The 72,089-nt window shown below is 39.7% G+C and overlaps 1 protein-coding gene and 1 pseudogene across 1 annotated transcript; one reads left to right on the forward strand and one right to left on the reverse strand.

The window, feature by feature from the left end:
- Positions 1–20,347: 20,347 nt before the first annotated feature.
- On the forward strand, positions 20,348–31,261 carry LOC143603377 (mediator of RNA polymerase II transcription subunit 12-like). Its single transcript, XM_077080185.1, is given in 14 exon segments — positions 20,348–20,543; positions 22,039–22,206; positions 22,283–22,342; positions 22,503–22,608; positions 22,691–22,759; positions 22,833–22,886; positions 23,056–23,163; positions 23,243–23,392; positions 23,458–23,802; positions 23,891–24,698; positions 24,701–26,081; positions 26,892–29,414; positions 29,478–29,754; positions 30,602–31,261. Coding segments are annotated over 13 exon segments (6,444 nt in total). The 5' UTR covers positions 20,348–20,543; positions 22,039–22,081; the 3' UTR covers positions 31,040–31,261.
- Positions 31,262–32,663: 1,402 nt separating this feature from the next.
- Positions 32,664–51,714, reverse strand: LOC143603378 (rop guanine nucleotide exchange factor 3-like; annotated as a pseudogene).
- Positions 51,715–72,089: the final 20,375 nt, after the last annotated feature.

Consider the following 72,089-nt stretch of genomic DNA (forward strand, 5'->3'; position numbering starts at 1 on the left):
CGGAACTACAGGAGTTGTCCACTCAACTACAAGACTTGTTGGATAAAGGTTTCATCCGACCTAGCTCATCACCATGGGGAGCCCCTGTCTTATTTGTTCGAAAGAAAGACAGGACTTTCCGCATGTGCATCGATTACCGGGAGCTGAACAAGGTGACGATCAAGAACCGTTATCCCCTACCCCGAATAGATGATCTGTTCGACCAGCTTCAAGGATCGAGTTACTAACCCAAACCTGTCGCATATCGCGATGATAGACAAAAATACTAAGGCGGCCCTTAAGCGGCTCGCGGCGATGCGAACGTGCGAAATGCAAAGTGCGCCATCAAAGCGTCACATTGCGCCCATCGCACTTCACCCGAGCCCGAACCCGTGCCGGTGCACTTGCGCGTGTGCGTGCACGTTCGAGTGCTTCGCACCCTCCGCTAAGACCACTGGGTGTGATATGTCTTAAAAGAACATTAACATAGGAATTTTCTTTCTTATAAAGTGCTTACTAGTTTTATAATCAAGCGATGTGGGACAAGAAACTTACACTCCTATTTATACTTAGGTGGAAGCCTCTCCTTTCCTTTCCTCCACCAATGTGGGATGGAGTTTTCCTTCTTCTATTTCCTTTACTTTTTATTTTATGGTTTGTTATAGTCTCCCTCCTTATTTTGAATCTTGTCCTCGAGATTTGGTTGGAATAAGTGTGGGTACTTCCGTTTCATTTCAGACTCCAATTCCCAAGTATATTCTGGTCCACGTTTTGAATCCCACTTCACTTTGACCAGAACTATTCTTTTGTTCTTGAGATTCTTGATCTTTCTATCTTCAATTTGCAAAGGTTTCCCAACGAATTTCAACTTTTCATTTAACTTTATATCTTGAAGGGGTACTTCTAGTGTTTTATCAGCTAAACATTTCCTAAAGTTACTCACATGGAATACATCATGTATACCTGACATTTCCTCTGGTAATTCTAGCTGATAGGCCACTAGTCCAATTCGTTTGAGAATTTGAAATGGTCCAACAAATCTTGGACTTAAATTTCCTCTTTTATCGAATCGGATTACTCCCTTCCATGGAGATACTTTTAGTAGCACATTGCCTCCAACTTGGAATTCCAATGGTTTGCGTAGATGATCCGCATAACTTTTCTAACGATCTCGTGCGGTCTTTAATCTTTCCTTAACTTGATTTATCTTATCAGTACTTTCTTGTATGATTTCAGGACCGGATAATTGTTTTCCTCCTATTTCTGCCCAACATACTGGTGTTCTACACCTGCGTCCATAGAGGGCTTCAAATGGGGCAGCGTTAATGCTTATATGATAACTGTTATTATAGGAGAATTCTATTAGTGGTAAATTGTCATCCCAATTTCCACCAAAATCTATTACACATGCTCTTAGCATGTCTTCCAATGTTTATATGGTCCTTTCACTTTGACCATCAGTCTGTGGATGGTATGTCGTGCTCAAGTTTAATTTTGTTCCCATAGCTACTTGGAAACTTTTCCAAAAATGAGAAGTAAAACGGCTATCCCGATCCGATACAATGGATAATGGAACTCCATGTAATGTGACAACTTTGTCTACATACAGCTTAGCTAATTGTTCCATTTTGAAAGTTTCCTTCATTGGTATAAAATGAGCTGATTTTGTTAATCTGTCCACAATCACCCAGATTTTGTCATTACCTCTTCTTGTGGTAGGTAACTTGGTAACAAAATCCATTGTTATTAATTCCCATTTCCATTCTGGCATTTCTAATTGTTGAAGTAATCCGGATGGCTTCTGATGTTCTGCTTTAACTTGTGAACAAGTTAAGCATTTTGAAACATAACTGGTTATGTCCTTTTTCATTCCTATCCACCAATAGATTTTCTTCAAATCTTGATACATTTTATCTCTTCCAGGATGCATTGTGTATTTGGAGTTATGGGATTCTTCGAGAATCTTTTCTCGTAATCCTCCTATGATTGGTATCCAGATCCTGTTCCCCATTCGGAGAATTTCATCATTTCCTTTGACAAGTAGATCAATGGTACCATTTCTTTTCTCATCAGCAATATTATTTTCTTCTATTGCATGTTTCTGAGCATTCTTTACTTCATCAATTAAATTGATTTGAAGTTCTAACCTTAAAGCTCGCACTCTTTTAGGTTTCTCATGCTCTTTTCTGCTTAATGCATCGGCTACTATATTTGTCTTACCTTCACGGTATAGGATTTCACAATCATAGTCGCTAAGAATTTTCATCCAACGTCTTTGCCTCATGTTAAGCTCTTTTTGCCCAGAGATATATTTTAAACTTTTATGATCTGTAAATACAGTAAACTTACTACCATATAGATAGTGTCTCCAGATCTTTAGGGCAAAAATTATTGCTCCCAATTCTTAATCTTGTGTTGTGTAATTCTTTTCATGCTTATTTAACTGTCTAGATGCGTAAGCAATAACTTTTTCACGTTGCATTAGTACACATCCCAATCCTGATTTAGAAGCATCACAACAGACTGTAAAATCTTCAGTTCCTTCTGGTAGTGCAAGTATTGGGGCATTTATTAACTTTTGCTTCAAAGTTATAAAAGCTTCTTCTTGCTTAGGTCCCCATTCAAACTTGACATTCTTACACGTTAACTTGGTTAACGGAACTGCTATTCGGGAAAAATTTTGAATGAAGCGTCTATAATATCCTCCTAATCCTAAGAAACTTCGAATTTCTGTAGGAGTTTTAGGAATTTCCCAATTAGTAATAGCTTCTATTTTGGAAGGGTCCACGTGAATACCTTCATGGTTAATCAAGTGTCCTAGAAACTGTACTTCTTGTAACCAAAATTCACATTTTGAGAATTTAGCATAAGGCTTTTCTTTTCTCAATAGTGTCAGAAGTGTATGAAGATGTTTGACATGATCTTCACTGGTTTTGAAATAAATAAGTATATCATCTATGAAAACGATTATAAATTTATCCAAATATGGTTTACATATTCGGTTCATCATATCCATAAATGCAGCTGGTGCATTGGTTAAACCAAATGGCATGACTGTAAACTCATAATGACCATATCTTGTCCTAAAAGCTGTTTTAGGAACATCTTCTTCTTGCACTTTTAATTGATAGTATCCTGAGCGTAAATCGATTTTAGAAATATATCGAGTTCCTTGGAGTTGATCGAATTAATCATCAATTCTCGGTAAAGGATACTGATTCTTAATTGTGACTTTATTCAATTCTCTATAATCGATACACATACGCATCGACCCATCTTTCTTTTTGACAAACAGTACTGGGGCTCCCCAGGTTGATAAGCTAGGTCGTATAAAACCTTTTTCTAGAAATTCATCTAGTTGCTTCTTTAATTCTAGCATTTCTGTTGGCGCTAATCGATATGGTGCTTTAGCAACTGGCGCTATTCCTGATATTATATGGATTCTAAATTCAACTTCTCGATCAGTCGGTTGTCCAGGTAAATCTTCTGGAAAGACGTCAGAATATTCCGATACTACCGAAATTTCTTTTAACTATTTTCCTTTGGCGCTAATGATTACAGAAATCATATATGCTACGCCTTGTTTCCTTAGATAGCTTGCCACTTTCATTACTGATATGAATTTCCTAGGCTTGAGCATTTTATCTCCTTGAATTGTAATAATTTCTCCTGTTGACGAGCGAATTCAACAGAATTTGTATTACATAGGATTCGAGCATGATTGGCTGCTAACCAGTCCATTCCTAGTATAACATCGAATCCAGCCAGATTCATTGGGAGTAAATTTGCTTTAAACTGGTGGCCTAGTAAGTTTATATTTTCTTCTTGAAGTACTTCATGAATATGAATGGAATTTCCATCAGCATCTCTACCGTGCAGACTTGATTAAGTTTGGTTAATGGTTGATTTAAGGCTTGGCAAAACTTCGTGTTTATAAAACTTTGATTTGCTCCAGAATCAAACAATACTTTAGCGTAAACGTTATTGATAAGAAACGTACCCGCAATGACGTCTGGAATCATTGTTGCTTCTTGTGCAGTAAGCTGAAAAGCTCGTGCATTCTTCTTAGGTCCATCTATGTTCTTTGCTTTGTTGTCAGGCACCTTTATCATCTTTGCACATTCTGGACGGATGTGGCCAGGTTCTCCGCAGTTTTAGCAAACACGGCTTTCATTTCTCTTACATTCTTCATCTGTATGTCCAGCCATTTTGCAAAACTTTCAATACTTAGTTTTCTTAAAAGCGCATCTCCCTGAATGCCTTTTTCTGCAAATTCTACAGAAAGGATGAGCATAAGATTGCCCTGTTCCTTTCTTCTGAAACTGTTGGGTAATCTTCTGGGCTAGATCTTTCTTTTTGTTTTCTTCCTGAGTTCGGACTAATCCGTCTGTCAGGGTATTTGCTAGTTCAACTGTTTCTTCAATAGTCTGAGGTCTAGCTGACTTTACCAGATCGCAGATTTCACTTACTAATCCCCAAATATAACGAGAAATTAGTACTGATTCTGGCGAAGCCAAAGCCAGTACCATTCTTGCATATTCGAAGAATTTTGTCGTATACTCACGACACTTCACACCTTCCATCTTGTGGTTTAAGAAGATAGTAGCAATCTTTTCTCTTTCATGAGGAGGACAAAATTTCCTTTCTACTATTTCCTTAAACTCTTCCCTGATCATAGTATAGACTATGTGGCTACCTTTTGATTGGAGAATCGTGTTCCACCATTCCATTGCTTCATTAATGAAAAGGTTAGAAGCATATAATATTTTATCCTCTTCAGCACATTTACTGATTCTTATAATAGCTTCTGTCTTTTCTAACCAACGTAGTGCTGAAATAGGTCCTTCTTATCCAGAGAATTCGGTTGGTTTACAAGCTAATAAATCTTTGTAAGTACAACCATGAACTTTTGACTTTTTGGGTAATGGGTTGCTATTTCCTCCATTCACGCTATGACTAGCCTCATTGTTAGACTTACGTTTATTACTTTCGGTCTTATGCCTAATTACATAAACGGGTTGCCTAATAGCATCAGAAATTAAAGGAATTGCTTCAGTGATTTTCAGAGCTATCATATTTTCGATAGAATTCATATTCAGATGAGTTTCTTGATTATGAATTTCATGATTATGCTCGTTTCTGTGATTGTGATTATTTACGTGACTATGCTCATTTTCGTGATTGTGCTCATTCGACATCTGAATTTCATATAAGAAAGAATTATTAATATCGTAATCAAATAATAAGATAGCAATATATTAATAACACATAAGCATAAAATAACACATAGGCACAGAATATGTCAAAATCGTGATTGTGCTCATTCGACATCTGAATTTCATATAAGAAAGAATTATTAATATCGTAATCAAATAATAAGGTAGCAATATATTAATAACACATAACAATAAAATAACACATAGGCACAGAATATGTCAAAATCGTCGATCTTTGCAACATTTACTCTTTTTATATATATGCATCACTATATTTTACATCTACACACTTTACATATATATATATATATATATATATATATATATATATATATGCGTCACTACACTTTTTTACACAAAAGAAATTACGATAATGAACATATAAATATTATATATATAGCTTTATATATAAGGCTCTCGGTCATAGTACTTCCAGAGTAGGGTTTCCCCAATATTCCTCAGTCTATTGGCGGTATCCACCAATTCATCCCCATAGTGACGGAGCTCTGTCGTCATTTCTGGCGTCATGGTGGGGTAGTTTGCGGTTTCAGCCTGGAATGGTGCATAAGGATTTGACATCATTGTTTGATATTGTCAATCGTTCGTCCACCATTCTTCCATTTGAGCTTGACTGATGATGTCATCAGAGAGCATGGTATTATTTGGATCCTGGGATAACATATTAGGGTTCCTGGAGCTTCCTGCACCTATATTGTTGAGTATTGGTTGGAAGATTTCACATTCATCTAGGCATCTGCCTAGTCTCTCTTGCAGTGGTATTGTTGACATGGGTGGTGGTAAAGTTGGTGGTGGTTCTATTGGTTGTGGTTAAGTTGGTTGTTCAGGTTGTGGTTGACTTGGTTGTTCGAGTTGTGGTTGAGTTGGTTGTTTGACTGTGGTTTTTCCTTTCTTATTTCTTCTCAATCCTTGTTTCCAGTCTTTGAGCCTTCTTCTTCTTTTAGGCTTTGGTTTTTCCACAGGTTGGGCTTGAAAGATCATGGGATCAGGTTGTTGTTGACTACATTCTCCTTCTTCTATATCCGTGGAGATAACGGATATGTCTTCAAAAGCATCAACTAGCTCACTTATGTTGTTAATCAAAAATTATAAAACAACGAACTCCAAACGAGAATAGTACTTATTTTCAAGTGTGGATAAAATCTTATTTTTATGGTTAGCACATAAGTTAATGCATGTATTTCCTAAGATTAATTTCTAAGATTAGGTATTATTAAAATACCCATATTGCTTAAACCAGTGGCTCTGATACCACTTCAGCTGTCACAACCCCCGACCCCTATACCCCGGGAGGGGAGCCGTGAACTTTAATTGGTGGTATCGGTGGTTATTAAATTATTTTGCAGCAGAAAATTTCATCAGAACCGTAGTTAGGAAAAATGATCAGAGTTATAAAACACCATGATTATTATTATGATAAACCGGGAATTTAATCCCTTTTGAGACAAACATAAGTTTTATAGAGATAAACTCTAATTTACAATACACGTTTCTTTATTCTGGTGACAAGACACTTATTTAAGCTGGAAACCCGCAGGCATTATTCCTTTGTCTCTAACAAGTCACCTGAAACATGTTTAAAATATTTGATCAGTGTACATTCATTTGTAAATGACACATTTTACAGTTACAGCATTAAGATGTTTTTACATCTGTCTGCTTACAAATTACTAAAAGGTACTTGTCACTCGACCGTATCTATGACTGTGGTCATATTACTTATTGGCTAACACTTGTCCAATAAGTAACGTGAAATAGACCAGTAGGCAAGCCTTGTATACAAAACCCCACAATACCAGTAGTAACCATCCCGTAAGTCTACAGAGACTTAATCACTGTAATGTATTTTAAAATACTTTATAAATACATTTGAAAATATTTAGACATCTATCATGGGTTTTGTAGGTTTTGAAATCACCATGACAGTGTCGGAAAAATAGTTGTCTCACGCAAATGTGAGTGGTATAAAAACTTGAATGTCTCACCTTGCAGGTTTACAATTAAAAAACAGCTCCTGGTATTAAGCACCTGGGATAAACACAATGTAGTATTATAACTAGATTAGTATAAAACCAATAATCATAACGATAATCACGAGAGTAGAAACTTTACACGATGGCACAATGTCATACCTTAACAGGCAGAGCTTTCGGATTCGTGTATATTTCTTTCGATCGGGTATCGTTACGATAACTTGGGTATTATATTATACTCTTAATATTATGTGTATGTAAGTGAAATTCAGAGAGAAAGCATGAATTTTTTTGGACGAGAAATGAAGTCCTGTTTCCTTCCTATTTATAGCAAGTTCTGGACCCCACGCGGTACGCGATGGCCATAAATAGAAAGTCGTCGCGTATCGCGAAGAATCTTGTAGCTATGTCGAGTCAGCGCTAGGCCTGCTACGTGGCACGCCACGTGGCAGGCTACGTGTCCTCGGCGTAACCTCCACGTCGCGTTACGTGATGGGTAACTATATCAGCCTATCGCGTATCGCTACGCCGCCATATATTTGGATAAGGTTACACGTCATCACGGTACGCGATGAGGCTATCCCAAACCTGTCGCGTATCGCGATGGGAGACAAAAATACTAAGGCGGCCCTTAAGCGGCTCGCGGCATTGCGAGCGTGCGAGCGTGCGAAGTGCGAAGTGCCCATCAAAGCGCCACATTGCGCCCATCACACTTCGCCCGAGCCCCTGCCCGTGCCCGTGCGCGTGCGCGTTCGGGTGCTTCGCACCCTCCGCTAGGACCACTGGGTGTGATATGTCTTATAAGAACATCAACATAGGAATTTTCTTTCTTATAAAGTGCTTACTAGTTTTATAATCTAGCGATGTGGGACAAGAAACTTACACTCCTATTTATACTAAGGTGGAAGCCTCTCCTTTCCTTTCCTCCACCAATGTGGGATGGAGTTTTCCTTCTTCTATTTCCATTACTTTTTATTTTATGGTTTGTTATAGTAGACACCTGTACCGTAGTGGGTGCAAGAGACGGTGCTGACAAAGCCACTGACGGAGCACTTGATGACACTAGTAACGGATCAGATGACGGTTGAAGCAGTGTAGACATACCAGACAATCGTGGAGGGGCAAAATAAAAAACACCCGAGCTTTGATCGATGGACTAAGGCATACAATTCCTTCTCATAATCTGACTTACTATCGTCTGAATCTTTCTTTCATTTTCCTTGAATCCTTTCTTGTGCAGCAAGAACTTTCTGAGCTTCAACCGCATCATCAGTGGAAGAATCAGATAACGTTTCCTCAGAATCCTCCACTAAGACAATAGACGGACCCACAGTTGAATCAACCCGAGAAGTATTCACACCAGAAACATCCACTACTGAGGCTTGAAGTTCAGCAGGATCAACCATAGCCATATCAAATAAACCTTGGCCTCCAAAGGCAACCTCAAGATCCACTTGTTCGGCGGGAGCTACGACTGGGTCAACAATATGAGCTTCTTGAACCACCTGTGGTGGTTGAACCACAGGAGGTGGTTGAGGAATATCAGCTTGTTGTGGAGCCAGATCATTAAACCCATCCTCTGGTGGAGCAATATAAGCAGGGTTCACAAGATACCCAAATAAAGCAGTGTGCCTTGGACGAAGTTCAGGCCTCGAGCACTAGATGACTTACATTGTGCAAAAATTCTCTTGCTTATACTTTACACAAAAGAGATAGGGCGACGCTACGGCAGATTGGGGGCAACATGGTTCAAAATCATCTGTAAGAATCTGGGATACATTAAGAACCGTTCCCGTGCCACGGCTCGCCGCTGACGATCAATCTCATAGGTATAGGACAGTGCGATTAAGATTCCGAGCTACCAGAGATTTACCAAAACAATCTCAAACCGATGATGATTAATGTTTTAAGGGTTTGCCAATAAAACCGATTAGGAAAAAACATTGTGGAACTGACAAACAACAATGAGAAATGAGATGATCTCCGTAAATCCTTCAGCTCCACGACTATCCGGATCCAAAGTGACATACATGTTGTGACCCGGAAAGAACTTCTCTTATCACCGTCACCTTCGTCACCACCTGTACCACCAGCACCAGCCACAGCAGCCATATCTGCAAAAACAAACGAGCATACAGCTTATAACTTCGCTAAGACGATGAAGGCAAAGTTGTAGCTTTAGCGAAGTTGGTAACTTCGCTTGAGATATAACTTCGCTAGGTATGTGAAACATCTACACAGTTCTGTACCCCAGTTTACAGTATACACGCGAAGATGAAGTTATTGGACACATGTGGTTACGCAGCGAAGTTCTTATATGAGCGAAGTTAAGGTTAACTTCGCCTTAAACCTAACTTCGCCGCATAAACGGTGCAGCCGTAACACCCAGTTAATTTGAAGAATGGACAATCGGAGGTTTTCCATAGGTATAGGACAGTGCGATTAAGATTCCGAGCTACCAGAGATTTACCAAAACAATCTCAAACCAATGATGATTAGTGTTTTAAGGGTTTGCCAATAAAACCGATTAAGAAAAAACATTGTGGAACTGACAAACAACAATGAGAAATGAGATTATCTCTGTAAATCCTTCAGCTCCACGACTATCCAGATCCAAAGTGACATACATGTTGTGACCCGGAAAGAACTGTCTCTTATCACCATCACCTTCGTCACCACCTGTACCACCAGCACCAGCCACAGCAGCCATATTTGCAAAAACAAACGAGCTAAGTTAGACAGATGGGGCATACAGCTTATAACTTCGCTAAGACGATAGAGGCGAAGTTGTGGCTTTAGCGAAGTTGGTAACTTCGCTTGAGATATAACTTCGCTAGGTATGTAAAACATCTACACAGTTCTGTACCCAAGTTTACAGTATACAGACGAAGATGAAGTTATTGGACACATGTGATTATGCAGCGAAGTTCTTATATGAGCGAAGTTAAGGTTAACTTCGCCTTAAACCTAACTCCGCCGCATAAACAGTGCAGCCGTAACACCCAGTTAATTTGAAGAATGGACAATCGGAGGTTGTCCATAGGTATAGGACAATGCGATTAAGATCCCGAACTATCAGAGATTTACCAAAACAATCTCAAACCGATGATGATTAGTGTTTTAAGGGTTTGCCAATAAAACCGATTAAGAACAAACATTGTGCAACTGACAAACAACAATGAGAAATGAGATGGTCTCCGTAAATCCTTCAGCTCCACGACTATCTGGATCCAAAGTGACATACATGTTGTGACCCGGAAAGAACTGTCTCTTATCACCGTCACCTTCGTCACCACCTGTACCACCAGCCACAGCAGCCATATCTGCAAAAACAAACGAGCTAAGTTAGACAGATGGGGCATACAGCTTATAACTTCGCCAAGACGATAGAGGCGAAGTTGTGGCTTTAGCGAAGTTGGTAACTTCGCTTGAGATATAACTTCGCTAGGTATGTAAAACATCTACACAGTTCTGTACCAAAATTTACAGTATACACGCGAAGATGAAGTTATTGGACACATGTGGTTATGCAGCGAAGTTCTTATATGAGCGAAGTTAAGGTTAACAAGTTTTAAGAAGACACCTAAGGTTAACATGTGGTTATGCAGCGAAGTTCTTTAAATAGACCCTTGACAGAAAACCCGAACAGGACCCTTGACCTTCAAGAAGACACCTATGGATTTCTAACAAGTTTTAAGACTCACCAGTTTTATGAATTAAACTTCCTTACGGTTATTTAATAATTTATGTCTAAGTATCTTTATGACGAAATTCTACCTTACAGTGCGGAAAGCAAAGATAGTTAAGAAGACTAAATTGACTTAAACGACTAAGCTGATAATCAAACCTAGACGGACTCCTTACGAAGAACTAAATCTAGCAATCCTGACCAACAAATATCTATCAATAACCTATCACCTTACAGCTTTCTAGGCTAACAACTCACTTTTATCTATTTAATTAGTTTTATTGTTTCTATGATCTTAATGCATATCAATCATAACCTAGTTAAGAACACACAGTAAATGACCTAACAAAACCCTATCCTATGAAACAATCACCAAGGGTAATGTGAAACAATAAATCCAAGTAAATAAAACCAAGCAATCATATGCATCAATTAATTCAAACTTAACAGTTTACTTAAAACATAAAATCCATAACGAACAAAATCCCAATCAAAATAAAACCGAACAAAGGTTTTTTCACGACCTAGGTAGTTTATGAGGTTTAGCCTGGCATCAAGTAATCTAAATCAATCAAAACAAATAAAACTAAAAACATGGTGAAATAATGAGAAACGAAAGATTATAAGCGATAAAACCCATAGTCTTCGACCTTGAACGTAAAGCTCTTCACCGGATGTTCTTGTGCCTTCAAAATCACCACAAGACTCGAAAGTATGCTCCAAGAAACTCCAAATTCGTCTGGTGGCAGCAGGGTATGTTCAGGTTTAAGTTATGGATGTTTTTATACTGAAAACAGGGCCCAAAACCTAATAAAAACGAAATAAAAACTCCATCAGCCTTGACTAGGCGCCGTGCAACAGGAATAGTCTTTGAGGCCGTGCGCGTTAGGAAGGAACCGGACAGAGAACCGGTCAGACCAGGCCGGTCTGACCGAAACCCCTATTGTGACACGCCGTGCGACACGGCGTGTCACAATAGGGGTTTCGGTCAGACCGGCCTGGTCTGACCGGTTCTCTGTCCGGTTCCTTCCTAACGCGTTCCGGATCTCCGTTTTTGCTCTTTTTAGCTCGTTTTTCGCCATTTTCGATCACGATTAACTTCCATTGCCTACAAAACATAAAAGTGTTAATAGTATACAAATCTCGACTAAAAATGAACAAAAATATTAAATAAAATACACACGAGAAACATCAACATTTAGCATTATATCAGTCAGTATCGGTTACGTTCGTTGCATGGGAAAAACTCGGGTGTTACAACAACGTGTCGTGAATTCAAGGAGAGAGGCGCGAAGATAAGGAATATGCACAGATACACAAAATAGTTAGCGATTGAAGGGCGTACATTTAATCTTAAGTATAACGAAATTAATAAAAAAATGAGAAAAAGAAATCATAATGTAGATTAAGTAGCGAGTGGGATTTGAACATGAGCATCAAGGAACACCAAGACTTAACAACTCAACATCAACCAGCTTACCATGGAGTCATGAGCAGCTTTTAGTGTTAAATTTATTTCTTAAATGGTAACCTCGGGGTATTTAAAAAAGATGTTGCATTGACTGTTGCTGTTTATCTATATCTATAGTTGTAATGATAAAACTAATATGGAAACTATGAATTAAGGATGCATGAACTAATCAAACAAATTATTTTGAAACCTAATAAGAATTGATATTTGATGATTTATTAATTTTAAAAAACAAAATAAGAAAAAAAAATAATAGTATAACTTATTTCAAAAGGTGTGTACGAGAGGTGTTAGCCACTAACTCTCTTTTTCAATACTTATTTTGTATAAGAATTATTTTTATTTACTTATATTAACTACGATTTTTACTCATGTTTCGTGACGCATGCTAGTTATATACATTTAGTAGATGTAAAACAATTTAGCTAAGCTTGTTTGCATCCAAATTAGGTCCAAAAGTGATACCAAAGCTTCTTAACATTCGAGTTATGTCAAACATTGCCCAAAAGTGTTCTTGTACACCTATAGTTTTAAATCCAAAATAACACATTTTAATAGGCTTCTTTATAGATAATTATATTCCTGGAGAACTACATAGCTAAATGTTTAAAGTAACAAGTAAGCTTTCATATTAGCACTAATGTCTATGGAAAGTTATGTCTCTGTACAATGTTATCATAGACATGAATAGCAAAAGTTAATAACTTTGTTTTTAATTAATTCTTCAGCATCTCCGTTGGTGTTCATTTTAGAAATTGAAGGTTTTTTATATAATTTATCTATGATTTACGACTCGTATGGTTATTACCATTTTGCCCCGTGATTAACATAAAAGTAGAATCTAAAAATTGACTTTTCTCGTATTCTCATATTGATCGTGTATTATGATATGAATAATTAAAGGTTTTTCAAAGGGATTTTATGAGAATGTAAGAAGCTGTGTTAAATCATAAAACGAAGAGTTGACTAAATATTTTATACAATTAGATCAGAAGCTACTGAACTTAGTGCATAAATAATTAAGTATTGAATTGTTGTAGTTACCTGAAGCAGCAAAACCTTACCTTCAATAGTGAATTCATAGTAGAGCACAAAGATCAACTTGTACCATGGACCGGTGTAAACTATTCAGCCAAGTAGCCAACACCTGGAGTGTGAAGCCTTACCTTCAATAGTGAGTTCATATTACAACATATACCAATTATATTTGTTTACATGATCGTCCTCATTTAATCCAAAATTTATATCTATTGTAGAGTATGAATTTCTAAACTATTAACTCATAATATTGGTTTTGATTAATAGTTTACAAAATATTAATAAGAACCCCCTGAATAGCTAGTTATAAATTATAATCTAACTAATTCAGTTATATTTTCCCCTGATTTCGGTTTTGTCTCTCCTTTTGAACAAAAATAATTAAGGCTTACAGTTTGAAGAGGGGTGCATACCTCCCGCAACAACAAGATGGAACCATAGGCTTCTTTGTTGGGAGCATTTCGGGAGTCGTTAGCTCAGCAGCTCTCGGAGAGAATTCCATGATTCTATAATGAATCACCAACAACAAACAAACAAAGGCGCAAAATTCATGATTCTCCGATCAGGGGTTACTCCACTAAATGTTTCTCTTGAACGGAAGAGTACCAACGTTTCAGTAGGCCCATGTAGCGATCACATTCTTCAATACTATGCCCAGATAGTATGTCATTACACTTCTACCAAAATTCATTATGTCAATATTGTAAAACGTTACAACACTATATTAAGATAGTCTCAACAATAAAACAACACTATATCAATGTAGTACCCCCTTCTCAAATCATCAACTAATGATAAACAAGTCACATACACTAGCACCACACTAGAGATGCCCTACTCTTATACGAGAGAAAATGAATGATGCTATGCAAATTCTTGATCTCTTCTCTATAGATAAATGCGTTAAAGAGATATTTATATTAAGTATGTATATATTAAATTTGAGTGGCTTCTATTTATAGGCACAAGAACACAACACCTAGCTAGTGACAAGATCCATCGACTGTGGGCGTCCATTAGACACAACCTTAGTCGTGTTTTTGAACATAGTGTAAGGTATTGTCCACTTCTGCAAGCCATTTTCTATGGAGTTGGACCTGTTCTTGAGTTTTCAATGTAACTAGACCACCAAGTCCTTTTGTATGATGGTTCTCTAAATCTCAAAGACATTTATTTAGAGAGCTGGCTAAAATTTATGGAATTTCTTTTGTACAGTATTTTGTAAAATCTCATTTTATAGAAACTTGTATCTTAATGTAGCTTTAGCTGTAACTTCTTTTAAGATTACAACACATCCAATGTTGCATATCCATCATGTGAGCTTCTTGCATTTCTTGAACTTCATACGAACACTTGATAAGCAATGAGCATTTGTTATTGATGTAGTGATTGTTAAATTTTTGTTATGACTTAAGATGGTTTATAATCATCAATAGTAAACAAATATCATTATAAGTCATTTTAATGTAGATCATTATCAAAACCAATGATTAATTAAAGTTGAACTATTGTTTTTCCAACAACTATGTAACCCGTTGCTTCTTAATTTGATTTTTGTGGGGTTATTTTTGTCACTACTTAAGATTTTGATCATTTGATTATTTGTTAATTTGTAAAACTAACTCGAAATAGGAATTTTGTTCGACTCAATTTTTGGAACTCGTTTACTTATTTCTAAACTAGGTTAGAAACCCGTGTATTACACGGGTTTGAAAGTTTAAATCTCATTCATTATCTTATTGTATAATTCTGCTCTTTATATTTCACTAAGGGGTGCTGCTAAGAGTATCTCACCCCTCTTATTTTTACTAAATATACCATCTCCCTTAAATTTTTCATTAACACAAGTCAAACTTTTTTTTGTTTCTTTGTGTCTTTTTGTTATTTTTTATTATTAATATTGTTTTTAATATTTTAGAAATGATTTTTTTTAAATAAAAAATATCACTTTTTTATTAATAATAAACATTTTTTATTATTTAAAACTTTTTTATCTATGATTGTTTTATTTTTTTTATAAAAAGAAAACTGACTTTTGAACTATCTTCATGCTCATGTCACGTCAAGGTAGTTGCTTTTTTAATAGTTTTTACAGATAGTTTGCATTTTTTTAAAAACACAATTCACGTTATGAAAGTTTTCTAATGTAGCTTTTTAATATACATGAATATAGCCAAACATATATCATATATGTATACACACACACACATACATGGACATTGATAATAACAAAATATTATTATTATAATCAAGAAAAATAAGCACAAAAAGAGTGACATATAAAAAAAATTAATATAAAAATAAAAACTTTATAGTTTTTGGTTTGATATTCTAAAATAAAATTACAAAATGTAAAAAAAAAATGTTACAGTGGAGTAATATGTCAAATAAAATTGTTAAAATAATGAAAAGTCTAGGGGAGAGGGTATGACAAGTAGAGAAGGGGGTGGTACGTTTAGTCTCAACATATCTTTCTACTTAACTAACAACTACAATAGTTTCTATTGTTAAATTTTTTTTTACCAAAGTATACAAACCGGGGGTTTAATGATATTGAGGGCGGTTACCGTACATTAATCCCTTATTATCGTACAAACGGTACGCGACACAATCAAGCGTCCGATCAAGTTATTCAAAACACGCGCCTCTTTCTTCAAAAAGGGTTACATCGTCAATTATTCTCTCTAAAATCACTCTCAATAATTAAGAGATCGGTTACCGTAAACTAATCTCGGCAACGAAAGCATACTAATTCAATCAACTAAAACTATCAACTGTTCCGGCGACGAAGCAACTGAAGCACACTACATTCAATCGTAATGAAGATGGATAAAACAAAGAACCCTAACTCATCTGCTTCAACGAAAGAACGAAGATCAAAGCATAAACAAAATAAACCTCAGATTATTAATAAATCAGGTGTTTGTTTATTATTCCTGTAATCGATTTAGGTTTTGGAGAGGTTTTAACAGTTGTTTTCATGAGCGTTTGACAACAATCAGTGGATGTAATCGTTTAGGGTTTAATTTTATGTTAAATTGTATTATTTGTTTTTAATTATTGGTTATTACGTTATCAATTAACCTCTGTTTGTAAGCGTTTGAGATGCGTTTGGGTTTATTTCACCATATTTGTATATCAAGTGTTAAATAACTACTCTTGTGCGTTTGATGAGCGTTTGGTAAGCTTGTTAGTGATAACTGAATAACTGGTTCTGCATATAGTATTAGGCGTTCGATGTGCGTTTGTGATACCTGAATAACATGTTCTTTAACTGGCCTTGTGCGTTTGATGAGCGTTTGTGATAACTGAATAACATGTTCTTTAACTGGCCTTGTGCGTTTGATGAGCGTTTGGTAAGCTTGTTTGTGATAACTGAACAACTGGTTCTGCATATAGTATTAGGCGTTTGATGAGCGTTTGTGATGACTGAATAATATGTTCTTTAACTGGTCTTGTGCGTTTGATGAGCGTTTGGTAAACTTGTTTGTGATAACAGAAAAACTGATTCGTGTACTCAAGAGATCTCAATTTCTTATTTCGTAAAATAAGAAATTGATTTTGATTAAACTAAATATCAGGATCGTAACCGGTTATACGCAAATTACCAAATTTAAATGAGGAATCAAAAAGACAATCGTACCCTTCTCGCTTAAAAATACATGGGATCTCCTCAACCGCTTTCAACTGAATGATAAATGTAGATCGACGCTTGTTGTTGTCGCGTACGGTTTTGTACGATAGGGATTAGCGTATTCCATCTTTTCTCTAATGATATTAATTATTAACCATCCATAACTAATAAAAAATAAACTCGTGTGGCTTACTTCATTCATTTTTTCTAATTCATGTCTTATGTTATAAAATTATAAGCAAGAACAATTGCATATTTGGTTATATCGACAAAGAAAGTTTAATACAAATAAAGTTATAAGCATTTTATAACAATTTTTTTCAGTTTCAAACATGCATTCTTACTAAAGTTATAACTTTAGATTATCTTGTCACATTTTACTCAGCTCCAACAATATACAAGAAACTTTACAATTATAGTGAATTTTATATTTGTGAGTAAAAGTAAAAAAAATGTGTACTGACAAAATCGGTTATTATGTGTTGCGCCGACTGACATGACCCGTCCATTTTGCCATCTATAAGAGAACACAAGTAGCAAATTTGACCCGTTTACTTAAAGGGTCGAATACATGTTGAATTTGCCCAACATGTTCCAAGTCAAACTAAAAGTGGGTATGTTTCAAGTGGAACTTGTTGTGACCCAATACGTAAATCAGAGTAAAAAAAACCAAACCATCATTCCTCCCATATATCAAACAATATCGAGATTCTTGTATAAAAGATAAAACACAAATAAATCATATTATTAAACAACCAACTTTAAAGAAACAAATTATTATTTCAAACTCTCTACTCATGATCTTACAATGATTTTGAATAGAATCAGTTTGCAACACCCATAATTACAACCATTTTCATATCATTTCTAATAGTTAATACTTTATGGTCCCAACTTGCAATATTTGAAATTAAAAAAAAAATAGTGTTGTTCATGTCATAGACAACATAATGATAGTCATCTAGGAATATATGAATTTTGCTTCATGAATATAAATGGATATACACAAACTCACTGTGGTACCACTATATTACGGGGATCAAAACAACTCTATTTTTATATCAGTTTGGCCCGAAACTCTAGTTGATGCAAGTTTGTATAATACATTGACCTGCAAATGAAGTATAATAAACACAATGGATTTTACTATCATTTAACATGTGACATAAAAATTCACATAGTTATTCTCCTTGAGTATTGAAATATGTCACTTTAGCAAAAGTTATCAATACATATAAAAAGGTTTATTATATAGAATTAAAAGTAAAATGTAATCATTTAATATGAACCATTTTTGTATTGATCAAAGTAAAGAAAAATAGTGACACCTTCTGAACAGGTCACTAATAAATTAAAAATGTACAACACGAACTTACACACACTAAAATGAGTTTAAAAATATCTACCTACATTCTTTTATTCTAACTTTTTTTAACTTTATTTATAACTATAAAATCATAGATAAATGATTCTAACTTTTTTTAACTTTATTTATAATTATAAAATCATAGATAAATGATTAATATGATATGTTTAATCATTATTAATTGTTTAAATTATATAGTTTTGTCTTTCAATGTTTAACAATAATGATGCCACTTGGCACAAAAATAGGACAATTAGATGTCATGTGGCACGACAATTATTTTTGTTTATTATAATAGTAGATTCATTTGGTTTGATTTTCGAAGTAAGGGGGTGTTTGAGATTCCTTATTTTACCTCTTTATAACTTTTCATTAAGTTAATAAGTTATAAAAGTGTAACTTATGAAACTTTTCCTCTCATAACATAAGCAATCCCAAACACCTTATTACTTCTCAAAAAGTTTATAAGTTATAAGTTGGTGAAAATTAATAAGCAATCCCAAACAACCCCTAAATCTATTTATTTGGTTTAATTCTAAAGAAAAATGAAAAAAAATATATAATTATGGTCAATTCTTGTGAGTGAATGAGTTTGATAGAATGGATTTCATTCCAATTTTTATCATCTTATTGAACCAAACGTGATTTATTTCCAATTCTAGCTTCACTATAATCAGATTTAATTAATGGACTCCCATGTGCTACTTACTATATGTGACATAGGTTTTCATATCCTAAATTTGGTTGCTTTAAAGTATTAAAGAATATGATGTAGTCTAGTACTTGAAGAAATGGACAATAATATAATAGTTATCAAGGACTACTTTCGTTGTTATAAGTTGATATTATGTGCTAGAAAGTTTTCAAAATTATTATATTTCAACTATTCAAATATTAAGTATTTACTTTAAATTTATCTTTTACACATTTTAAAACATGTAATAATAGTTCTACTTACTTTAATGATATTAATAATAATAATAATAATAGCTTTTTACTCATATCTTCTAACAACAAAGAAGTAGAAGTATAGTTGTGCCCATATGACATTTCTTCGATGTGTTTCATATTGATCTTTTATACATAACATGCCATTTGATCATGGCTCCTCTTTTAACTTTAGAACATTGCTTCTAATAAACAATGATTCTAGCATATATATTTTTTCTATATTTAAAAAATAAATTCAACAATATGAGTTAAGCAAGAGCCATGAGATTGATGAAAGGAACTGGTCAAATTTAGTGAATGGTTGTGCTTTTCAAACACTAATCACTAAGGAAGCAAGCCTATCTCTGGTGCATCATTACTTGACATAATCAAGGCCTATTCAAAAAACCAGAAAAATAGTGGGGTTGAACTTTGAATCCCACATGAAATAGATTGGTTTCTCACATAAACTTTAGCGAGTAGCGGGCTGTTTGAGATAAGGTGATGCCAGAACGAATCGTCTCTGCAACATAAACCCATGCTAAATAAATGCCTTTGCTTTGGATTTGAAAGTCTTTATATTCTCCTCTAAGATGGACACCTTCAAACCTGAAAGCTTCTTGCTGAATTTCCTGTAATTGAATTCCCACGACTTTAATTAGTTTGTATCATTAATGTGTATCCAAGCATATAATTACCTTTTAACCCCTTAAGACTATTTCTTTTTACAAGTAACTATTCAAAATTACATGAAACACATAACACATTTATGCACTCACACACGATACATAAACATCTTTAACGTGATTACCCCTCTCCTATGCACATTCAATTTCGACCATCATCATCAAAAAAAAAAAAAAAAAAAGCTAAAAAAATATACACAGTAAAAATATAATAAAAAATAAAAATAAAAAAGAGGTCAATGTATCTGATATATCTGAATACACACATACAGACACGATTCATCTTCCCCAATTTTTCAAATCCCTAATTTCATCTTCATCTTACACCAATATTATTATTATTATTATTATTATTATTATTATTATCAAATTACAACTTCTAATTATCACATCTGTAATTCACATCGACCACTTGTTCAAAACCCTAATTTCACTAATCAATCACAAACCCTAATTTTCCGTCATCCAACTTACGACAGCTCTGTTCCGCATGTTTCGAACTTGATTTAGGCTTTATTCGTCAATCTTCTGCTCGATTCCAAAGGTATGATTAACTTCCACTCATCTAATCGGTTCAATTTGACTTCAAATTAAGCTAATTTTGGTGTTCGTGTTGTGTATGAGCTGATGTTGTTGTTTCAACAGTTGGGAGTGTGTGTATTGTGATCTGATTGCTTGATTCGGTGATAATCAGTGACTGATGGATTGTAAAACTTACGGTTCGGTTAATAACCAAAATCAATTTTAGGCTAAAATTTTACTTAGAAATACCAACAGATTAAGTTAATTTTGTTGTTGTGTTGTGTATGAGCTGATTGTTTTAGTGAAGTTGCAGTGTTGATTGATTAATGGTTTCTGTGATAATCAGTGACGGATGGGATTGCACATGTTTAATTGATCAAAAATGTTAAACCTTGGTTATAATCATATGTTAGATTTTAGGGCATACACGTATGTTTTTGGTTATTATAATAATTTTCTTTTTAAAACTTGTGTTATGCGTGGACTTAAGAGTGAAGAGGTGAAAACCTAATTATGCTTGGAAATATTGACGTTATTTGATCAGCATTTATTGAGTTGAAAATAACTTTGTTCTAGGTTTATGCTTCATATGTGTTAATCCTATGTTTTTATTTTTAACACGTGGAAAGGCGGTCGATTGTTTTTTTTTTTTTAAATCTTTTTTTATTTACATGGGGTGTTATATTTGATTTTTGAAACTTTAAGACATTTAAAAGAAAAAAAATGTTACTTTTTTATAATGAATAATGCAACATCAACATGGTAACCTATCAATAAGGTAAATAGCTATAATGAGACAAAAAAAAAAGCTCGCGTGACCTAAATGGAACAGTGCTGAAAGTTTGTTACATTTTTATAAAGTTATCTCTTTTTGTTAAGAGGTGAAAACCTAATTATGCTTGTATATCTTTACATTCTTTGATCAGCATTCATCGAGTTGAAACTAAATTTATTCTAGGTTTATGCTTTGTATGTGTAGCTGAGTGCTGTTAACAAGTTTTGATACAAAAAATCGGACTTTGGGCACACGTATGGTGTCCAATTTCTGTTTTTTACTTAATGTCTCGGTGTGGAGAGGATGCGTTTGGTAGGTGATGATGTTTAACTCTAGTTTCATTGGGAAACTTAATTTGGAATTTAAGTTAATACTTTTAAGAGTATTGTATGGATCACTTTATTTATTATATGGATTTATGTTTAGGTATAGTGCATAACATGGTAGTTCTTCAAATGTATCAAATTTTGCCTTTAGCATCATTGTTTGAAATTCAGTTTCTTAGTAGTTCCAACCAGATTTCATCATTTATATCAATAGTTAACCTTGTGTTGACTATGAAAAGGTTAGTTACGTGATATAGATATACTTGTCTTGGAGCTTTAAGGAACTCATACTGTCCCTATGTGTTTTTTAATGAGTAAACACTTGTCAGTGAACTGTGCTTTAGAAAATAGTTTTCATATTTGGAGATGACAGTTGGCAGTATTTAATTCATCGTTATTAACATGGCAATTTGCAGTGATTCAATGTGTGAGACAGTATGCGGGCCATAGTCTGGAGCAATGCAAAGGTATCATGCTACCAACTGCACTAGTGCAGTCACTAACAGTGCGGTTGGTGGCTCATTAGGCAGAGATACTTCTCGAGCTGAGTCATCTGCACTTTCTGCTAACTTTCCATCAAATCGGTATTTATTTGTCATCTGTTAACATATATGCAAATGTATCTTCTGTATTATATTTCTTTCCTGTTTTATCTTACAGACGATCTTCACAACTTGCACCATACAAATTGAAGTGTGAGAAAGATCCCCTGAATTCAAGGTATTTTATATTCTTCTATTTTTGCAATCTGCATGTCAGTAAGTACTTCCACAAGATTTATATTTTATTTTGATATTAGCAGCTTGCTTTTTTTGTACTGGTTTTGCATAAATAACTGTACCTTTCAATTGTTACTGAATTATTATCCTTGTGTTGTTAGGCTTCCACCTCCTGACTTTCACCCGCCAACTACAAACTGTCCTGAGGAGACACTTACAAAGGACTATGTGCTTGCTGGATACAGAGAGACAGTTGAGGGGCTTGAGGTATGCTGTAGGAACTGTTTACAGGTTAATCTGTCAGTGATGCCATATTTTATTTGTAACTGTTTTGAGCGTGCTTTTACAGGAGTCCAGAGAGATATCTTTATCACAGATTTCAACTTTCACCAAGCCCGTTATTCTAAAGTGCAAGGAGGTAAATATTTTACAATTTTGAGTCTTTTCAGTTTTCACATTATTCTGACTTGAGACATTATACTATTCTGTAGGCAATCAGAAAATATTACAGAGCAATCAATGAATCTCGTGCTCAAAAACGCAAGGTATTAATTATGCCTTATGCTTCCATTTGTGATATGTACTGCAATCTATATAATGTCCATCTGTGATATGTACTGCAATCTATATTATCTATATAATGTTACTACTTCAGCCAGTTATATATTCATATAACGTTTAAATTGAATGCTTGAAGTATATTTATGTATGCAGGCTGGTCAAGTTTATGGTGTACCCCTTACTGGTAATTTATTGAGTAAGCCTGGTGTTTTTCCAGAACAGAAAGCCAGTGGCGATGATTTTCGGAAGAAATGGATCGAGGTTTGTTTTTTGGTTATTAGTGAGATAACTGATTTTTATCTTACTACTCGTCTTTAAAAAACTTTTTGATACATTACAGGGTTTGTCTCAACAACATAAACGTTTGCGGTCACTGGCGGATCATGTTCCTCATGGTTATAGAAGGAAAACACTTTTTGAAGTTCTTATTAGAAACAACGTGCCATTACTAAGGGCAACTTGGTTTATCAAAGTAACATATCTTAATCAGGTACAAGTTATTATTACACATGTACCATACTCTTCGTATATTTATATATTCATTTATATATGCAGATTCGACCCGGATCTTCTAGTACGTCTTCAGGGTCACCAGATAAAACTCGGCTTTCCCGCTCAGAACAGTGGACAAAAGATGTTATTGAGTATTTACAGCAACTTGTGGATGAATTTGTTCAAAAGACAAATTCCCATTCTACCCTCCATGTTAAAGACCGATCACCTCAGTTTGCTTATGGTGGGTCCATCCAACACAAGAATGACTTGGTGTCAGCGGTTGATGGTGAGGAACCATCTTTGCATTTCAAGTGGTGGTATGTGGTTCGACTCATACAGTGGCACTATGCAGAAGGGTTGCTTCTCCCTTCTTTAATCATTGACTGGGTTCTGAATCAACTGCAGGTAATGACTCTAAACAAGTTTGGGTCAAGCCAGTTTTTATGACCCGTTTCTTTTCAATCTAAAGAAATGAACTTTTTATTACTTGCAGGAGAAGGAATTACTTGTGATATTGCAATTGCTACTTCCTATCATATATGTTGTTATAGAAACTATGGTTTTATCACAAAATTACGTTCATACCCTTGTGGGAATAGCAGTTCGGTTTATTCAAGAACCGTCTCCAGGTGGTTCAGATCTCGTGGATAACTCAAGGAGGGCGTACACTATCTCGGCTTTGGTTGAAATTCTTCGGTATTTAATACTCGCGGTCCCCGATACTTTTGTTGCCCAAAATTGCTTTCCGCTTCCTTCGTGTGTGGTTACAAATGCAGCAAATGATGGTAGTTTAATCACACGGGTAACTGGTGAAGGTGGGAATAAAGGGCAGCAGCAGTTATCCTTTAACTCGGTTGTTTATTCAGTTCAGAAACGTGCAATCAATCTTTCAAAAACTGCAAAACCGGGCTATTCGGGTCATAATGTGGCGAAAGCACTACATGAGCTAGATAAAGCTCTTATACATGGAGATATTACGGTTGCTTATAAGTGTATGTTTGAGGATTTTGGTGATGAAACTATTTATAAAAGGTGGATTGCTGATGTCAGCACGTGTTTACAGGCGTCTCTGAAGTGGATTGGTACAGCACGGTCTTCATTCATGTGTTCTGTGTTTTTTATTTGCGAGTGGGCCACTTGTGATTTTCGGGATTTTCGAGTTGGCCCGCCTCATGGTATTAAATTCAGTGGGAAACGAGACTTTTCTCAGGTATATGTTGCCACTCGGCTTCTAGAGATGAAATTAAGAAACATGCGAAGTTCAAAGTCAAAACATGGCGTTAGAAAAGTCAAAGACCTGTCACATTTTTTCAAAGTCCAGGACCGTTACATGATATTGTTGTGTGCTGGATTGATCAACACCAAGCCCAGAATGTGGAAGGTTTTAAACGTGTTCAATTACTCATAAATGAACTCATTCGATCAGGACTTTTCTATCCTCAGGCATATGTGAGGGAACTTATTGTTAGTGGAATCATGGCTTGGAGTGACTCGGTGGTTGACTTTGACCGAAAGAGGAGACACTATAAACTCTTGAAACATCTTCCCGGTTCATACATTCAAGGTGCACTCCAAGAAGCACAAATCGCGGAAGCATCTCTTATATCTGAAGCCATGCATATTTACTCAAACGAACGCCGTCTCTTGCTTCATGAACTTGTTGGCCACCCAAAAAATAATACTGTTTCAAATAAGCAAAAACACCATCAAAAGTTTGTAAAGGATCCGTGGCAAACGCTTCCATCACCATCACCAGGATTCGATTCGTTATCGAATAAAAATGCCAATAAAAAGATTGAAGAACTAATGGATTCTATTGTCGTTCTGCTTCATTTTTCAAGTTCCCATTTTACCCCTGACGAGTCCCAGGGTGTCAAACGACCCACTGGGTCAATGGTGACCAGTGAAGGAACACCTGGATGTGAAGAATGCAGACGAGCTAAAAGACAAAAGGTAGAAGAAAAGAGTCCATCTCTCTCTGATGATGAAGACATTTGGTGGGTCAAGAAGGGTGTTACTCTTAAGTCAATGGAGCCTTTTAGAGCAATTGAGCCACCTGTCAAACCAGTCAAACAAGCCACACGAGGCAGACAAAAGACAGTCCGCAAGACTTCAAGTCTGGCTCAGTTAGCTGCTGCCCGAATTGAGGGTAGCCAGGGTGCATCCACTAGTCATGTATGTGATAGCAGAGTAAACTGTCCTAACCACCGAAATATTAACGGTAACGAACCCGATGTTTCAAAAACATCCGATTCAGTTAAAGCCGCTCATTTGGGAGATGTTTCTTCCATTGGGAATGCTCTGAAACGGGCACCATTAGATGAGAAACGGGTCGTTGTCGTGTGGTTGATGGATACAGTGAGGCAGCTTGTTGACGAGGCTGGTAAGGCTACTGAGACAGCACCGAAAGTTGGGCATTTTGGTAGGAATTTGTCTCCGGTTGATGATAAAGGGTTGACAAAATGGAAGCTTGGTGAAGATGAGTTGTCAACCATCTTGTACCTAATGGATGTGTGTGATGATTTGGTTTCTGCAGCCCGGTTTCTTGTTTGGTTATTGCCTAAAATTTCTATCAACCCGATTCCTACAGTTCATAGTGGAAGGAATGTTATGATTGTACAAAGGAGTGTTGAAAATCAATCATGTGCGGTTGGGGAGACGTTTATTTTGTCATCTCTCAGAAGGTTCTCTCTTTTTACAATACGGGTTGGGTAATGGTTCAAAATGGGTCCAGATTGAAAAAAGGTTCTTTTTATAACGAACAGGTTTGCAAACGGACTTGGTGGCTAGGCCTGCAAACAAACAGAACGAACACGAACGTAGCATGTTTCTGTTTGCTCATTTAAAGCTAAACAAACGATTGAGCACGAACAATCAAACAAACGGTTTATTCTTCGTATGTTAAGAAAGTTAGTGTGTTCGTGTTTGTTTATTTTAATTTGTTACTAAACGAACAGTTCACGAACGTTAGTGAATGAACATAGCTTAATACTAACATAAGTATATTAGGCCTAAAAATTTGTTAAAACTAGACTAAAATATAATAGGCCAAACAAATTTAGATGATTATGTGAATAAATGAACTTAAATGTAAATTAATACACATAAGTGTACGTAATGAACAAGGATTAATGGACATAAAGGAACGAATGTTCACGAACCTAAATGAACGAACAAGACATGTGTTCATGTTCTTTTGTTAAGCTAAATGGACAAAAACATTTGTTTGTGTTTGGTTTGTTCACAGGCCTAGTGGTGGCTCGTATGGCTGAGCTGACCCACTGACTTCTTTATCGACTTTTATATCTTATTTTAAAACAAATTTTTATAGGTAATTAGGTACTTATGATTATAGAAACATTTTTATATTACAATAGTTATCTAAATAAGTACCTGATTACCTTGAATATAACAGTTTTGGAGGTTGTAATGCTGTATGCGTTAATTTTATATTGTAAAGATTCTTGATATGAATTATTAAACGTTTTGTGCAGGTATGAGAACATACTTGCTGCAGCCAATCTTATACCAGAAACATTATCCTCCATGATGCATCGTGCTTCGGCAGTTATGTCATCTAATGGACGGGTTTCTGGTTCAGCGGCTCTAGTCTTTGCCCGCCAGATGTTAAAGAAATATGGCCACGTGGCAACTGTTGCTGACTGGATAAAAACCTTCAAGACCACAGCTGATAAAAGACTTGTTATGGAACTTGAATCTGGAAGATCATCAGATGGAGAATTTGGTTTCCCACTTGGCGTTCCCGCGGGGGTTCAAGATTTTGATGATTTTTTACTTAAAAAAGTAACCGGTGTTCGTATTTCACGGGTTGGGGTAAGCATGCGCGATACAGTTCAAAGGGTTATAGATGAAGCATTTCCTGTTTTTCATGGTCAAGAAAAGAAGGCTTTTACAATGAAAAAACCGACAGTTGAAAAACTTGATGACGTGTACCCGATAGCCCAACAGGTTGTAAAAGGGCTGTTGGATTGCATGAGACAAACGGGCGGGGCGGCCCAAGAAGGCGACCCGACTTTAGTAGCGTTTGCGGTTTCTGCCATTGTTAGTAATATTGGGCAGGTGATTGGTAAGATTACCGACATAACCCCGGCTTCATTAAACTTTGCACGGCACGTTTTACGGGTCCATCTCACATGTCTGTCACTGCTAAAAGATGCACTTGGTGAACGTCAAAGTCGGGTTTTTGAAATTGCTCTTGCAACTGAAGCTTCTTCTGCATTAACCCAAGTTTTCTCGCCTCCAAAAACCTCCCGTGGTCAACTACAACTTTCACCCAAAACACGTGACTCGATGTCGGAAAACCCGATGCTTTCAAAAACTGCTAAAATGACAGGTGCGGTTTCTGCACTTGTTATTGAAGCTGTTCTTCAAGGTATAACTACCCTTGAACGAATGGTAACTGTTTTGAGATTAAAAGACGGGATAAATGTGATACAGTTTATAAAGAGCACACGGTCTAATTCAAACGGGAATGTACGGTCTATAAGCGATTTCAAAACTGATAATTTGGTTGAAGTTTCAGTTCATTGGTTTAGGGTTCTTATTGGGAACTGCAGGACCGTTTCCGATGGCTTTATAGTCGAGCTTTTGGGTGAATCTTCCATTTTAGCGTTAACAAGACTCCAAAGAATGCTTCCTATTGACCTCGTTTTTCCACCTGCTTTTGCAATTTTAGGATTTTTGGTATGGAGACGGTTCATTCTTAATGCAAACGTTATGGTCCGTGACAACATTTCACAGTTATTTCATTCTTTAAAATCGGCTTTTAGTGATGCTGTAAAGCATTTGCCTTTTCGTGATGTATGCATGAGAGAATGTGCTACTTTATATGATCTTGTAGCAGCGGACACTAGTGACTCTGAGTTTGCTGTCATGTTGGACACAAGTGGGCCGGATACTCATTCAAAAATTTCTGCTTTTGTCCCTCTACGAGCCCGAGTCTTTCTAAACTCCATCATCGATTGTCAATTACCAAACGAAATCATTTCTCACGATGACATGAATCGAGCTTCCGGGCACACTGATTTAAATGAGACGAAGCTTCTTGATAAGATTGTTCATGTTCTTGACACTTTGCAGCCAGCAAAGTTTCATTGGCAATGGGTTGAGCTTAGACTGTTATTAAACGAACAAGCCCTAATTGGAAAACTTGAAGCCCGTGACACTTCGTTAGTAGATGCTTTAAGATCATTATCACCAAACAATGAAAGTGCTGGGACTTCCGAGAATGAAAATAACTTTATTCAGATGGTGTTGACCCGACTGCTGGTGAGACCGGATGCTGCTCCTCTTTTTTCAGAGGTAGTGCACCGTCTTGGGAGGTTGTTAGAGGATGGTGTACTTCAGCAAGCAAAATGGTTTTTAAGAGGTCACGATGTTCTATTTGGTCGGAAATCTATCCGTCAACGGTTAATTAATATAGCCGAGAGCAAAGGCTTGTCAACCAAGATTCAGTTTTCAAAACCTTGGGGTTGGTGTGGTTCATCTTCAATTCCAGGGCCCGTTAAAAAGGGAAACAAGAGGAAGTTTGAGACGGTTTCTTTTGAGGAAGGTGAGGTAGTTGATGATGGAAACGGGCCTGACACAAAACAACATGCTTCTAGAACATTCGGTCCAGGTTCAGATGTTGAAGCCTTTATAGTTAGTCAACAGCACGTGACTGAAAAAGCGTTAATTGAATTACTTCTTCCGTGCATTGACCAAAGCTCTGATGACTCACGGGTTACTTTTGCTAATGATATAATTAAGCAGATGAATGATATTGAACAGCAGATAAGTAATGTTACTCATGGAATTAATAAACAAGCGGGCTCCATTGAAGGACCTGTGCCTAAGGTGAATACCCGTAAGGGTCTAAGAGGAGGTAGTCCTGCATTGGCTCGACGTCCCGCAGGACCCGTTGAAATGATGCTGCTGTCCCCGTCTGCGTTACGGGCTTCAATATCATTGCGTTTACAGCTACTTCTAAGATTACTTCCTTCAATCTGCGCCGATGGGTAAGTCTTGATAGAGGTTTGTTAACTTTTCGTTTTTATAAACTCATGTCTTTGATTTGTCAGGGAACCATCATTCCGTAACGTGAGGCACATGCTAGCTTCGGTGGTCCTTCGTCTTCTTGGAAGTAGGGTTATTCATGAGGATGCAGATCTTTGTAATCCAACTTCTGCAACCGCTGATCTGGGTGAAAGTCTCTATGATCGTTTATTATTGGTTCTACATGCACTCTTGAGCACCTCAAATCCCTACTGGCTCAGGTCAAAGTTTAATTCTAAGTCTACCCCTGAAGGTTCTAAGGACTCGAGTTCGTATGATCGTGATGTTGCAGAAAGTTTACAGGTTTGTATATTGTAAAATGACAACAATACCCTGTTTTTTTCTTACATCTGATTATCACCTTTTGAAATAGTTATACAAGGGTGTTTTTGTCTTCTAAAAACATTTTATCAATAAGCATGTTTAATTACTTCGTTTAGGCTTGTAAACAAACTGAACGTTTGGTGGGGGAAATCCGTTTATGTTTGGTTAGTTACGTTTGAACAAAATTTTTTGTTCTTTTAGTTAAACGAATGAAGATGAACACATGTCTTGTTCGTTGGTTTACGTTTGTTCAGTTATGTTTGTTTGTTTGTTTACGTTCATTTATGTTTGTTAGTTACGTTTGTTTAAGCTTGTTTGTTTGCATTTGCCGATATATTCATTTATTTATTGGGCCCATTACAATGTAGTATAGTTTTTGTAACCTTCTATGCCCACCTCATTGTTGTTCACATTTACTATTGAATGGTTTTAGCCTAGTTTTGTTAGTTCATCGATTTTCAGTTACGTTCATTTATACTGTTTGTGAAACAACACATCATCATCATCATCATCATCATCATCGTACTCAGTATATCCCACCAATAGCAAAGCTATGTTAGGGTCTGAGGAGGGTAAGATGTAGACAGCCTTACCTCTACCCCATAGGGATAGAGAGGCTGCTGTTTGGTTAAAGTTAAGTGAGCAAATACGGACATGTTTCGGTTGTGTTTGTTCGGTTCGTTTAAAAGCCTAGCCAAGTTTTGAATTGGCAAATACTTAATAATGCTATACTATCAGTACATTTCATTTGTATTAGTTACGCATTGATAACAATAGTTGCATTTAACTATCTTAATTTGATATAATTTTTTTTTAAATGGTACAGAATGAGTTGGATGGCATGCAGTTACCAGATGCAGTCAGATGGCGGATTCAAACCGTCATGCCAGTCGTTTTCCACACTGCAAGATTCTCAGTCTCGTGCCAGCCGCCTAACGTTCCGCCTTCCGCCCTAAACTTTCTACAACCGAGTGTATCACTTCCCGGGCCACATTCTGGAAATCTTAGAAATAGTCAGCGTGCCATCTCAAACGGGCCAGGAAAGTCCAGCAAGCCCGTAGCTTCTCAACCCGATTCTGACATAGAGATTGACCCATGGACCCTTTTGGAAAACGGAGCAGGATCCGGTCCGTCTTCCATAAACGCAGCTGCAATTGCGGGAACCGATCATGGTAATCTCAAGGCGTCAAGCTGGCTCAAGGGTGCGGTTAGGATTAGGAGGATGGATCTGACTTACATCGGTGCCATAGATGACGACAGCTGATTGTAACTTCCCAAAAGTCAAAGTCAAACCCAGTTTCAGGTAATCATTAACTTGTAAAACTACCATTTTGGGTCAGCCTCCTAACCAGCAACAAGCAGTTTTTGTGGTCGATCTTATTCTTTTTGGCTCAGTCCTGAACTGTACGGTTCGGTGATTTGTTGTATATATAGGGATATCATTTGACCTACTCAAACAACAATATGTGTAAAAGAAAAAGAAAAATGGTCAGCAGTTGTCTGTTTTGTTGGATGCTTTAGGAATGCTGAGCTGGATAATATTTATATCTTGCTCTCACATACACCTGTGTATTACTGTTGTTTGATCAGGTAGAATCTAGAGCAATAAACTTGTATTACATGTAGTGAAAGTTGACTTTGTATTCGGATTTGACTATTTTTGCTCTAGATGTTTTGTGCTTTGTTTCATGAATGTGGATGTATCACATGTTATTAGATGTCATATTTCTGTAGCAAGTAATGACATTGTTTTAACTGTCTGACCGAATGTACGGAAACAGAGAGATGATTGTCTTTTTTTAGTTATCGTTTTGATTTGAGAAGAATTACATGGGATTTTGAAGACATTGTTGTTAAACTCTAGTAGCAAGTTTTTGTTACAGATTCTGGATTATATTTTCAAGTTCTTGTGTCCCATTATAATTTTGAGAATTTTTTTTAAAGGTTTTAAAAAAATAAATCAACTTTTTCTTGTTGTCTTAATTTTAACTTGCATTTTCATTGCAATTTTTTACTTTTTTTTTATATTTATTTTTTTGTACTTGTGTTTCAATTTGGTATTCTTTGCAAATGCCATGTGTCCATTTTCTGTATTTTCTATTATTTCTGCATCTTTTTCGTTCTTTTTTTTATGATTTTATATAAATGTACTTTATTTATTTTTATTCAAGCTCTATATGTTCCGAAAAGCTATTTGCAGATTTGAAGTTCAGATTCTATTTTTTCTTCAAGAACTGAAATCTGAATATTGATTTAAACAATAATAAATTGGATCTTTATATATATATTTGGAGATTTTAATGTCCCAATTCTTGATTTTTAATCTTATTGAACTCTACTAAATTCTAGTTTTTTTTTTCTTTTCAAGAAACACAAGATCAGATTCATGATTTTATAGCATTCTTTTTATAGCTATTGTTTGTTGATTTGCAGGGTAGGGTGTTCAAAGAAGAGAGAAAGATCTCTTGTTTTTGTTTTCTTTCCTCTTATTTTCGAATTTCTTAATTTTCTTCAAGAATGGGAGAGGGTTGAGATCTCCGTGGCGGTGGCGGCGTCTGCGATGGTCATTATATTTATAGTAAACATATAGACCCAAAAGAGTAACTAGGGTCCAGATTGAATAATAATAATACAATTTTTGTTGTTGTCATGACAATGTAATGCAATTAAAACTTATGCATGTAACAGCTATTGTTGTAACGTATATGATCAAAGATGTTTGTTTAATCTAGCCTAAGTTTATGAAACAACTTGCAAACAAAGCAGATTAATAACTTAACAGCGAACCGGAATCAATTTTCGACCTTTAGATAAGTTTTGCTTTTGAGACCTATTGAACTTGAAGATTTGGTTGTCAAAACAAGTAGAAAATGTTACAAAAGTAAGGCCTAACATTCTTCTTGGTGGTCTGTCATTGATTTATCTACAAACAATACATCTTCAATCCAACCAACAATATTATATGCCAAGCCTTCCAAAACCCTTGAGTAGCTTTCCAATATAGCTTGTCCCACATCCTATTAAGTAAAAACAATGTAACCTTTTCAAAACATTATGCCAAGTACACCATTGTACTTACCTTATTGTATTGAATCTTGGTGTTGTTTGCGCAAGTTCCGGGAACCGTTGTTTCAAACTAAACAGCAAAATTTCCGCTCTTTCGGCTAGTACAACGTTTTTGTCACCCTCCATGTGTTGTTTAACATTTTCCCATGACGATTTTGGATAGTTTGAGCATGCTTTTTGCCTCCATGTGTACATCGAGGCCTCAATACGATCAGCCAACTCAAGTGCTTCGTGTTCTGAACTTATGTTGAGACAATCAAGAAGGTATTCAGGAGCGAATCTGTTTGTAGAAATCATGTACCGGTATATTGTATCACCCACACTAGTTCTTCCACTCTGAAAGTAAATATAAAAACAGTGTTCATCTTATTCAATAGTGCAGTAATTAATATTGTTTCCATAATGATGGCCAACTTATACAAAAAATAAACAAGTACCTTAGGAAGAGAAGTGATGTACGAATGCGGGATTGACATATCAGAAAGAATGCTGCTGTTAATTGCCATTGCTGCTTTGTGTATTTGATTTGCTGAGTCGCGTTTCTGTTTCAAATGTTTTCTGGCGGTATCCGAGAGGCCGCCAGCTGGCGCACAGGGAAGCGGGAGCCACCATCTGTCTTCTGTCCTTTGAGGCTGAGGAACTCCTCGGAATGACCCGCTTCGCAAGTTTCCCGACATGCTTCCTTGTTCGTCGTACCAGAACTCTGTTTCTTCGAAACTATCCAATATTTCCTATAATGCAAACAACATAGGAGTCATTTTCAATATTCAAAGATTTTCTTTTTTTTTTCTTTTTTTTTTTGTATAAAACAAAAGAATAAACGCAATGGCCTTACTATGAGAAGCGCATCGAGTTTAATTAACGCAGGGAGGTTGATATCAATATCTGATCTCGGCCGACTCATCATCATCTGAAAATTATTCAAACAAAACCTATCAGAAAATGCATAACAATCATGAATGGTCAACTTAACAAAGATTTGATTGTGAACAATGACTGGCTTTTCGACAATGCAAAAACATCAAGATCACAGGTTTTGTTTTGTTTTTTATTGAATTTATATTTCTATCATTGCTAAATAATATTGCCAACTGCAGCCAAGTATTTATTGCAAAAATATATTTTTTTATATTATTTGGATTACAAAAATATAATGGTATGAGTGGGATTATACTAGGTACTTGTGCTTATGTGTTTGTTACCTCCATGGATGGTTTGTTTTGCAAGTTTTGTGAAGCCAGGACGAATTCAACGATGTAATCACACACAGATAGTAAGCAAGTCATTTCCCTTTTCCACATCCTCTTTATATCCGGAAACAACGGTGAAGAGGTATGTACCCGCCTCAACACCGAGCAAGGCGGGTCAACCCACAAGATAAAGACATTATGAAGGCACAAAGCCAAAACCTATGCGCATGGCGCATACAAAACATGCTCAGGCATCATATGCCCAGGCACACATATGCTCGCGCATCACATCAGCGCGCGGCGCATATCACATGCTCGTGCATATCACATCTGCCCGGGCACACATATGCTCGCGCATCACATATGCGCGCAGCGCATCAGCGCGCGGCGCATATCACATGCTCGTGCATATCACATCTGCGCATGAAATATCTGCGCGTGAGAATAAAGAGAAGACCTCGCGCATCCTCAGGATGGGCGCATATCACACGTGCACATAATCAACCTCGTCCTTATCCAAATCAGGATTCGGGCAACCTTGATTGTGCACGTCAGACAACCTTCCAGAAGGCATCTTTTTAAGGAGTAAGAATATGCTGATGTTGACAGCTGCCAAATGAAAGGTCGACAACTCAGCATGACACATGTGTTACCACGTTATTACAACCAACGAGAAAGCGCCAGGTGTCCCAGAGGACACGTGGCGCAGTGCGATTGGAGGAGGCCAACGAGGTTGAGCCCAATCAGTGGAAACCCTAGCATTATAAATACAACATCAACTCCACTTTGATGACACATTCATACTCAATCATTGACAGTTACAGGCAGTGATATCACATTCAATCATATTGAATTACATTCACTCACAGTCAGTTACATACAAACACACAGTCTCACAATCAGAGGGTATTCAGCTATTAAGCAATACTCTTGAGATTCCCTTACACACATTATCATCTTCTCCACAATATACTGATTCTCACGCCGGAGGGTTACCCCAAAGAGGACCCCTCTGTCCCTTTCTGAGGGGTAAGTAACGGCGCTGTTCATTTTGTAGGTGGAAGAACACGGATCTAGAAGAACCATCGGTGAAATAGTATAATCACACCCGAGGAAAGTAGATCTGCTACCAGTGAGTAGATCCACGTTTCTTCATTGGCGCCATCCACTATTACATCGGCAATCAGATCTCATCAGATCTACATAAAAATCAATCACCATGGTTTCTGGCGTTCGTAACGTTGATCAAGCTCTGGAGGATATTGAACGTGAGGGTGTTAACGACGGACAGCAGGTTCTGAGGGTTCCGCGTGATTCTACGCGTACCACCAGCAACCGTCCCTTCGTCACAACCCCTCACGGCCAGACTGAAACTCCTCCAGACGATCTCATGTTACAGAATATGGCCGGCGCAAAACTGAAAGGACCAATGGGTCCAGAAGAAGAAACAAATGATCCAAATGAATGGCTCATAAACGAGCAGCGGCGTCTGATGGAAAAGTACACTGAAATGGTCAAACAGAAGAAGCTAGCCGACCAAACACAAAGGCAAGCGTTTGATAAGCAGACTACAAAAAGGCCGCGAGCGCCGGAAGAAAGACATTCTATTCACACTGCACACACTGAGTTCAGTGATGAAGAAGTGCATAGCATGAGGAAGACGCGGGATACTCATGCAGGAGGCTCACAGCTCCGCGCGCCTGTGAACATGGCGCCTGGAGCCAGAGCCGATCTGGATCTGCACATGCCGTACAGCCCACCAGTCAGAGGGCAAGTGGACGTAACCACACCCTACAGACCAGCCATCTTGGTAAAACACTCAAAGTTCACTGCGCGCATCGCGCAGGCTCCCATCCAGCACAAGACCAAGATGCCAAGTGGTTTGGGTAAGTATGACGGCACGACAGATCCAGACGATTTCTTGCAAGGTTTTTACAACACGGGAAACCTGGAGAGCTGGACGATGCCAACATGGTGTCATATGTTTGCTCGCTGCCTAACGGGCGCGGCCCGAGTATGGTTCGAGAGCTTGCCGACTGGGCAAATTGATGGGTTCGAGGAACTATTAGAAAAGTTCCAAGCCCACTTCGTACAGCAGCGCAGGCACACGCGCGATCCTGATGACATCATGCACTGCGTACGCAGGAATGATGAAACGATTGAAGATTACATCACTCGGTTCAATCAGGAGTCTCTGGCAATCGGAGGTATAACCGAGCAACTCCTGCACGTGGCCTTTATACAAGGCGCGCGCAGTGATCAATTACGAAGAGCTCTCGTGAGCAAAGATGGCATGCCCACCACGTGGGCCAAGTTAATGGAGGCATCGCGAGTTTTCGCGAGAAATGAAAAACAGATTGCCCAAGATAGGGCAAGAGAAAGAGCGCATCAGGCTGAATCACCGCGCAGCAAAGAGAAGAGGGCCAAACAGAACTCTGTATGGTCCAGGTTGCAGCCAACAAGTTTTTCTTCCGCAGAAAAGCAAGCGCAACCAAGCTCACCCCAGCCCCAAAAAGATGCTCGTAATCGCGGGGATGGTGACAAGAGGGAGGGCGGCAGAGATCCTAGCAGACCTCTGCCAAGAATATGGACACCCCTCACTAAAACACCTTCACAGGTGTTAAGTACTGAGAATGTTCAATTCAAGCCCCCCAAGCAACTACACTACAAGGGACCGCAAAACAGTGGCAAATATTGTGAATTTCACAGGTCCCCGGGCCACAACACCGACGCATGCCATCATTTAAAGGATGTGATCGAGAAGGATGTAAAATCAGGCAGGCTGGCTCACTTGGTGAAAAACCAAAGAATAGAAGATGAGCAACCGGAAGGAGCCTCTGCCAGCAAGAAATACAAAAGAATCTGTGTGGCTGAGGGGGGACGACAAGGGTAGACGTCAAAAAAGAGAAGCGCGCAAATCCATGGAGATTGGCGCGAGCAGCAAGTCATCTTCCCAAGAATCAGGGGAGGCCCTTCAATAAGCAGTCCTCTCGTCATCACCACACACATTGCTCATTACGAAGTGTCAAAGGTCCTGGTGGACACTGGAAGCGAATCTGACATTATGTATGAGCAATGTTTCAGAAAGTTAGACCCGGCAGACCAAGCGCGGCTCGAAATTGTGAACGCACCAATCTGTGGTGTTTCAAATGAAATCATCCATCCCCTAGGCCAAGTTCAGTTTGAACTAACTATGGGGGATGATGAGCATAAGCGAGCCGAAGTTGTCAACTTCTTGGTCTTGCCCACCACGTCATGCCACAATATGATCCTGGGTAGGGGAACGATTGCCCAATTTAATGCTGTACCGTCGCCAGCGCACGGCGCATTGGGGTTCCCTACACCAACAGGCGTAACATTTGTTTACCGCGATCATTTGTGCGCAGTGACAAGTACGCCGCGGGAAAGGAGAATGAAACTTCCAATGGCGGACAATGCGCCAGAGAAGTGGATTTTAAACCCAAAATTCCCAGAGCAAACGGTCACAATTGGCGCTACCATTTCAGACGAAACGAGATTGAGAATGAAAAGATTGCTCACAAAATACACGTCGGTTTTCGCGTGGCAGCACTCCGATATGACGGGGGTCCCGCGAGACCTGGCGCAACATTCTCTTAACACGTTCAAGTCGGTGGAGCCAATTGCTCAGAAAAAGAGAATCATGGGGGATGAAAAGGCGAAGGCCATGAATGAGCAAGTGGAGGACCTGTTGCGCGCAAACATCATCCGCCCGATCCGATACCAGACGTGGGTAGCCAATCCTGTGATGGTAAAGAAAAGCAACGGGTCATGGAGGATGTGTATTGACTTCAAGGACCTCAACAAAGCATGTCCGAAAGACTGTTACCCCCTCCCAAACATCGACGCAAAGGTGGACTCCGTGGCGCCATTCAAGTTCAAATGTTTCCTGGATGCCTACAAAGGCTATCACCAGATTCAAATGGCACCACAAGACGAAGACAAGACGGCCTTCAGGACCGACAAGGGTGTTTTTTGTTACACAAAAATGCCCTTTGGTCTAAAAAATGCGGGCGCCACCTATCAGAGACTTATGGATTCGGTTTTCAGTGAACAAATTGGAAGAAATCTAGAAGTCTATGTTGATGATTTGGTGATCAAGAGCAGGGAGGAGAGACAAATGCTCAAAGACATCGAGGAAACTCTTCAGCGCCTAACGGAAGTTAACATGAAGCTCAACCCGAGCAAATGTACTTTCGGCGCGGAAGAGGGGAAATTTCTTGGTGTAATGGTCACTAAGGATGGTTTCAAGGTGAACCCTGAAAAGGTGGAAGCCATCCTTGACATGCCTTCACCATCCACCATGAAAGAGGTTCAGAAGCTGAATGGTAGACTGGTGTCAATCAACAGGTTCCTAGCGAACCACGCCAGCAAATCTACTCCATTCGTCAACACTTTAAGGAACTGCTTGAAGAAGAGCCAATTCAAGTGGACGCCTGAGGCTGAGCAAGCTTTCACTGAGATAAAAGAATGTCTCATAAAGCTGCCCGCGCTAACAGCTCCACTTCCTGGCGAAACCCTTACATTGTACCTGTCAGCTGGAGACCGCGCCATCGGCGCAGTATTATTGGTGGATCGCAAGGGGATCCAAACGCCAATATACTATGTGAGTCGGGTGCTGACAGACCCTGAGACGCGCTATTCCATCATGGAAAAGTTAGTTTTGTCACTAACACACGCGTCGCGCAAGCTCCATAGATACTTCAATGGTCATCCTATTGAAGTTCTGACTGGTTACAACATCCAGCAAGTCTTGCGACGCCCCGCGCTCTCCGGAAGGCTGACAAAGTGGGCGCTGGAATTAGGTGAACACACGATCACCTATAAGCCCCGTCCAGCAATAAAGGGTCAAGTTTTAGCGGATTTCATCACGGAAATCCCAGAGGGAAAGATCGAAGAAGCTCAGCGCGAGGTAGACACTCCGCGAGCAAATGATGAAGAAGGTGTTTGGAGGCTATTCACTGATGGGGCCTCCAACAACGAAGGGTCCGGCGCAGGCCTCAAACTGGTGGACCCTGATAATCATGAATATACTTATGCTATTAGGTTGGACTTCAAGAGTACCAACAATGAGGCTGAGTATGAAGCCCTGCTGGCTGGTCTGCGCATTGCGCGCAAGTTTGGAGTTAAAAGGCTAGAGGCCCATGTTGATTCTTACTTGGTAGCTGCTCAGGTCAACGGCCTATATGACGCCAAGGAGAACACAATGCCTCTATATCTAGAGCAGGCAAAAAAGCTCGTTGAGCAGTTTGACTTCTTCAGAATCATACACATCTCGCGCAGCGAAAACAAGTCCGCAAACGCGTTGAGTAAAATGGCGTCAACTAATTTTGATCACTTTGGCAAAGATGTCAGGGTGGAAGTAATGAGCAGCCCGTCAGTGCAAACGCAATCGGTCCTTGTAATTCATACAACCCCTTCATCCTGGATAACTCCAATAATGGAATTCCTGAAGGAGGGGAAGTTACCAGACGATCGCGCACAGGCGAGGAAGATAAGACACAAGGCGCAGAACTATGAACTACTTGAGGGTACATTATATCGACGCTCTTATCTTGGACCGCTCATGAAATGCCTGGATGCTGAAGAAGCAAGCTATGTGATTAGGGAGATTCACGAAGGAATCTGCGGAATACACGCTGGCCCGCGCATGGTGGTTGCCAAGGCAATGAGCGCAGGCTACTATTGGCCAGGCATGTACTTGGATGCGCTAAAAGAAATCCAAAAATGCAAGGCATGTCAGAGCCACGCGCCAAACACCATGCGGCCAAAGAACAACTTGATTCCAGTGACCTCCGCATGGCCTTTCCACAAATGGGCCATTGATATTGTGGGGCCCCTGCCGCAAGCGCAAGGGCGAGTGAAATTTTTGGTAGTGGCAATAGACTATTTCACAAAATGGGTTGAGGCCAAGCCACTAGCAAAAATCACAGCTGAGGCGATGAAGCAATTTATCTGGAGCCACATCATTTGCCGTTTTGGCCTTCCTATGGAAATTGTGAGCGACAATGGCAAACAATTCACTGACAGGAAGATATCCAGCTGGCTCAAAGAATTGCACATCAACCAAATCTTCACTTCGGTCTACCACCCTCAAGGGAATGGTCAAGTGGAGCGAGCGAATCAAAGTTTGTTAAATGGGCTGAAGAAAAGGTTGGAGGGAGAATCCCATTCTTGGGTCGAAGAGTTACCTAATGTCCTGTGGGCGCACAGGACATTAAGCAAAACTAGCAACGGCGAATCCCCGTTCAGCCTAACCTATGGGACAGAGGCTATGATCCCAGCAGAAATTGGATGCCCATCCCATAGGGTACTCATGATGAGCAAGACTGATAACGACCGCGAAAGAAGATTGGACCTCAACTTGCTTGAAGGGCGCAGAGAAGCGGCTATCATCAATGAAGCCAAATACAAGAAAAAGCTGGAAAAATATTATAATCAGCGCGTTAAAGAATGCCACTTCAAGAAAAATGATTTTGTCCTTCGAAACAATGAAGCTAGCCGCGCGATAGCCCCAGGAAAAATGTCTCCCAATTGGGAGGGACCTTATCAAATTTCAGAAGATTTGGGGAAAGGCGCGTACACTTTAAAAGATTTGAATGGAAAAAAAATACCGCGCGCGTGGAACGCGGCACAGCTTAGAAAATGCTTCATGTAAAAGTTCAAATATGTAATCAAGGCTTTTAAGCCATCATGAATGATGATTCGCGTTATCTTTCAATATTTGTTCTATTACCTTTGCATACATGTTTCACACTTCCTTTATTAATTTGGAGCAATATGACAACACTATATTGACTTCAAAACAAAATAAAACGAAGTAAAACATACATGCGCGAGCCTTAGCTCAAACGCGTTAACGAGTCTTAACTCTAAAACGTCAGGGCCTTAGCCCAAACCTACGAGCCTTAGCTCAAACACGTTAATGAGTCTTAACTCTAAAAACGTCAGGGCCTTAGCCCAAAACAAAGAGCCTTAGCTCAAAACACTCACAAACATCCATCTTACATCCCGCGCAGCCTGATCATAAAAATCCTTAAACACAACTAAGGCAAAGTACATGCCATATCATAGTTGTTAAGGTCTCAGGTCGAGGTCGCGCGCGGAATCATAGTGGATAACTGAGTAACACATGCTGCATGTAATGGCTAAAACTCATACTTCCATATAAAAATCGCGCGACAACGACGCGCAAAAAAGGAATTGTGAAAAGTTACCGCGCATGTCAGCATAAACAAGATACTGCGAAACCACTTACAAAATAGAACAAAGGTTAAGTGAATAATTTTCTTACAATCTTGTTCTTATTTTAACGTGCAAGCATATCTTATATCTATACAAGCAAACATGAAGAGATGAATGGAAATGCGCAAGATGAGAAAAAGAGAAAACAAGTTTCATTCCATAGCATTGAAATTTACAAGTATGATGAGTTACAAATTACACGTGTAAAAAAAAAAAATTAAAAATTTGATGAAGGGCTTCTCAAGTCTCCACGTCGACGTCAGCCGCTTCATCACCCTCATCATCTCCCTCAGCATCTGGCGCGGCCCGCTCCTCATCTCCGAACTGACCATAGTCAAGTTCTTCCTCCTCATTGGAGTCTTCAATCACGACGGTGTCAGGAGCAGGTTCTTTCGCAGCGCCAGAGCCGCTGGCAGGGGCAACATCCCCCGCGCCACCATCATCGCTACCAGCCCTCTCGCATTCATCGAGCAACTTCTTTAGCGCGCCGAGATCGGGCTGGTCAGCAAGCGTAGCTATCTGCAAATCATTAGAAAAGTATTGAGTACAAAACACTTGGAAAATTAATCAAGTAAAACTCATTAAGGTCAAGGTACCTGCATAAGGATGGGGATGGGAGTATTCATATACTTCTCCCCCACCGCGGCCATGTCCGCGCAGGCCGCGTCGCTCTTGTAAGGGTACTCGGATGGGTTCTTCTTCAACATGCCATATTCATACCCATCCGTAAACCCTTCAGCTCGACCCACCAAGCGCGCGGCAGCATTGCAGTCCATCACAAGGGCCTGAAACTCGGCGGAATATTTCATCGCCAAAGCGCAACGAGTCATGCCCTGTGACACCAGCCATTGGCGATCCTGCGCGAGGCCAGCAACAGACGTCTCGAGGACAGGTACCTGAGAGTTTAATAACTCAACAGTTTCCTGGGTCTTTTTTAGCTCCTCTTTATCAGACGCTGCTGCCGCCAAAATTTTTTCTTTCTCCGCCTGCGCAGCATCAAGTGCTTCCTGGCTGGACGCTGCCGTCGCCAAGGCCTCATCTCTATCGGCCTGCGCGGCCGCCAACTCCTTCTTCAGGCGCGCAACCTCGCTCTCCAGTGATGATTTCTCAGTGATACTCTGGACAATAGCTTGGTCACGCGCCTCAGCCTGCTGTTCCAAGACACGCACTCTTCGCGCGTACTTGGCAACTTCGGCCTCCGCCACCTGCTGCTTCTCCCGCGCAGCTTGGAGCTCATGCCCGCGCTTGATAAAGGCGGTGTTGGCACTTGCTCGGTTTTCGCTGAGCTCCGCCTGGAGTTTCTCAGCTCGTGCGCGAGCATCAGAAAGGTTCCAGGCGGCCACCTTAGCCTCTCGCTGGGCTTCCACAAGAGCATCGCGTACTTTAATATAATCACGACGAAGCTCCTGGGAGGCAGCAAAGAAAGCCGACCCAGCGAAAATATGGTCATTCAGCAAGTCCGCGCGGGTGCGCTCCTCCTGATACCTCCTTTCAGTAGGAGGCACGGCATGAGCCCAGAAGTCCTCGCATACGCCCATGGATTGGAAGGAACTGTCTTCATTAATATTCCATCTCGGGCGGTAAACGTGGTCACCTTCCTGCAAAACACAAGAAATGTTCTAAGTCATAAAACATACTTATATGGAGGTACGCGCAGCGGAGCAACAAATTAAAACATACCTGCGGGGATGAAGCAGAAAAGTCAGCGCCAGCCCCACCAGAAGTCTGCGCTGCGAACTCTTGTGGCATCGCAGGGCTGGCGCGGTCTCCCAAGGAGTCTTCAGCTTGAGCCCCCTCATCCTCCTCATCTTCTTCAATAGGCCTCTTCTCCTGCGACCTGGAGGGCTCCAAACCAGTCTCGCGGGGAGGGCTGCGTGTAGGAGGAGGCGAGGGAGGTCTCGACGCCGCCAGTTCGGCGCGCAATACGGTTTCCTGCTCCTTGGTAATCCCAATAAGGGGAGACTCAGCACTAGCAGGAGCAGGAGCAGAACCAGCGGCGCCGGCAACGGCGCCAGGAGTGTCACCAGCAACTTGTGCGCCAGCTACAACTCCTATGAACAAATCAACAAGGAAAAATGGTTTATGACTGAATCCAAAAGAAAAATTCAGAAGACAAATGTGCAAAACATACCTTGGCGCAATTCTGTTCGCGCGGCGAACATCGCCATAAAGTTCATTCTACCCTTTTCAGAGGGTAGAACAGGGGACTCCGAAGCAGCCCCCGGCGCAGCCTCAGCACCTTGTGGCGCATGCGGCTGATCTGCGACCGTCGCCGGTCCTGCAAACATTCAAAGGAGCAAAGGTTTAATAACAATTCAATCAGATGAAGATAAGCAAAGTATACCTGTTGCAGGCGCGGCACTGCTTCTCTCTTCAGACGCGCGAACGGAGGAGGTGACGCCACCATACCTCAAGTGGACAGGAGGTCTGCCCACTCTCACAGGCAGGGAAGCTAAAGAAACCTTGGTGGTAAACACCTGGGTTTCCTTAGGTCCCTTCGTTTGAGCATGGGGATGAGCGACAGGGGTGTCATCTTTCTTCTGTTTCTTACTGGCCCCTGCGCCAGATTTCCCCTTAGCTTTGCGTTTTAGTAGGGGCGCCTCCTCTTCCTCCTCCTCCTCCGCGAGCTCCAGCTCGTAGTTTTCGAGCGCATCTGCAAATACAAGCAACACAACTGTTAATAAACTTTGGTATTCTAAAGGAATAAGCATAAGTGCGAAGGCTGACCAGGCGCGTCACTATCAAAGTCAAATTCCAGATCCACTGGGATGAACATGTCATCGAAGCGATCTGGGAAACCAACCTCCCCAGCGCCAAGCGCGACGGAGCCACCCTCCACTTGATCATCATAAGCGGCGTGGATATAATCCTTGGTGACTGCGCAAAAACAAGTCAAGTGATATCAGCAAAAGAATTATGTTCGCGCAGAAAAAGAAATAAAGCAATGAAATAAACTTACACAACCCGTCGACTTGGATAACGGGCTCAAGCGCGCTGTCGGCCCATAGCTTACTCATGCCGACCCCCACCAGCGCCTCTTCGCGAATTTTCTTCGCGGGGGATGGTTCGGCGGTCAGTTTCTTAACCCAGGCGCCGGTTGGGTTCTTAATAACATCCGCATCCGCGGGCGCAGAATCGATCGCGCGCATCGTGTAACGATTCCGACGAAACCAGATGTACCCTAACCGGTAGACAATAGTTACATTATATTTAATGTCGGGTACATGAATTACCATAGTAATTATACGAGAATACATGGTTCACTGTATTGATTGTACGTGAATATATAATTCATCGTATTGAATATGCGATTAATCGATCGATAGTTATTGAAACCCGAACTCATGCCCACTTCCATTATTGTTGGAGTTAAATTTTGCAAAGTATATAAACTATTGAAATTACCAAGTCCTTTTAACATATTACCAAGACAAGACTAAATCTTTTATATCTCTATATGAGTCTCTCTCTGGCACAACAATCAAGTCAACCATGCTTATTAATTGTTTCAAAATTTCAAACCATATATATCTAGGCACTCAACATCTTGCATCACCTAACCTATTTTCATATATTAGACACCATACTTGTTGATATTTATCAACAAATCATATATTCTAGACTACAACAACTTTCAAGATCACTTTCTCTTTCTCTTTTGATGCGACAGAACCCAAACCACCCACCCAATTCCATTTTCTTAATTTCTACCATTCTTACACTCCAACAATTGTACTTGATTTAATTGTTTGTAGTACCATACTTCCATGCTTCATATAACCAACCACCACTTCAAGAAATAAATCACACAGCAAACTTAAACACTCTTGTTTGACAAGCGGCTACCAAGGAAAATCACCCCTTGTGAAAAGAAACAGGCCACCCTCACCATATATAAAACACCATCATCATGCTTCATCGACCACCATCCTCTCATTTCCCTTTGGTGTTCCAGCCTCTAACCACCACCTTGACCACCTCCCTATCTCATCATGACCACTCTAGCATCACCATAACGTCAACGCAATACACCATCGTCAACCCGTTACCATCAGAAACCAACTCCACCCTTTACCGGTCACCGCGGACCACCACGCCTGAAGTCCGGACCCACCACCATCGTCTATCATTTATTTTCTCTCTAGAATATCTCTCTTCGGAACAAGATGGTGTAGGAGATTCTTTCAGAAATGTTAAACGAGCTTCACGTGGAGAGAAATAAGATCAAGATCCTCTAATCCCTCTTTTATCTAATCCTTAAACTAAGTGAGCTAACTTTTTATGTTTACATAAAAGTTGTGTTTATGTCAAGTTTATTCACCCAAACAAGAATCACAATAACAAGATTAAGAACCTTAAATAAGATTATATAAGCTTGTTAAAAGGATGGGTTTTAATGAACTAAGATGTGTTACAAAAAGGTCATTTATATTTATATGGGTAGTAAAATATGGGGTAAAATGGTATTACAAAAGATATAAATATGAATACCCATGAATTTAATCGAGTAAAACACGGCGTAAAGGTTTAATAACTTGATTATTTGGAAAGCACATGAGTATTGGATGATTTTAGGTGGAAAGGTTGCATTGCAAAGTATATATGTTTGAATATAAATATATAGTTTTAAATGATGAACATTGGATAAGTGGGATGAACAGAGTATATATGGTTTTGAATACAAAACGAACGTATATTGGGGTTAAGACGTAGTTCATAAATTAATAAATTGAAATATAACTAGTAGGCCAAATGAACCGGTTATATCTAAACGAAACTGACATTAATAAGAATTATAATCTTATTATTAATTTAAGTATATAAATACGTATTTGCAAAACAGATATAAAAACTTATCACCAACGGTTCGTCCAAAAAAATTTATTGTGTGAAACGTTACTTACAAAATAAACAAAACAGTCGGTTGGTGAAAGAAACTGACACAATATAATATGCGAAACGTTCGGTTGGTGAAAGTGACCAACACATATGACAAACGAAACGTTCGGTTGGTGAAAGCGACCGACACAAACATAATATAAGAAACTACTAGTTGGGTGAAAGCGACTAGCATAAACCAACTTGCGAGTCAATAACGGACTAACTAACCTTACTCGTTTTGGATGTGTGAAGGCAGCGGACCTCGGGTCTAAACTGAAATTGCTAGCGAACTAAACACTGAACTCATGAGGTGAGTTTCAGTACCCCCTTTTTACGGTATTACTGTTTTTTTTTTTTTAATCCGGGGGTGGAAAACATACACAACTGCTTTTATATACAATAATTAGAAACAAAACACACAATCCTTATGCGAACATGAATTGAACTCTAAACGATATCACAATCTGAGTCCGGAGAAGTGTTTCTGGGTTAACATTGCTCCCAGAATGGGTACAGTACTGGGTTAACAGTGTCCCCAGATGTACCGGTTAACACGGTTAAAGATTATATAAACTATAATTGTATAATAACGATCGTAGGGATCATATTACAGATTGGACGTGTTAACTAATAATGACTGTTGTTACCTGCTTGCATGTGCTAAGGTGAGTTTTCACGAGCCCCTTTTAATGAATTGTTTTAATTATATTTTCCCGGGGCGGAAAACATGTCTTATTTAAAGTATTTAAGTATATACCGATCGTATGGAAATACTTGTACATTTATATATATATGGACTGATGCACAGAATATATAAAATGTTTATCATGTGTTATTGTTCTGGGGTAACATAGTTCCCAGGGGTTATTATTGTTCTGGAGTAACATAGTTCCCAGGGGTTATTATTGATCTGGGGTAACATAGTTCCCAGGGGTTATTATTGTTCTGGGGTAACATAGTTCCCAGGGGTTATTATTGATCTGGGGTAACATAGTTCCCAGGGGTATTTATTGTTCTGGGGTAACATAGTTCCCAGGGGTTATTATTGTTCTGGGGTAACATAGTTCCCAGGGGTATTTATTGTTCTGGGGTAACATAGTTCCCAGGGGTTATTATTGTTCTGGGGTAACATAGTTCCCAGAAAGTTAATGGAAATGTTCTGGGGTAACATAGTTCCCAGCATGATTATATTGCTAATAAATGGTTATTAAAATGATTTGTCAGTGTTTATTTAAATTAGTGAAACTCACCAACTATTCGTAGTTGACCCGTCTTCTTTACATGTTTTCTAGGTATGCCCAAGTTGGATTGATTAAAGTGTGCTTAACTATCTGTGCTACCTGTTGGAAGCTCGCTGCTCTATGTTTTGTAATGAATTTATTAATGTCTTATCGGTAAAATATGTGTGTAACACCTAGACAGTAACGAAACTCGCAACAATGTAATATGTTATAAATTAATGTAGTGGTATTTCCTTTATAAGCAATGCTGTTGATATCAGATGTGTCTGTTGCATCCCGTGTACGTTTCCGCTGCGGTTACGGGGTGTTACACATCGTCATGCGGATGGGGATTACACCAGCCCTGATGTAGAAGAACCTCTCAGACCAGTCATGAAGGCTCTTGAATGACACGGTGCTGCACTTAACCTTCTGACTGCGAGGAATAAAGGAGATCCAAGAATCTTGGATCTTGGGCTTGTAAAAAAATTGAAAGCGCCGAGGGGTGGGCTCCTCGCGCTGTGATTTGCACATGAACTCGAAATGAGTCATGCGCACAAGTCCAAACGGATGGACTTGGGATATATGAATCCCGAAAAAACGTAACACCGCGCCTACAAACCTTGTCATCGGAAGACGAAGGTTGCAGTGGGTGAAAAAATGGGTGTACAACGAAATATAGCCGGCAGGCGGGTCCGCCGCCGTTTGCCCGGCCCCAGGCAACATGCAGCCAAACAGGGTGGGAAAACCCTGAGAGGCGATGAGGCTGTCGAGATCGGCCTGCCTCAATTTGCAGGGGATTTCATTCCACCTTTTGGTGGCCTTGGTCCTCCCTACTTCCTCCGATGTGGTCTCAACAACCCTCTTCCCCTTCCCCTTTTGCTTCAATGTCGACATCACCACAGATTTCACACGGCGTCTTCGAGAGGCAATAGAGGTGATTGAGGGGCTAGACGAGTCTGAACTATCAGACATACAACTGCAGCAGCAAATAATAGAAGTTTTGAAACGATGAAAACACTCAATTCAGAATATGAAATGCAGAAACTCGAAAATTAGCAACAATGAAGATGAAGATAAAAAATTTCCTAAGGGCCTGCTTTTATAGGCCCAGGAGAGAGAAATGTGGCAACTGATCGGATTTCACGCGCCCCCACTCGCAGGTGCAAGCCAACGAGGGCGCGGCACGTGTCCCTAACACTGTTGAGGGGACATAAAATGTAACCGACCTGCCACGGAGCAGAAACGCGCCCCCACTCGCAGGTGCAAACCAATGCGAGCGCGACACGTGTTCCAGACAGCTGTGCGAGGGGACATGAAAGGAAACTGTAGCACCTCGAGCACACGAAACGTCTGACACGTTTACGGCGCACGTCACCACCAACCAACCACGTGTTTGGACCCTTCGTTTCAACCAAATGGATAGAACTTCGCGCAACCATGGAAAAAACCAGGAAAACGACAAAACCCCATTAAAAGACCAAAATCAGTAAGTCTAATATCTATCTTACCGCGCTCGCGCGAGATAAGACACACATTAGACTGGGGGGGCTTGAAGAGGTATGTACCCGCCTCAACACCAAGCAAGGCGGGTCAACCCACAAGATAAAGACATTATGAAGGCACAAAGCAAAAACCTATGCGCATGGCGCATACAAAACATGCTCAAGCATCATATGCCCAGACACACATATGCTCGCGCATCACATCAGCGCGCGGCGCATATCACATGCTCGTGCATATCACATCTGCCCAGGCACACATATGCTCGCGCATCACATATGCGCGCAGCGCATCAGCGCGCGGCGCATATCACATGCTCGTGCATATCACATCTGCGCATGAAATATCTGCGCGTGAGAATAAAGAGAAGACCTCGCGCATCCTCAGGATGGGCGCATATCACACGTGCACATAATCAACCTCGTCCTTATCCAAATCAGGATTAGGGCAACCTTGATTGTGCACGTCAGACAACCTTCCAGAAGGCATCTTTTTAAGGAGTAAGAATATGCTGATGTTGACAGCTGCCAAATGAAAGGTCGACAACTCAGCATGACACATGTGTTACCACGTTATTACAACCAACGAGAAAGCGCCAGGTGTCCCAGAGGACACGTGGCGCAGTGCGATTGGAGGAGGCCAACGAGGTTGAGCCCAATCAGTGGAAACCCTAGCATTATAAATACAACATCAACTCCACTTTGATGACACATTCATACTCAATCATTGACAGTTACAGGCAGTGATATCACATTCAATCATATTGAATTACATTCACTCACAGTCAGTTACATACAAACACACAGTCTCACAATCAGAGGGTATTCAGCTATTAAGCAATACTCTTGAGATTCCCTTACACACATTATCATCTTCTCCACAATATACTGATTCTCACGCCGGAGGGTTACCCCAAAGAGGACCCCTCTGTCCCTTTCTGAGGGGTAAGTAACGGCGCTGTTCATTTTGTAGGTGGAAGAACACGGATCTAGAAGAACCATCGGTGAAATAGTATAATCACACCCAAGGAAAGTAGATCTGCTACCAGTGAGTAGATCCACGTTTCTTCAAACGGTTCTAACCTCTGGTGAGGACCAAACACCGAAACTACAATGCACGAAGATTGAACCATAAGAAAACTTATTATCTGTTGAAGAAAATGCGTAATACATATATGCTTGCGGTGCGCGCATATAATGTATATATGTGTGAACCCTTGGGTGGGCAAAAGTAAAATTGCACTAATTTTGACGTTATTTTACTAATCACGTGAAAATAACGTTAAAAGTGGCGGAAGGTTAATCAGGCATCATGTGGTGGCGTTGATAGCCGAAAGACAAGGGCACATGCACCAATCAGCCGGTGTCCCGATGATTGAGTGTTATGTGCCTTATGTCCAAGGCTTGATGCAAAACTACTATCGAGCCGGGGGTCTCACCGGAAGCAGCCTCTCTATCCCTATGGGATAGAGGTAAGGCTGTCTACATCTTACCCTCCTCAGACCCTACCATAGCATTGCTATTGGTGGGATATACTGAGTATGATGATGATGATGATGATATAGCGTACTAGTTACCTACCATAGCATTGCTATTGGTGGGATATACTGAGTATGATGATGATGATGATGATATAGCGTACTAGTTACCTACCATAAAGATTTGTTATCGCATTAGAGACGGTAACAGCGGTTGAGACTCCTTTGACACCGCCCGAGATATCTTCCCCTAACAAAAGCTTTGAGAATCTTTCTTTCATCATTTCTAACCCTGCAATATATATAGATGATCATTTTAATGTAAAAAGTCAACCACGTACTGATTTAACCAATAATGTAATTTGTTGAATCTGTTTCTCATAACCATTATTTTTTTGAGCAAATGATGGAGTATATTATTTACATTACAACTAAAATAAAATCTTCGAGTTTGAGATTTTAACCTCTTATTCACTTTCCTCTTATTCTTATGGCTCTCTGTCAGTTGCTAATTTCCTTTAACAAATACTACTTACATATTAGTCCTCCAAATTATTTTTTCCGCCTTTTAGCTTTTTTTGATATATCAAATAAAAAACTACTTAAGTATAGAATAATATCAAATTATTTTTCCCACTTATTATTTTCATTATTAATATTATTGTTATTATTGCTAATTTACGTCGGTATAGAATAATACATTGAAAGTATAATAATAATAATAATAACAATTCCAAAAAACACAAAAAGACAGAAAAAAAGATAAAACTTAATAGTTTTTTATTTGAATTTTAAAAGACTGTAAAATGAAAAAAAAAATGCTTTTAATTTGTCAATTAAAAATGTTAAAACAAATGAAAGTTTAGGGGGGGGGGGGGGGGGGGGGGTGTTTAGCCTAACCCGTTAGATAATTAAAAGATTATTAAGATTTAAACTTGCATAAATGGAATGGATGTTTGGATTAACTCCGGCAACAAAGATCATATCGTCTTGGATTCGGAAATATATTACATTTATTTTGCTAAAATGCCTGAAAATCATAATCAAGAACATAATGATATCTTATGCATCAGTCTGTCTGTCTGTCTGATGAAAACATTGTAAGAAGTTTAATAAACAACTCACCCAAATCGGTCGGACCGAGCTTATTATTATTATTATTATTATTATTATTATTATGCCTGATTCCTCCTCCGAATCTGGAAAGGGTTGGCCTGAAATCTCCAGTAGCTGAAGAGCATAGCGGCGAAGAGCAGCTATTAAAATCATCAGAAGTCTCAGAGTTAGTTCTGCAATAACCAGAAGAACAAGTGCCACTGTGTGTTGAATCACCATCCATTAAAGGCTTTGGAGTTGAGGATAGATATATACCATGCATTAATCAGTAATGCATGGTTATATAAATCTGGTTGTATATATTCAACGACTGACTGTCATTGTATTTAAAGTATAATGGGAACATCTTTTTTTATTGACTTAAAATAAATTAATATTGTTAATTGCTACCTTCGGAAAGTCAAAACACGTAGATATGAATCTCTGATAGACATACATAATACAATTTTTATTTTAAATATATACGTATACGTTTTTGTTAGTTAAAAATGACAACATATGTATTCTTTATTTTTAAAACAGTAGTACGTAGCAAAATGATTTTGAAAATAATTTATGATGAACAAGCTTTATAACATAATATAATATATATATGCTAGTTATGTTAATACGCATTAAAATGTGGAGAATTTATAATTTTTTTTGTCATGTTTCATTTATGATACACAATTGTAAATATGTACCCATTTAACTCGTTTTATCATAAAAATATTTCTTTTAAGATTTTTTAATCACATTTTATTTACCGGTTAGTGATTACATGATATTTTTAGTTTTAGTTTTTTTTTTGTTTTTTGAGGACACATTTTACATATTTAATCAATAACATTTATTTTATTAAACATATTTGACCTAATTAACGTGACCGAGGGTAATTGTTTTATTGATTTAGCTAAAACTTTTTTTTTCTGCTTTCAAATTGAACATAGTTAACAAGCGTTTAGGTATTACAATTTTAGATATAAGTATAAGGAAAAAATACATAAATATAAAACTTTGTTTTTAAACTTTGAAAGTGAAAAATAAATTGATCACAAGTGATACGTTTAGTTTAATTATCTCAATTCAGTTGTATCAGTTAATTTAGTTACAGCTCGATCAAATAATTAACACCACTTGAACACTTAATTAAGAAGCACAAAAGAGTATGTTAATGCCACTTTATTAAATGTGACCCGACAAACCCAATCAATCAATCATATATATATATATATATAAAAGTAACCAATATCCCTGTCAAACTAGATTTCAAAGCTCTCGAAAGTAGTCATCCCGTCCCCTACCCAAAGGGACCTATTAAACAAATTGGTACCAAACTATCTTGTGTCCCCTACCAAAATGGACCATGTCATATTATTACTAGAGGACATCTTGTACCTCCTACTAGCTCCACAAAGCCAAATAAACGGTAATGTTTAGCTATACGTGGCTTGTATGGCAATTACAATGTTGGATCAAGAAAATTTTCACACTCGTCGCATGTTTTAATCTAGCGGTTCTCCTAAAACCACTCTTTAGACCAAAATATTTTTGTTGTCGGTGAATGAAAACAAAACCATATTGTTTTGTCCAGAGATGCTGCTAACCTTATTGTTAGTATTCTAAATAAATACGGATACAAAATTATTATTATTATTATTATTATTATTATTATTATTATTATTATTATTATTATTATTATAAAACGTAACCTCTAACAGCCTTAACAAATAAGAGTAAGACACTCATATGTCCATCATGTGGGCATAATATTGTTTAAATACGTGAATATATTTTGGAAGCAAAATCTTTCAAGATATGTATGGGTTTCTTTTTTATGGCCAACGTGCATGCCATTAAAGTTGACTTTAATTTCTTGGATATTTTTAATGAGTTAAAATAAATAATAATCATCATCACGAATGATTGAATGGCTTTATGGAGCTGACTTGAGGTTTATCATGGTGATGATAATCCATTTTAATATGTTCACATGAACAAATCAGCTCTATATATTATATTATTTCAATCTCCTTATTGTGGTATAGTGACATGGGACTTGAGTGTTAAACCTTAGACAAGTGAATCAATAACATCAAACACGATTTTGCATAAAACGTTTATACGATTCTTTTTATTAATAAGAAACAAGAACAAATATTTTCTACTCTCTCCACTCTTCTCTAAAAATAAACCATTTGATGGGTTTATATAACACCCACAATTCTAATCCTACTCAAACTAGGAAACATAATAATACTAGACTTCTAATTTATTTAATAATAAATAAAAGATAATTATGACACCAAGTTATTCAACTTGGTTCCTGAACTTTGGATCTCCACCGAACCACCCATTGAGATCTTCCGTACCACCCTTATACTTTTCGTATTAACCATTCGGGTCCTTCAAGTTGGTATTGCACCAAGTTTTACACTCCATCTCAATGCCAACTTTCATTGTTCCTCCAAAATTCTTCGCACCTTGTAACGCTCTCACCTCTTTGAACTTTATTCTTGGATTCGACTTCATAACCCTACCTGTGGTTTTCTTCTTCCCGGTTACAACTGTACTTGCTTCGTGATTATCACCGTTTAGAACTTCATCACCCGGTTTCAGATAGGAAACAACTTTTGCTTTCTCAACTTCATGACCAACTATCATGGTACTCAAAGCAATTCTTGCATCCCCTCTCGATGCATGCTCCCTCTCGAACTCAAGTCCTTTATCCGTTTGTTCATTCGGATCACCCAAACTTTGCATGAACCTCAAGCAAACTCCAACGTCAACTTTGTTGGTTTGTTGATCCTCAACGTTTTCTGTTCCACCATGATAACCCGTAACATGAGACGGAACTACCTCCTCGTGCACTTCATTCAACACGGTTTCTTTCTCGTCTTGTTCGGTTACTGTCATGGTTACGTTTTGATCAACCGTACTTTCTTCTTCAAACACAATTTCCTCATCATCTAAATTCAAAATAACAATAGATGATTCCAAGGTTACCTTCAATGGATTCGACTCTGGCACTACTTCCTGACTTGTCCACCAACAGGAGCCTTCTTCAAACTATTCATCTACCAGGTTCGGTTTGAATTCGATGGCAGCTGCGTATTTTCCTTGAACCTCGGCCATATTAGCCTCCACATCCCACGGTTCTTCTTCTTTAACAACAGCTGCATTACCTTCCTCCTTAGGTTCTCGACAGTATTTTCCCATATGCCCTTTTTATCCACATTTATGGCACCTAAACGGAAACTTTTTTGGTTGGTACCTTGATTCCTTGTCTCGGTTCTCTTCGTCTGATGAATCTTCTTCAGAGTTATCAACCCGACTCTTTCTATTCCATTCTCTCTTCTTGAGTCGGTCATGTTTCTCATTCTCCCGATATTTACTCTTACCTTTCTCACCATCACGATTATTATTTTTGTCGAACCGATGCTTCTCCTTCCTTCCGACATACAAGGCTTCGCTCTCGGTTTTAACTGACACACCAGCAAACTGTTTTGCTAAGGCTTCTTGTCCAGCAAGAATATTTTCGAACTCGGTTATGCTCGGTTGGGTCGCCCACCCTTGAATAGCTGTAACGAAGCTACGATACTCCGGCCTTAAACCATGAATGAGTATCCGCTTCATACGAGCATCGCTAACCCGAGACTGTGGATCGAGTTCTCCAATCTCTCGACATAGATTCTTAACTTTACGAAAATATTGTGAAATAGGAAGATCACCTTGGGAAATTGTCATCAACTCACCTTCAACTAGTTGCAGTCGAGCATCGTTCTTTTTCGTGAATAAGGTCTCTAGCGTATCCCACGCTTGCTTTGGGTATTCGAGATCTTGAATGTGATCAAGAACATCATCATCAACCGTTGTCTTGATGATAAACATCGCCCGACCCGCTTTCACCTGCCACTTCCCGATACTACCGTTAATATCATTTGCGGGTTGTCTCGTGTCGGCACCGTTTGTTACCTGCCAAAGATCTTGACCTTGAAGATACGATTTTATACATGTCGACCATTGTTTGTAGTTGCTCTGGTTCAACTTCTTGATTCCTCCTACGACTTGGAATTCTGCCATTGTTTCAGTTTCTTAACTGGTTAGCACTTCCTGTTTCCGGCAGTTGCAAAATACCAATGACCTGGACTTCGGCTGTGAAGAAACCACAACAAACTTGCGATGGTAACTAAGTCAAAAAAATTAACTTCTTGATTATATGGTCTTTCTCTTTCCTCAAATTATGTGCACCATAATTTGTTAAAAGAAAGAATGGAGATGTATGTATATTAATTCACGTGGACACGAAACATATAATAATATGTGTTTTGACTTTTCTTGTGACCACAGTTCCCAACCAAAAAGAATGTGATGAATTCTCTTCACACAAAAATACAAAACCTTTTCTTTGGTTTATATTTCAAAAACAAACGAACTGACTTTCTTCCCGGATGCTTTCCTCCCTTCCTATACGTAATGCGAATGACCCTCTATCAATATTCAAGTAGCCTCCGATTTACACCTTTCAATCTTGAACCGTATCTTGTATGCGATTGGTTTCTTGGCCTCTTATGCTTTTGATTGGAAACTACTACTTCAATCAAGACTTGCCGCCGATCGAATACACGAGCCTGGATCGTTAGGCTCTGATACCACTTGTTAAACCTTAGATAAGCGAATCAAGAACACCAAACACGATTTTGCATATATAAAACGTTTATGCGACTCTTTTCATTAATAAGAAACAAGAACACATATTATCTACTCTCTCTACTCTTCTCTAAAATTAAACCATTTGATGGGTTTATATAACACCCACAATTCTAATCCTACTCAAACTAGGAAACATAATAATACTAGACTTCTAATTTATTTAATAATAAATAAAAGATAATTATGACACCAAGTTATTCAACTTGGTCCCTGAACTTTGGATCTCCACCGAACCGCCCCTTGAGATCTTCCGTCCCACCCTTATACTTTTTGTATTAACCATTCGGGTCCTTCAAGTTGGTATTGCACCAAGTTTTACATTGAGTTTTTCAACGGAGACTCAAGTTCGATTCTCATTTGTGTCGCTTTGGATGAATATTGGTAATGAAATATTTGAACTATGCCTTGTGCAAAGATTATCAGTTTAAACCCCAAGCCCACCCGGGTTTTCATCCCACCGTGTGTTACGCTAGAGAGCTGTTATGCTCTTGTAGTGGCACAACGACTGTTAAGTGGCAGCCGACGGTAAAGCCAAACTCTGAAAGCCAACGTGGCCCTGGTTAAGATAACATAGTTTGACCAGAGTAGGACAACGAGACTCTCTAAATTTGAAGAATGCGGTAGCCTAAATGCAAGAAATCGTCTTTATAAATATATATATATATATATATATATATATATATATATATATATATATATATATATATATATATATTATTTACTAGCTTTTAGGCCGCGTACTACGCGGATTTATTTAAAGTTTTTATTAAATATTATTTTAAACCATAAAAGGTTAAAAAGGTAAAACATTTTGCTTGCATGATATTATAATTACTATCCAACACTTATTATTTCTCAGTATCACTAAGTTGCTCATATTATTATTCTACTATGACAATTTCCTCAATTAAGAAACCAGAAAATTTAAGTTATCACTTGTTTATGTCCTTCAATCCTCTCGTCGTCACCTTCGCACTCTCGAGTCATGATCGAAACCCGTTCTCTCTTAAGGTCCATGACATGGTTAACAAAAGCACTTTCGCACTCACGAGTCATGATCGAAACCCGTTCTCTCTTAATATCCATGACAAGGTTAACAAAAGCCCAACTGTCTTTCACCGTCTTGTGTATATAACGTTTGTTTTACATTGATTTTGGTTTTGAAAGCTTCAAAAATGATCAGAGTTTCTTGCTTGTATCTTACCTTTAGAATTTGGTTGTCGATTGCTGCCTTAAGGTAATGAATTACACATAAGATTCTCAGCGAAGTAAACACTTGTTTAAAAAGGAGCAAATAAATATGTTTCAATGAATATTTCACTTTATTCAAAACTATACTACAAAATGCAGATGACCATAATTTAAAAAGCCAATAAACAGCAAAAGGTTCACTTTCTACCAACCAATTTACCAATTTTTATTGAATGCAATTTTACAATTTCAGAAACAACCCATAAATAACCAAAATAAAAGTTAACAATATATTTATCATACATTATTTATACAAATTACAATGTACAACAGTTAATTAAAAAAATACAATACGAACTGACACATTTAATCTATTACATAGATCTAATTACCATGTTCCAAATAAATCACAATCCGAATACACTTTATTGATTATATATAGTTTATTGGTGCTTTGAAATAACCAACTTCTCCATATGAAGGACATCCCCTTTCACGGGAACAGACGCTTTAAATATTTTTATTTGTAGATAAAAATAACACGTGTAGCTCTTGTCAATTATGTGAAATTATTACATTAATCTTATCAATTATGTAAAATTATTACATTACTCTTGAAAGAGTGCCTGGATATAGTTGTAATGTGGCCATCCTTGTTTGGAGGGAGACTACAGTCGAACAACCTCAAGAGGAAGGTTACCGCGCACACCGGAGGGGCTTGTTGTTAGAGACATCCCCTCAAATGAGATTTATCAATTGTATAATAGCTCCGACTTTAACAATAAGAGGCACCGTTACTCAACTCATTAGATGATTGAATTATTGTACAGATCATCTAATTGAGTTTGAGAGAATTCCTCTTTTCCTCAAATTACTTACCAAACTTTTATCTTTTAAAAGATAAAAATAATAATTCAGAAAACAATAATTCAAGAGTCCACTTTTTTTGTTCAAGTTATGTTATTCAAGGCTTTATACACCGAAAGATCATTAACAGGTAACAATATTTGAGCTTTTTTCATGATCAAGCCAAGACAAAATTTAAAATCTCATCCTTGAAGTGGATGATTTCTCAGATTCTTGAAGACAATGGTTTTTCTCATCTCTTGTCATGTTCTAAATAAACCATGAATATCACATTAGATCACAATAGAACCACACCTTGACTTTAGAGGTTAAAGTTGACACTTTTTAATTCAAAGTTTGAGAATAGGTCGTTATGAATCTAATAACTAAAGCTTCTAATTTGATAAAAATGTTATAAAATCCATTTTTGGAATTCAAAGTTGATAACAATTTTTTCTATAAATATCAAAATTATAAATTGTAGTTTTAAGTTTGAAATTACCTAACAACCTTGTTTAGTGTTTTCTAACATTTTTCAATAGTTAGGAAAGATCAACACTCCACTGAGTGTTATTCTAGCCCTTAGTCTAGCAGATGCTTTGATATTGGCGTCTTTACAAGATTTTATAGCCCTTAGTCTATACTTATTATGATAATATATAATAAGTAAGCCATTGGTAGTTGACTTGTGCAATCAAGCAAACCAATGCAAAGAAGTCTGGGGTACAAAGTATCAGCTCAATTAGTTGCCATAATAACCTTAAACATTAAATGTATACGCCTATGTTGTCGGTAGTACAAATAAAACAAACCATATGATTGTAATTTTTCGTATTTAACTTTAAACTAAAGCTCACCCTGTATACACATTGGTTTGTTTTGCAAACGCTGTTGTAACTATGAGTAACCGAGCCAATAAATACTCCAAAAAAATGGATTTCATTAATACTGACAAAGGTTCGCCTATATTTTAAATTACCTCATTGTTTTGTATTCGTACAAACATAATTGAAAATGTATCTTTCAATCCGAAACCTGTTTTTCTTATTTAAGCATTAAATTACCCATAATATGAATCAGTTTTAAGATTTGGAAACGGTAAACTTACCGAATCTTCGTGACTCGTTAACACACTTTGGGAAAATTACCCTTGCAGCCTTTTAACTCGTTAAAAAGTTGTACTTTTATGATCTCAAGAACAAATATAAGCAAGGGCAAAACAATTAACTTGAATTCATCACCATTCATCACATATCGGAGAGTTATAAAAGGTGAGCAAATACGAAATCTACATAGCAATTAAGCGAAAATATACGCACCAGAAAGTTTGAAGAATTGATGCTAAATGGAGCTGGTTAGCGATTTACAGCGACTGTGAAAGTTTGGAGAAACCGTAAAGAGACAGAGAGCAAAGTTCTCTACCACTGCTAATCATATGTACATCTACACATATTATTCGCATCGGTGTACGAAAAACAAAGACCGCTCAAGTTAGCAAGGACATCGGATAAAAAGCCTCACTGGCGAAGATTATAATAAGCAACCCCATATGAAACGAACCACACACGGATCCTAAGAAAATATATAAAAAATCAGTTCATTCTAGGGTACGTCAAACCCGGTACGACCTTTTATTTATTACATAATATGTTTATTACACTATGATTATTGTCTTCTAATTAGGCCCATTAGGTTGGGGGTTTGTGGAGGTAACCCCTAACCGGGCCTGGCCCAATAAAGGTTAGGGTTTCATGATGGTAGTCATGGAGTTCCTATATAAGGAGCCTTCATCATTCATTTGAAGGACCTTCTCTTGGACCCTTGGCTCCCAACATATTTTTTGGCTCCCAACATATTTTTGTATCTGTAACAAGATAAACCCTTAGCAGTCACCTCCACTCCCCCACTTTTCTATGGCAAATCTCGAGCAACCGGAGAAGAAGTTCAAGGCGGTGGTTCGTTCATCTCGAAGACCGGGGAACTTGAATATGGATCCGACCCGGATCCATTCCTTGTTTCTTCGTTGGTGCCATCCGTGGGACACGGCAACGAATTACTCTTTGTTTTTCGTCTTGATCTTCAGATCTGCTAATCAAATATTCTAGATCTATGATTTTTTCCTTTAGGGAAAATCCAGATCTGGAAGTATACAAGGAGAAATACCACCAAACTTTGGGGAAAACCCTTAGATTTGTGATTTTTTGGAGTGGCATATGCGAGATTCGGTACTAATTTATTCAGATCTGAGTTCGATGATGGTTAGATGTGTTTGTGTGAGTGGCAGTTGTTGATATATGTATTTGAGTTTTGGGAAAGTAGAGTATGCACACAAGGTGTTTGATGAAATTCCTGAACCGGATACGGTTTCGTGTAAAACTCTTCCAGATCTGTGTTATCAAAGCTGAAAAAGATTAGTTTATCCAAAAATTCTTTCAGATCTATCTGTTCTTCCAAATAAATATATATATATATATATAATAATTATTTAAGTTGTGTATGTGTATTCGTTTCAAAATTTACAGTACAAAAGGGCACACCTTTTGAAGAGACGAAACAGTCAATTACCTATATGAAGAGGTAGGTCCCAGCAGAGCCCAGTTGGTCCCGCAAGACTCACCTTGAACAGGGACGTCTGCGCAAAGGCCATCTGCTCCCGCAGGACCCACCATGCTCAGAGAACCATACGCGCAGTATGCAAGCTGTACACGCAGGGAAAGCCTCCCAATGGTGAAGTACCCCGCCTGTTCCCGCAGTTGCGGATACAAGCCATCAGGGAAGGCTACCCGCAGACAGCAGGGCTACACGCACAAGACAATAGACACTTCAGTAGTCACATGAAGGAATGAGCAAGGCGGGAACAATCCCGCCAAAATGAGCCAGTCCGTATGATTCTGAAAGATCTGTACTATACCTACCAAGGTATGGATAGGACAGACAATCTGACCAGAACAGCCCATGAGCCAATCACAGGGTGACAGCTCACCGACAACAGTACGAGGAGGAGCACCCTCTAGTACTGTTTCACTATTAGCCGCTGCCTACTCACCAACCCTTACTGCGGGGCGTGCGCAGCCTACAGTTGGTGGAATAGTGTTACTGTTGGCCGTAACCTATTCACCAACCAGCATGGCCGGCGTGTAATCCACAGTAGGTGGGACGTGCATAATCTACAGTTGGTGGAATAGTGCAGCCGACTTTGTTACTGTTGGCCGTAACCTATCCACCAACCAGTATGGCCTGTGCACAGTCCACTGTTGGTAGAACAGGAATACTATTCAGCCGGCTGTACCTTCTAGGAAACCTACCTTCGGCTATAAATACTCCAACATCTTGGAATGGTAAGATCATCTGCTATCCAGTTATCTAGCAATCTCTTAATATACACTTATATTCAGAGCAATCTAGTCTGATTCTCACGCCGGAGGGTGGTCACAAGGAGGAACCCCCCCTTCTCAGTGACGAGCTTACGGTGTTTGTTTTGCAGGTCTCCTGAAGAACAGCCTTCTCAGCTAGATCTCATCCGTGGGAAACATTACTTAACCCCCAGATTATCTATAATCTGTCCAGGGTTCACTTAGTGTTTCTTCATTGGGTTCACTTAGGAAAAGATGAAGAAAAAAAAAATATAAAAGCCAAAAGAACCCTACGCACCTGTAGGGTCGATCACAGGCCGATAGCCACCGAACCCATCGCCTGAACCTAAGGGAAATCCATCCAAAAGGTCGGGCAGATGGGAAGGTGGCAAAGGTTGGCGAGAAGCCCTGCGCGTACCTGATGGGCCGGCCGTCGTTGCCGGTGGCGGATGCATAGTAGTGGTCGCCGTCGGGGTCGCCGCCGCAGAATCTGCAGCAATCGTAACCGCCGGCTCGGTGAAAGATGCTGTAAAAATCGCACTTACCACCGGCGGTGACGTCATCTCGGCTGGAACAGTTGGCTCAAAGGAGTGAGCAACTGATCCAGCGGAAGCAGGCGCAGGCGCCTGGGTCGTCGCCTCAGGTAGGCTGACCGAGCCTACCGTCATCGGCGGAGAGGTACTCCTCTGCGCTCCACCCTGGAATGCGTCAACATCCACGCCTGCACAAGAAGATAAGTGTCAAATAAATTTATAAAGTGAAAACTACAAAGATAAGAAGAATGTTTGTACTTACGGGTTTTCTTGAGCTTGAACGTACGGACGGGCGGGGACGAATCCGATGGAGCCGGTCTCTTGACGCCGGCTACCGTCGTCACCATTGGTACTCCGGAGGTAGCAGTCGTAGCCTCCGGAACAGTGGTCTTCTCGCCACCGGGGTTCCCCGCCACCTCTTCATTATCTGACTCACTGTCAGATAGGACCACTGGATCGGCCGTGGAGGCCACCTTCTCCTTCCCTTTCCCACCGGCAGCCCTCTTCTTCCGCACCAACGGAGGACCATCTGCGGATTCCTCAGAAGAAGACAGGATGTCAGGAATTCCAGCAGCGGGTACAGCATTGAGAGGGGGAGGATAGAATAACGCCTTACCTGGCCGCCGGTGGCTCAGGATCTCGTGGCCCAGCGGATAGACCTCCACAAACCGATCCGCTGTTTGCTCCAGGATGGGCAACTCGTTCTCGTCTAGAGCACGAGTACCCACCCGCACGGGACCGTCAGCTTCCCGCGGGTACAGGAGCGACTCCAAATTGTTCCCCTCTGAAAGAAAAGAAACAGTTAGAAGACAAACTCAAATCAGCAAAAAAGACAAGACATACCGTAAGGAATAGAATTCAAACCGTATTCGAGAAGGATGGGGAACCGAGACGCCTCCTTCCATACCCGGCTCATCCCCAGCATTACCATCCCGGACTCCGGAAACCGGTAAACCGGAGATTGGACAAGAGATATCTTCGCGAACCATTCCGCCTCCTGGTAGCTGGAAGCGTGAAGGCTCGGAAGCGCTTGCCACTTCTTAAACTTCATGGCAATGGGGATGGCGCGGGCAGAAATGTAGAAGAACTCCCGCTTCCACGATCGGAGACTGCGCTCGGTCGCGCAAATCTTCAGACCCTTGATCCGGGTCGTCAGGGTGTACCACCCCTGGATGCACCTCCAAGTATAGAAGGTCATCAGGCGGTCCACATAGGGCTCAATGCCCAGAATTCGGCACACCCACTCGAAGTGCCGAACCTTGGTGTCACACCCGGCCCTGAGCGGCGGAAACAGCCGGGCGCGCGCGAGTGGGGATTGATACTTAAGCACGGGCCATTGCAAAACATTCAAAGATTTTTATTGCGCATGAGAAGTTTAATACAAATACATTACATTGTTTAAGTATTACATAAAAACATCCAAGTACAAAAACTGAAGATTTTCTCGCCATATCCCCTTGCGCGGCGGGTAACCGTGCGCATCGAGGGGATAAAACCAAAATCTTCCAAAAAGCTTGTTTTAGATGTTCAGCGTGTGGTGCTCTAAGTGTGACTCCATGCGCTACCTAGTTATCTCCTGAAAGACACGTAAAAACATTTGAATCAGTATAAACTGAGTGAGTTCACAAGTTTTAGTAACTTGATAAACCGTATTGCATCATAATCTTGATACAAATCATTCTGAAACATAATTCTGGTAGCATCATTAAACACATGCTTGGTAAAACATAGTTATATCAACATATTCTGATAAAATCGTTCCGCGGGTTACGCGCGAACATTTCTGGGAACTGTGCTCGTCTGTGTAAGTGGCGCTGCCACTACGAGCTAAAATAACGTAATACCGTCCCGCGGGTTACGCGCGGACACTTCTGGAAAACTGTGCTCGTCTGTGTAAGTGGCGCTGCCACTACGAGCGAATATATGCTGTAATACCGTCCCGCGGGTTACGCGCGGACGTTGTGCCGGAAAACAAGGCGCTCGTCTGCGTAAGAGGAGCGACCTCTACGAGCGGGCTCAAACCCATAGTACTGCCCCATGACCATACTAGGCACTCGTCTATGTAAGAGGTGCGACCCCTACGAGTGGGCGGATCAAACCAGCAGTCCCTACCCTTAGAGTTCCAATGGTAAAGTGATCACTTACTCGAATCTGGTGCACTATCATCGAAAAACCATAGATAACTGTTCGCATTGTTCATCATGAAACATAACTTAAACACGTAATCGTTTGCTTAGCTTGTAAATATACCATGATAAAACATTATTTAAATACGTGTCCCTCGCCCCGAAAACAGTTTAAAATGGTGAAAACAGTGAAAATAGGGGCTGTGAGACTCACCTGTGGTTCTTGTTAAGGGATTAATCGAGATTCGGGTTTTCTTGGTGTTGGCCTCGGAATCGAAGGTCTAGAATACGATTAAATAACAAATATATATATTAAGATCAAGATATAAGGGTTGGAAAGTAGATCTCAAGGTTATAATCTCGGCTTACCTAGTAACAGGATCGGAGCTGGAAACAACGGATGCTTGGGAAAAGATTAGTGCAAGTTTGTAGTTCTTTGAAGTGTGTTTTGGGTGATAATTTAGGCTACAAATTTATAGGCAAACTCAAGGGAACATAATCCCTTGCTTTAGGGAATTGTAATCTTTTGAAATGATGATAAAGTATGGAAATTATTATTATTTATTAAAAAGAGTAGAAAAGTAGATTAAAGATTCTGATTTGATATGGACAGGACATGCAGGGCTGTGGTTGGTGAGAGTGGGTGGCTGGCAGTTGACTTTTACAGTTTGCTTTTTCAGTGCTTTAGACAGTGTTCAGTAAAAAGTAGAAGTTTTCTGAAACACGCTACCGCCCTCTTTTGGGCGGGGACAATTTCCTTAAATCTGATCATTTTGACTAAGTGTTCTGCGCGTATAACTTGGTGCGCATAGCTTCCTGCGTGTAGAACATTTCTTTGCTGCGGGTAGGTGCGTAACCTTCTCGCAGTTAGGGACATTTGAGTTTCATTTGTAGATTCTCCAGGTGGTTTTGGTATTTCAACATAGTGATCAGTCATGTTGAAGTCAATTCCATCCTGGAGCTTCAGACAAACTAGCTCTCAACGTTCCCGCCATGCGGGTAGGTTAGTTCCCTTCCGCACGCGCATAAACGATGTAGGATGCACCCGCCTTAGCATCATGCGGGATGGTCAACCCATAGACAACATAACGTTTAAGTTACATGAAAACATAAGGCCAATACGTTCACGCATGGCGCATATAACATATGCTCACGCTGGTTCTTAACATAGCGCGCTCGCGCAGGGCGCACATAACAAATGCACGCGCTGACTAACATGGCGCGCTCGCGCAGGGCAAACATAAATGCCCGCGCTGATTCTAACATATGCTCGCGCCGGGCGCACATAATGTGCCCGCGCTGATTCTTAACATAGCGCGCTCGCGCAGGGCGCACATAACAAATGCACGCGCTGACTAACATGGCGCGCATAATATTTACAATCACCTAATTATTAGGTTGATTACTTAGTTTAAGGGGTTGGGGAATTTACCGGGTGTCACATTCTCCCCTCGTTAAACGAATTTCGTCCCGAAATTTAGGAGACGTTGCTGGCAGAAGCCATATTCTGAAAGAGGTGTGGGTATTTTATGCGCATCTGATCTTCTCTTTCCCAAGTGAATTCAGGCCCACGCCTTGAGTTCCATTGAACTTTTACCAACTTGATTCTGCTTCTGCGCAACCTTTGTTCTTTCCAATCGGTTACTGCTATAGGCTCTTCTACGAAGTGCAGCTGTTTGTCAATATGAATTTCTTCCACCGGTAAAATCAACGTTTCGTCAGATAAACATTTCTTGAGGTTGGATACATGAAACGTATCATGAACTCCACTGAGTTCGGCGGGTAGACGGAGTTTATAAGCAACTGGACCGATCCTCTCCAGGATCTCAAAAGGTCCAATGTAGCGCGGATTTAGCTTTCCTCGCTTACCGAAACGGGGGACTCCCTTCCATGGAGAGACTTTCAAAAGTACTTTATCCCCTTCTTGAAACTCCAACGGTTTCCTTCTTATATCAGCATAACTTTTCTGTCTGTCGCGTGCTGCCTTAAGGCGATCCCTTATCTGAAAAATCTTGTCTGTTGTTTCTTGGATCACTTCTGGACCAGTCATTTGCTTGTCGCCCACTTCCGCCCAACACAGTGGGGATCTACACTTGCGCCCATATAAAGCTTCGAACGGCGCAGCCTTAATGCTTGTGTGATAACTGTTATTGTAAGAAAATTCAACCAACGGGAGGTGGGTATCCCAACTACCTCCAAAATCGATCGCGCACGCGCGCAGCATATCTTCCAATGTCTGGATCGTTCGTTCGCTTTGTCCATCCGTTTGGGGGTGATAAGCCGTACTCATGTCCAGTCGAGTACCTAACCCCTCTTGTAATGATCTCCAAAACCTTGAGGTGAACCGACTATCTCTATCAGAAATGATGGACACTGGGACTCCATGTTTTGAAACTACTTCTCGAATATATAGTCGGGCTAGCTTTTCCATTTTATCAGTTTCTTTAATCGGCAGGAAGTGTGCTGACTTAGTTAACCGATCCACAATAACCCATATTGTGTCATAACCCCCAGGTGTCCTTGGCAGTTTGGTGATGAAGTCCATAGAGATTTGTTCCCACTTCCACATGGGAATTTCTGGCTGTTGAAGCAACCCCGATGGTTTCTGGTATTCAGCCTTTACTTTTGAACACGTCAGGCACTTACTGACATACATCGCGATGGCGCCTTTAAGATTGGGCCACCAATACAGCGTTTTAACATCTTGGTACATCTTGTCTGCGCCAGGATGTACGGAATACCGCGTCTTGTGAGCTTCGTTTAATACCTGCTCGCGCAATCCTCCCTTGAGAGGGACCCATATGCGGTTGGCAAAATATCGAGTGTTGTTCCCTTTAAGTTCCAAATTCTTAACCATACCCCCAAGGCATTCGTTTTTAACAAACTCTGGTTTCAAGGCTTCTTGCTGAGCGTCTCGGATGCGGGTAGAGAGATCTGCGTGAATGGTCAACCTTAGAGCCTTGACTCGTAGCGTTTTTATTCGCTCCTTTCTGCTTAGCGCGTCTGCTACCACATTCGCTTTCCCCGGATGATACTTGATCTCGCAATCATAATCATTCAACAATTCAACCCATCTTCGTTGCCTCATGTTTAATTCCTTCTGATCGAATATATGTTGGAGGCTCTTATGATCCGTAAAGATTACACATTTCGTACCGTAGAGGTAATGGCGCCAAATCTTTAGCGCGAAGACAACAGCTCCAAGTTCTAAATCATGCGTTGTGTAGTTCTTCTCATTGGTCTTAAGTTGGCGCGAGGCATACGCTATGACTTTGTCTCGCTGCATAAGGACACATCCGAGTCCTTGATGTGAAGCGTCGCAGTAAACAACGATGTCATCTGTCCCCTCGGGCAGGGATAAGATTGGCGCACTACATAACTTCTGTTTCAACATTTGAAACGCTGCTTCCTGGTTTTCGCCCCAAACAAACATCCTGTCTTTCTGAGTTAGCGCGGTCAGAGGTAGAGCTATCTTGGAGAAGTTCTCAATGAAGCGTCGATAGTAGCCAGCTAGTCCAAGGAATTGCCTCACCTCAGTTGGGGTTTTTGGCGCTTCCCAGTTTTCGATGGCCTTGACTTTGGAAGGATCAACGTGAATTCCTTTCTCGTTTACAACGTGACCGAGGAAGTGAACTTCTCTAAGCCAAAATTCGCACTTGGAAAACTTCGCATACAACTTTTCTTTCCTTAACAATTCCAAAATCAATCTCAGGTGTTGCTCATGCTCGGCCTTGGTTCGAGAGTAAACCAAAATATCATCTATGAACACAATCACAAACTTGTCCAAATATGGTTTGCACACACGGTTCATCAGATCCATGAATATAGCCGGCGCATTAGTTAGCCCGAAAGGCATCACTAAGAACTCATAATGGCCATATCTGGTTCGGAAGGCTGTCTTTGGCGCGTCTTCCTCATGGACCCTAAGTTGGTGGTATCCTGACCGTAGATCTATCTTCGAATAATAACTGGATCCCTGTAACTGGTCAAATAAGTCGTCAATCCTCGGTAAGGGGTACCGATTCTTGACTGTCAGCTTGTTCAGCTCCCTGTAGTCAATACACATTCTGAACGAACCATCTTTCTTCTTTACAAACAGTACTGGAGCTCCCCAAGGTGAAAAGCTTGGGCGTATGAAACCCTTATCCAATAGTTCCTGTAACTGATTGGATAGCTCTTGCATCTCAGATGGAGCTAAGCGATAAGGCGCTCGAGCTACTGGCGCAGCTCCTGGGACCAAATCAATACGAAACTCGACTTGTCGCGGCGGCGGTAACCCGGGCAAATCTTCAGGAAAAACTTCTGGAAATTCGCGCACTACTGGTAAGTCTTCAATTCTTCGCTCATCTCCTTTCTTTACTACATGCGCCAGGAAGGCGTAGCACCCTTTCCTTAGGCACTTACGCGCCTTTAGGCATGAAATCAGTTTCGTCGCAACTCCCCTTCTTTCCCCTTGAATCATCAAAGTTTCTCCGTTCAACAGTGGAATTCGAACCTGCTTCTCATGACAAACAATCTCCGCGAGATTCTCGACCAACCAATCCATACCTACCACAATATCGAAACTTCCCAAATCTATTGGTAACAAGTTAATATTGAACTCATGACCTCCCATGACTAACACACATTGCTCAGTCCTTTCATTCGCGCATAACTGCCTACCATTGGCTAGTTCTATAGTATAAGGTTTGTCTAGCCTACTGGTCGCTAAGCCCAGGGAGTTTTTAAACTCATGGGATATAAAACTTAGGTCAGCGCCAGTATCAAATAAGACAGATGCATAATGACCGTTAAGCAAAAACGTACCGGTTACCACATTCGGCTCTTCCTTTGCTTCACCCGCGCCGATCACAAAAGCTCTCCCGCGAGCTTGGTTTCCTTTCTGTGGGCAATCCCGACTGAAGTGTCCAGGCTTCCCGCATGCGTAGCAGTTGTCATTGGCTCCAGCTTCTTTAGCACGGCAATTCACCGTCTTGTGTCCTGGTCTGCCACATTTGGCGCACGTGACGTTCGCGCATTCGCCTTCGTGGTGATACTTGCATTTGCTGCACCATGGGTAAGGCCCGCTGTATCCTTTCCTTGATGGTTCCGCGGCTTGAATCGCGTAAACCCTTGTGCTTTCCTGCTTCTTGGGCGGTGGCTGCTTGAAGTCTGATCCTCGGTGGGAGTTCCATTTCCTCTTGGAGTCAGAGGTTCGCTGCTCGTTCAAGCGGGTGGTCAACATACCCGCACGAACCGTATCCCTTGTAAGGGTGATGGCTCGCGCAACCGCCTCGTCAATGGTCGGAGGTGCGGCGGCGTTGAGCGGGACCCTAACGACAGGAGGTAACCCAAAGATGTACCTCTCGATTTTCTTTTCTTCTGTGTTTGCCATGTCTGGCACCAGCTGGCAAAGCTCGTTGAAACGATTGGTGTAGGCATCGATATCTGTTCCTACCATGGTGTGGTTCCAGAATTCTTGTTGCAAGCTCTGAATTTCTGCGCGAGAGCAGAACTTTCTCATCATCATTTCTTTCAATTCTTCCCAGGTCTTGTGAAGAGCAACTTCTCGCCCCAAAGTCTTTACTTGGAGCTTCCACCAAGACGAAGCTGCTTCTTGGAACATGCAGGTCGCGTAAAGGACCTTCTGGTTTTCACTACATCCGCTGATGGAGAGAACTGTCTCCATCTTGTCAATCCAATTGTAGAGCCCAATGGCTCCTTCGGTGCCTTTGAACGGCCAAGGCCTACAGGCCATGAATGTTTTATAGGAGCAACCTTTGTCCAAGGCTCCTGATTCGGGTTCTGGGGTCTCGTTCTCTTGGCGACCCTGACTAGATTCGGCCTTGCTGGCCTCATGCGTTGCAATCGCCTGCGCGATTATTTCTGCGAGCTCCTCGGGTGTCATGGTAATTCCCTTGGCTCTGGTTGGAGGCATTCTTTTCATAAAAAGAAAATGTAACAAACTTAGCGCATGTACTCAGAGCACATAATGTTCTTATCTCTAGACACTGTGACCCGTGTTCCTAAGTGCGTGTGTGATTTTTCTTTTGAAAATATTCTTTGAAAAATATTTCATGCGATTCCCCAAAGGTTATAGTCTAGGTTAAAAACATCTTTTCCTAGTTCGCTATAACCAGTGCTCTGATACCAATCTGTCACACCCGGCCCTGAGCGGCGGAAACAGCCGGGCGCGCGCGAGTGGGGATTGATACTTAAGCACGGGCCATTGCAAAACATTCAAAGATTTTTATTGCGCATGAGAAGTTTAATACAAATACATTACATTGTTTAAGTATTACATAAAAACATCCAAGTACAAAAACTGAAGATTTTCTCGCCATATCCCCTTGCGCGGCGGGTAACCGTGCGCATCGAGGGGATAAAACCAAAATCTTCCAAAAAGCTTGTTTTAGATGTTCAGCGTGTGGTGCTCTAAGTGTGACTCCATGCGCTACCTAGTTATCTCCTGAAAGACACGTAAAAACATTTGAATCAGTATAAACTGAGTGAGTTCACAAGTTTTAGTAACTTGATAAACCGTATTGCATCATAATCTTGATACAAATCATTCTGAAACATAATTCTGGTAGCATCATTAAACACATGCTTGGTAAAACATAGTTATATCAACATATTCTGATAAAATCGTTCCGCGGGTTACGCGCGAACATTTCTGGGAACTGTGCTCGTCTGTGTAAGTGGCGCTGCCACTACGAGCTAAAATAACGTAATACCGTCCCGCGGGTTACGCGCGGACACTTCTGGAAAACTGTGCTCGTCTGTGTAAGTGGCGCTGCCACTACGAGCGAATATATGCTGTAATACCGTCCCGCGGGTTACGCGCGGACGTTGTGCCGGAAAACAAGGCGCTCGTCTGCGTAAGAGGAGCGACCTCTACGAGCGGGCTCAAACCCATAGTACTGCCCCATGACCATACTAGGCACTCGTCTATGTAAGAGGTGCGACCCCTACGAGTGGGCGGATCAAACCAGCAGTCCCTACCCTTAGAGTTCCAATGGTAAAGTGATCACTTACTCGAATCTGGTGCACTATCATCGAAAAACCATAGATAACTGTTCGCATTGTTCATCATGAAACATAACTTAAACACGTAATCGTTTGCTTAGCTTGTAAATATACCATGATAAAACATTATTTAAATACGTGTCCCTCGCCCCGAAAACAGTTTAAAATGGTGAAAACAGTGAAAATAGGGGCTGTGAGACTCACCTGTGGTTCTTGTTAAGGGATTAATCGAGATTCGGGTTTTCTTGGTGTTGGCCTCGGAATCGAAGGTCTAGAATACGATTAAATAACAAATATATATATTAAGATCAAGATATAAGGGTTGGAAAGTAGATCTCAAGGTTATAATCTCGGCTTACCTAGTAACAGGATCGGAGCTGGAAACAACGGATGCTTGGGAAAAGATTAGTGCAAGTTTGTAGTTCTTTGAAGTGTGTTTTGGGTGATAATTTAGGCTACAAATTTATAGGCAAACTCAAGGGAACATAATCCCTTGCTTTAGGGAATTGTAATCTTTTGAAATGATGATAAAGTATGGAAATTATTATTATTTATTAAAAAGAGTAGAAAAGTAGATTAAAGATTCTGATTTGATATGGACAGGACATGCAGGGCTGTGGTTGGTGAGAGTGGGTGGCTGGCAGTTGACTTTTACAGTTTGCTTTTTCAGTGCTTTAGACAGTGTTCAGTAAAAAGTAGAAGTTTTCTGAAACACGCTACCGCCCTCTTTTGGGCGGGGACAATTTCCTTAAATCTGATCATTTTGACTAAGTGTTCTGCGCGTATAACTTGGTGCGCATAGCTTCCTGCGTGTAGAACATTTCTTTGCTGCGGGTAGGTGCGTAACCT

This window comes from Bidens hawaiensis, unplaced genomic scaffold (assembly GCF_021521415.1).
Source record: "Bidens hawaiensis isolate Kalapana, Puna unplaced genomic scaffold, B.hawaiensis_p1.1 tig00061492_1, whole genome shotgun sequence".
NCBI classification, from domain to species: Eukaryota; Viridiplantae; Streptophyta; class Magnoliopsida; order Asterales; family Asteraceae; genus Bidens; species Bidens hawaiensis.